Source organism: Peromyscus californicus, unplaced genomic scaffold, assembly GCF_007827085.1.
Source record: "Peromyscus californicus insignis strain IS unplaced genomic scaffold, ASM782708v3 Scaffold_1__1_contigs__length_55948999, whole genome shotgun sequence".
Classification (NCBI taxonomy): domain Eukaryota; kingdom Metazoa; phylum Chordata; class Mammalia; order Rodentia; family Cricetidae; genus Peromyscus; species Peromyscus californicus.
Window position 1 is genome coordinate 47,090,764 of NW_026294492.1, and position 69,274 is coordinate 47,160,037.

A 69,274-nucleotide genomic window follows, 5' to 3' on the forward strand; every position below is an offset into this window, starting at 1 on the left:
TTCCCACATTGTTTCTAAGTGTGAACCATGCCATGACACTTATCAAATATGAGGTACCAATTAACTTCATTGCATAACTTACTTTCATAAGCTTTCTCTCCAATGAGACCTTGTTATGGCTCTAAAAGCATTAGGAAGAACTGAAGGGTTTCCACACTCCTTATATTTACAGGGACTTTCTAAATATGACTCATTCTCACATTGGTGTTTGATGTCAACTCTGAGCAGTAAATAGATAACTGATCAATGAGGCTATCTACAAACAAATGAGGAATACATAGTGTGCTGGCTAGTTTTATGTCAACTTGACACAAGCTGGAATCATCTGAGAGGACGGAGCCTCAACTGAAAAAATGCCTCCATAAGATTAAGCTGTAGACAAGCCTTCAGGGTGTTTTCTTAATTAGTGATTGATGTGGGAGGGTCTAGTCCAGTGTGGGTGGTGCCACCCATAGTCTGGTGGACCTAGGTGCTATAAGAAAGTAGGTTGAGTGCTGGGTGGTGGCGGTGGTGCACACCTCTAATCCCAGCACTCAGCAGGCAGAGGCAGGAGGATCTCTATGAGTTTGAGGCCACTCTGGTCTGCTAACCGAGTTCCAGCAGGATAGCCAAGACTACAGAGAAATCCTGTATCAAAAACAAATGAATAACACAAAAAAGTAGGCTGAAAAAACTATGAGGACTAGCACTCCTTCATGGCCTCTATATCAATCAGTTCCTATCTCCTGGTTCCTGCCCTGTCAGCTTTCAATGATGAACCATGAGATAAACACTTTCCTTCCCAAGTTGCTTTTAGTTATGGCGTTTTATCACAGCAATAGAAACCTAAACTAAGATACAAAGTATCATAGAGGGAAAATTTTTCATGTTCACAGTGTGCTTTGGTCCCTGTTAGGTCTCTCCACATTGACTACCTTAAATGCGTTCACAAAAACTCTATCATTTGAGGTCTGTAAAAAGTGAGAAGTACATTAGTGCAATTTTATGTATAAATGATTCATGAGAACTGTTAATTTTATATCAAATAGGGATATGTAAACCAGAATAGATGCAATCCCACTCAGAGCTCCACACCAGCTATTATCAATTATGATATTTTTCAAACACATTAATACTATTTGTCTGGCATTTCACATGTAATGCTGCAAATAAGAAATGCTAGGAAATAATACCTTGGTATATTTAGAAATATTTGCACATTAATAACAAAACATCTTGAAGATGAGTCCTAACACCAAAATTCATTTTTATTGAACTGGTCCTTATAGCCACACCCCAAGGCTCATTTGCTATAAAGAGTTTTTTAAAGATTTACTTTTATTATATATATATAAGTGTTTTGTCTACATGTATGTATGTTATTCATGAAGGCAAGAAGAGGGTCTTAGATTTCCAGGAACTGAGTTACAGACAGTTGTAAGCCATAATATGGGTGTTGGAAATTGAACCTAGGTCCTTGGCAAGAGCATCAAGTGCTAACCACTGAACCATTTTTCCAGTCACTTAAAGGTATTTTTTATTTTATTTTTTTCTGCATGAAGTTAAGAAATTAGAACCCTTAGATCTAATTTTTTTGTGGTTTCATGTTACTCCATGTCTTCAATGTTTGCTCATTTGAATTTTCCAATTATATATTAAGCAATATGTATATTTTCTTGTTTTGAAAATGTATTGATCTATGGTTTACCATGAACAAGATTTCCTCATTTAAATAAAATTTACCATAGATTTCTCCAGAGATTTTTTTTTAGGTTTATTTATTTTATGTATGAGTGCTGTGTACGCATGCATATACACCTGTATGCCAGAAGGGGGCATCAGATCCCATTATAGATGGTTGTGGGCCACCATATGGGAATTGAACTCAAGACCTCTGGAAGAGCAGCCAGTACTTTTAACCGCCGAGTCATTGCTCCAGCCTTCTCCAGAGATTCTTATAGTCACCTTTAATATTTTGATCATCCTGTGTTTTTCCTAAAATGTAGACTGACAAAACTCATTATGAATTATTAAACACTTATAAAATGAACACCTTTTTGCTGTGTCACTGACACAATATAATTGTGTACAGTGTGGTCATCCAAATATTTTCTTTTCTTACTCTAAACCATGTAACACTGATGAGCAAGAATTTTTTTTTTCTCTGACTGACTAAGAATTGTGCCATTTTTACCTACAGAGACTAAGTTCCCCAAAATTACATCTTCATAGAGCTCTTTTTGGGGGAGAATCCAACAAAGTTGTCATGCCATAGCTGATGAATACATCTTCAAAGGTTAGTGACTCCTAAAAGAGCCAATATACATACATGTACAAATGGAAAGGCCACAGAGCAAAGGACACTTCTTTGACATGATGTTGTGTTCTCCAAATATTGATTTAATTTTATGGTCATCATTCTCCATTAATAATTAGATCTTGACATAGCCATAATAATGCTAGAATGGAACTATTTAGTAAAGCAATAAGAAGACATCAGCATGTGTTGATGTTGCTCGATCATCATTTAACAAAGGTAAATATCACTGGTCCAACAATTGCATATTCCTAAAATATATCAGAAGATCATCTGCTCAGTCATTAATATTGGTCCAAATGCCACTAGCTCAAATGTGAAGCAGTTTAGCAAAGTTTATGACACTATGCTACTTGCTTCACTCATATTGTCCCTCTGCATGCTTGACTATCTATAGGATTTTCCAAGAGGGAGCTTACCTGATCAGAAACAAAAATATTCTGCAGCAAGATTTGGTAGTGAACTCATCTGACAATAACATGTAATTCACCAGGTAATGGTGTATATTCAAATAATTGAGCAAGTCTTACCATAAGGAGTAGATTCTGTGCCATTCACATCAAAACTCCAATGTGATTCTTTACAAAACTGAAAAAAACAAAACCCTAAAATTCATTTGGAAGTACAAAAGCCACCCTGAAGACAAAGGCTAATATAGGAAGTATCACCATAGCTGCTTTGAAGTTATATTAGAAAGCCACAGTAGTAAAAGCAGCATGGTGCTGACATAACACAGATATAAGGATCAATGGAAGAGAAGACCCAGACAGAGTCCTATGAAACCACAGCCATCTGAGTTTAGACAGAGATTCAAAAACTACTCATCAAATAAAAGGCATCTGAGAAAGCTGGGTATTGTCAATGCAAAAATGCAACTCCAATTTCAAAGGGGATAAGAGTTAGTTTATTCTGGAGCCCAATGTGAGTGACCATGGCCTGTTAGCACAGATTTAGGTCATAACCAAATTCAGCGTTCCAATGTGAAAGGAGTTTCATAAAGTTTTTATAGAAACAGAAGAAAGAAAGTCATAAATTAAGACACTTTTGAAATACATTAGTAGGAACATTAGGTAGGAATGCTAAAGCAAAGGGGAGAAACTGTGCCATAGGCCTCAAACATCATCTAACAACATTTTTAGCTTTCTTGGTTGGTTAGAAATCAGTACTGTTTGCACATCCCATGGGATTTATCTAATGATCACAAAGATGTCAGCTAGAGTAGGAGCATAAATTACTATTATGGTGGCTAAAGATGACTCAGGATGATTTAGTGCTGGACTTGGAGCATTCCAAACTCTCTATAATTACTGAAGTTCTGCACAGTTGGTCAGCCTTGCAGAAGGTCCAATGGAAGGTTCAGCTTCTTTCTAGGAAATTTTGTTTATAATATTCACAAACAGAAATATGAGTCTAGACCTTTACCTCCCACCTTGCACACACATACACAAAAACCTAAATGTGGCAAAGGTCTTAACAGTCTCTGAAACTGCCACAATAACTTTGAAAACACCATAAGGAAAACTGCTACTTTTCATGATAAAATGAAAATAAAACAAAACCCTTAAAGTTTGACCAACATAAGTGTAAACTTCAACCATTGTGGGTAGAATATTGAGGACAATGTAGTGAAGCATCAAAATTTCAAGTTCCCACACTTTCAATTCCTAATTATGTATATGGTCTAATAATGCCATGAGATATGTGATGCAAATTTCATCACACCAGTGTGGATAGTACAATCTTCAGCCATGCAGGAAGATGTAGGAGTGAGCTCACAATCAAGGCCCATTGAGAATGTATTATGGAGAGATGCTAGAGACTTCCATGTAAGACAGAGAATTAGAAGCCCCACCATTGCAATTTAGTGAAAGGAAATAATCAGAATAAGCCTCTATTCCAATGAAAGGCAAGCTGAACATAAACTCAATAATTTAGATGCCTGTAAAGAAACAAGTGAACACACAAGGCAATTTGGGCAGTTCTGAATAGAAACGATCTCAGAATTGCCTTTCAAAATAAAATGATGGGCTGCAGGAACACTTAATAGATCTATCAGCCATGTGGCAGAGAGAGGCTGTGAAGATGGAGGCTGCTGTGTGACCTTTGAGACTGAAGTAGGTAGATAGCACTTACCATTGCAGTTCTGTTTGTGGTTAGTTAGAATTACTGGGTAATTGCTTTTCCCACCTTCCTGACAATGGCACCTTAGGAACAGGTATATGAGGAGTGACAGACTGGCCTGGAGATGAAACCAAGGGTTTCATGAACATATTTGGGGTCAGTGTATGCTCAGGAAAAAGTGTAAGTATGGCAAATGTGCCTGAAGCTGATTGCCTGAGGGGTTCTCCTGAAGGGTCATAAAACACCTGGACACTATAGGAACTGAGAAATGCAAAGCTGAACTCTGAACAGCTGGGCTAGAAGACCAATCTAAGGAGCAATTTGTTTCAACTCCACTGGGCACTGCATACCCACTAACTGATTCTAAAGGTTTGAGTTGGAGCACTGAACCACACTTCTTTCAGCATCATGGATTTCTACATGAAATGGCACTAGGAAGGAAGATTTATATATAAAATTTATATTTTAACTAATTTTACTTTTATTACACTTCAGTGTAGGCATAAGTTTCTCTCTGTCCCACCTGCCAGTTTCCAAATCCCTGTCAGCCACTTCCCAAATAATTATTCAGAGACTTAATCTTACTTATAATTGCTTGGCTGATTGCTCAGGCTCAGGCTCATTGCTATTTAGCTCTGACATCTTAAATTAACCCATTTCTATTCATCTATATTTTGCTACATGGCCATGGTGTTACCAGTCTGCTGGCATCTTGTTCCTTGGGCAGCTGGATAGCATCTGTCCTGACTCCACCCTCCTTTTCCCTGTCTCTCTGCTTGGATTTCCTACCTGGCTATAACCTGTCTTGTCATAGACCAGAGCAGCTTCTTTATTAACAAATGTTAGTAACACATATTCACAGCACACAGAAAGACCATCCCACAGCACTTTTTAAAATGCAGCTGAAAGTTCTCCTGTGTCCCGCAGCTGCTCAGTCCCAAATAAATACACAGAGGCTTATTATTAATTACAAACTATTTGGTCTGTGGCTCAGACTTATTGCTAGCTAGCTATTACATCTTAAATTAACCCGTTTATATTAATCTATATTTTGCCACGTGGCTGTAGCATTACAGGTCTGTTGGCATCTTGTTCCTTGGGCAGCTGGATGGCAGCTGTCCTGACTCTGCCCTCCTTCTCCCTGGATTTCCATCCCACAGCATGTCAGTGTTTGTTTAGATTTTCTGAGACAGTCTCACTATGTAGCTTTGGCTAGCTTGGAACTATGTGGGCAGGGCTGGCCTTAAATTCAGAGATCTGCCTGCCTCTTCTTCCTAGTGCTGAGATTAAAGATGTGTACCATCATGTCTGCCTTATAACTGATTTCTTAATCTTTACTCTTGCATAAATCTCCTAACAGTCTTCCTTTAATTTTTCTATTTTCAACAGGCTTAAGGTGTTTTGGTATGTTTCTGCAACCATTCAGTGACATACTTTCTACTATTCTTCCTACACACAAACCATATACTCTCCCTCTCATTCCTACCTCATGTGGAATCGAACCTCTCCAGTTCCTCTTTTTTTTTCAACTTTGTCAGCCTCTACTCTCTCAGTTGATCTACTTCCCTTCTACATCTAAACTTAGGAACTAATATTTAGTATAAACTATAATCCTTGTTCCACTATATACAGAATTTAACGGCAGCACTTTTTGTGTATGGTTGTTTGAAATAGAATCATTATATAGCCTTGGATGGCCTGGAACTCACTATGTAGACCAAGGCTGACACTGACCTCACAGAGACCTGCTTACTTCTGCATCCCGAGTGCTGGATTAAAGACATGTGCCACTACATCTGGCTGTAACACTTTTTTTTTTTAACATGCCTTGCATAGTGGTCCTTTCTAGCCATTATGGTTGTTTCTGCAGTTGGAGTAGTACTGAGGATCACAACTCAAGGCCTCTGCGCATAGACTATTTAGCTACTAACCTACAACCCAGTATACTGATGAACAAATCCCAGCCCTTACTATAAACTAGTTCCCTTTGCAAACTGCAAATATTACAATTGAAATAAGACAGCAGTTATTTTAGGGAGGGGAGGAGGGAATCTGTAGCTAGAGTTTTACTGTCTTGCCCACAGTCAGGACAAATCTTTGTCACCTGCCAGTCCCACAGCCGCTCAGACCCAACCAAGTAAACACCGAGACTTATACTGCTTGCAAACTGTATGGCCGTGGCAGGCTTCTTGCTAACTGCTCTTATATCTTAAATTAATCAATTTCTATAAATCTATTTCTTGCCACGTGGCTCGTGGCTTACCGGCATCTTCACAAGCTGCTTGTCATGGCGGCGGCTGGCAGTGTCTCCCTCACTCAGCCTTCCACTTCCCAGAATTGTCTTCTCTCCTTGTCCCCCTATACTTCCTGCCTGACCACTGACCAATCAGTGTTTTATTTATTAATATATTTGCCATACAGAACATCCCACAGCAGGAATCCAACAAGATAACCAGAGATATGGAAATCCCAAAGCACAAACATGAGGAATCATGGTAGAATGCCATCTTGGAAAATGCCAAATTCGAGGAACTGGATTCCAATGAGAGTGAATCAAATGAAATCAAAGTACTCCAAAAGACAATCATAAGAATACCTAGCCAAAAAACAATACTAATAAAATCCTGAATAAAATAAGAGAATACAAGTAAATGTACCCCAATAAAACTGAGGATTCATTTCAAGATATGAAAGCAGGGTGCAATAGCTATAGAAAAACTAAGAACATCAAATTGAAATCTTACAAATGAAGAGGTCATTAAGTCAAAAACTCTGTAAAAAGCCACAGGGGCTAGCATGAGGCTCAGTGGGTAAGGGCACTTATCACCAAGCCTGATGACCTGAGTCTGAACTCTAGGACCCACAGGATAGAAGGAAAGAACTGATTCCTCTGACTGTCACACATCCATAATGGCACACTCACACCCATATATAAGCACAAATAAATAAATAAACAAACCTAGAGACTGGAGAGATGGTTCAGTGGTTAAGAGCACTGGCTGCTCTTCCAGAAGTCCTGAATTCGATTTCCAGCAACCACATGGTGGCTCACAACCATCTATAATGGGATCTGATGCCCTCTTTTGGCATGCAGCTCTATATGCAGACAGAGCACTCATATACATAAAATAAATAAAGAAATCTTTCAAAAAAGAGAAACAAACCTAATTAAAGAAAATTTTAAAACCTACAAAAATATTATGGATCAAGTAGAAGACAGTATCAACTTTTGGAAGACAAACATGAATGTGAATACTCAGACACTGATAAAGAGAAAACAAACAAAATGCAGGAACAGAGCATGTAAGATCAACCCCCCACCCAAAAGAGATTACATTTATGAAGGACTTATGAGGACAGGAAAATATCAAACAATGGTGAAAGTAACATACTCAATAAAGCCGTAGAGCAGGAAATTACCTAAATATAGGGAGAGATTACTCTTCTGACTCAGGAAATATTTAAGATACAAACTGAAAAGATTGGGGAGCACCTACATATACCATAAAATATTTAAAACATTAGCACAGAGAATTAAAAAATACCAGTAATAGAAAAAGTCCCGCTGGGTGGTGGTGGCGCACACCTTTAATCCCAGCACTCGGGAGGCAGAGCCAGGCGGATCTCTGTGTGTTCGAGGCCAGCCTGGGCTACCAAGTGAGTTCCAGGAAAGTAGCAAAGATACACAGAGAAACCCTGTCTCGACAAAACCAAAAAAAAAGAAAGAAAGAAAGAAAAAGAAAAAGTACCATGACAAAACAAAGTCGCATATAAAGACAAAGTCATTAATACTAGAAATTTCAACAGAAACTCTAAAAGTCAGATGTTCTCCATCCTCTCATAGAAAGTAGCAGTCGGGAGGTGGTGTCACATACCTTTAATCCCAACACTCAGGAGGCAGAGGCAGGTGAATTTCTGAGTTTGAAGCCAACCTGGTCTAAAAAGTGAGTTCCAGGGCAGCCAAGGCTACACAGAGAAACCCTGTCTCGAAAAACCAAACCAAAAACAAAGTATTTATTAAACTCCAAAACTGGAGCCAATGAGATATTCAGCAGTTAAAGGCACTTGCTATGCAAGCCTGATGGCCTGAGTTCACTATCTAGAACCCACACAAAGGGAGGAGAAAATTCTGGCCACATGTATACCTTGTCATGAATGTTCACACAGACACACATTGTATAAATGAACACACATACACACACAGTAATGCTATTTAAAAAAAAAAAAAAACAAAGTTGCAGGCAAATCTTCATAAAGAACACACCTATAAAATTGTAAGATACTTGAAAATATAACTCAGCAACACATAAAAACCATCATTCACAATCAGGTTGGCTTTATCCCAGGAATTTATAGGCAAAATATGCAAATAAAATGCAATATATCACATAAATTTTATTTTATTTAATTTTTTTTTAGAGATTACTGTGATTTTTATTCAATTTGAAATCTTGATTAAAATAAAAGCAGTCAGATGAAGCTTTACAAATGGTGCAAAATTACTACATCACTGATATGGCTTTTACACTGGTTGGATATAGAAAGGGAAAAAAAAACAACATTAGAATTAAGGCAGTAACAACGTGTGCAAACCAAGCACGGTACCCTGACACAGTCCTTAGTAAAAAGCTACTCCGGTTAGGTGGTGTCGGCATTGCTACGTGCAGGTCTCGTTGCTTGCAAGGATAAGCCCTGAATAGTGTCATTCATTAAAGACAAACACCCAAACCCCCTCTCACTGGCTGACGATGGCCAGAAGCAGCTTTCTGTAATCACCGCTTGTGTCGCTGGCAATCATTGTGCTTAGGGTCTTCTGATACATCTGGGTGAACATCTGCTTTATCTGAACAAGGTCAATCTCACTTCGAGTGACCACAATCCTGACCAGGGTGGAGTCCTCTGTGCCAGCGCCTTTCATGGAATAGTAGAGTCGCTCAGCGAAGAAGGCAGGACAGTTGAGGGCACACTGCAAGATAGTCTTCAAACCACTTTCAATTATCCGGAAAACTCTCGGCTCACACTGCTTAACAAATTTCGATTAGCCATCCTGGAATAAGCCTCCATGGTGGCTTTCAGCTGAGGGAAGCTTCTTGTGACCAGGATCATGTTGAAGCAGGATTCATCTGTCCCTAACTTCCCCTTGCTAGCCTGACAGAGGCGCTGGGCATCTTCCTGAGCCATCTGGTGGTTTACACTCTGGTTCTCATCACGGTTTCCCTGGCACATGGACACGAGAAGACGTTCAAAATGTCCTGAAGTATCTGACTTAATGTCCTTCTCAAGGTCTCGTCCAAATTCTGATTGATAACATCTAACAATGTCTCGGATTTCTTGATTTGTTCTTGTGCACAAAATCTCTATCAGTACACGTTCTTGAGTTCCTGCTCTCTGCATCGCTTTCCGTAAACCCCAGGCATCATAGTATGTAGACGGCATGAACAGGGCAAGGATTAACTCTTCCACATTTCCACTCAACTCTGACTTGAGATCTTTAATTAAATCCTTGCCATACATGGTCTTAAAAGGCTGCTTTAATCTGTTGCCTCTGGTCATTGGAACGACGGGACACAACATCCACAATTGCTTGCTCATCTGTCCCAAACCCCTTCATTGCCTTGCGGAGAATTTCTGCGTCTCTCATAGCATCAAAGTTGGAGGCTGGTCAGATTGTTCCTTGGGTGTCCTGAGTCATTGCAGCAGGCTGGCTAGGGTAAGGAGCTTGTCCTCCAGGGTACTGAGAGGGCATCTGTCCCCCGGGAAAGCCACCTGGTATTGGAACCTGGGCTGGTCCACCACCGTAAGACTGCAGGTGGCTGTGGATAGCCAGAAAAGCCTGCTCCACCAGGTGGAGCCCCAAAGCCTTGTCCTCCAGGATAGGCTGGAGCGCCCCCTGGATGTGGGGTAACAGGATAGCCCCCAGCAGCGAGATAACCTCCAGGTGTAGGGTAGCCTCCAGCTCCTGGGTAGCTGCCACTCGGTGCTGGAGGGTAAGCACCTCCTCCCATTGGTGGAAAGCCGCTAGGATATGGACACTGACCCGGAGCGGGGAAAGATGACTCCTGATCTGCAGGAGGATATCCAGGGAAAGGCGGGTAGCCTGTAGGGGGATAGCCCAGGCATGACATTCTGAACCAGGGAGCAGCGTCATGGCCGGACCCGCTTTCCCGCAATATGGAACCAGGGAGGACATAAATTTATATAAATGTAGAAATCATAAGATCATACCAATAGAAGCAGAGGTTTTTACTTTTTCCCATTCAGACAAAGGTTTTACCGAAATCCAGCACCCATGATTAAAGTCATGAAGAAAATAGAAATAGAAAGAACATCCCTCATAAAATAAAAATATAGAACAATTAGCAAACATTATAGTAAATAGGAAAAAAGTCAAAGAATATTCATTAAAGTCAAGATAAAGACAAAGGTGTCCATTTTCTCCATTGTTAGTTCAACATAGTGCAAGACATCTTGAGTAGACCAATAATAAAAGGGAAGGAAATAAAATGAATACAATAAGGAAACATCAATATACACTGAATTGCACACAATATCAGATAAGAAACCCTAAAGACTACACCAGAAAAGTAAAAATGATTTTAAAAAAAGTTCAGCAACATCCTAGAATACAAAATCAAAAGCATGGCTGGGGAAATGGCTCAGTCAGTGAAAGCACTTGATGTGCAAGCCAGGTGACCTGAGGTCAGAATCCCAGAACTCATAAAGCACATAAAGTCATGATGTAGCAATTCAAGAGTCTATAATCCTTTCATAGCCATGGAAAATGACACAGAGCCAGAAGAATGTAGCAAAGTTCAAAGGCTAGCTGGTCCATTTAAGAGGCAGTGTCTCAAAAGAAAGTGTGTGTGTGTCTCAACCAAGGAAAGCAAGGAACACCCAAAATTTGTCTGCTAGTTTCCACATGCACAGCCACCCTTACACAACACATACATACAAGCACACACACATGAACACACACATACACAAAATCAGAGGCTTTCTGATATCAATAATAACAAGCATACTCTAAATGAAATCAGGAATACAATTGCATTCAAAATAGATACATGCAGAAAAGCAATCAAAAATCCCTGGAATAAGAATAAACAAGGAAGTGAAAGGCAGTTATTCTGAAAAGTGTAATAGTAAAGAAAAATTAAAAACACTTCAAAAAGGAAAGACCTCCTGTGCTATGGACTGGCATAATTAATGTAAAGACGGCTGTAATTCTAAAAGCAAACTTTGAAGTTCCATGCAATATGCATGAAATTTCAATAACATTCTTTATATATAAAACCAAAAGTCCAGCTGGGTGGTGGTGGTGCATGCCTTTAATCCCAGCACTCGTGAGGCAGAGGCAGGTGGATCTCTGTCAGTTCAAGGCCAGCCTGGTCTACAAATCAAATTCCAGAACAGCTATGGCTACAACAGAGAAACTCTGTCTCAGAAAACAATTAAAAAATTAGAAAACAGAAAGTTCTAGTGTATATGGAAGCATAAAAGAACACAACTAACCAGAGCAATTCTGAGGAAAAAGAACAATGTTCATGTTATTTCCATACCTGATTTCCTGTTTTACCACTGAGTCAGTGACAAAAACATTGCCAATAGAAACATGTGACTCCATGGAAGAGAGGACCCAGATGTAAACCTGTGCAGCTAGGCCCACCCATCTTTGGCAAAGATGCTGCAAACATACAATAGAGAAAAGACAGTCTACTCCAAAAGCTCTTGCTACCAAACTGGATATCCACATAGAGAATGAATAAAATTAAAACCTCTCCCTCTGCATAAAATAATTAATTTTAAATGGATTGAACATCTTAATTTAAAATCTGAAATTCCAAAAGCTTTAGAGGGAAAAAACAAAAAACAAAGAAAACATTTCAAGGTAAGTATAGGCAAGGACATTTGGGGTGGGAGAGCACTCAGGAAATAAGCAGGTGTGAGTGAAATAAAAAAAAGCTGCAACATAGCAAATGGAATGGTGTGAAAAGACAGCTAACAGCCTACAGAACAGGAAAACATCTTTGCTAGCCAACCATGCAATGACAGAATTAGTATGTAAAATATATAAAGACAAAAAGAACAAAAAATAAAATCAATTCTGCAACCCAATATATAAATGGGCAAATTAAGTGATCAGAATTCTCAAAGGATGGACTGCAAATGGCCATTGAGGCTCCTTCCTCCTCAGACCAATCTCACGGAATGATTTCTATGGTAGTAGTCAAACCTTTCTTGGATCCAGTTGATTTTTTTGCTTTAAGATTTATTTATTTATTTATTTAATGTATGAGAGCTCTATCTGCAGGTATGACTTTATGCCAGAAGAGGGCATCAGATCCCACTATAGATGGTTGTGAATCACCATGTGGTTGTTGGGAATAGAACTCGGGATGTCTGGAAGAGAAGTCGTAAGTGCTGAGCCATCTCTCCAGCCCCCTCGGATCCAGTTTTTAGTAATTACTCTACCAAATGTAGTATACATCGTATAATAAAGCTTCAAAAGGCCTACAGAATTCAGAGTTACCCCCAGAATTGAGAAATAAGACATTTCATGCTACCACTTGTTACTGCCTACTTGGAATATTTTTATCCTTTAATAAGTGGAAAGAGAAATCATTTGATTAGAGACGAAGTGCAAATGAAGCTTGTTTGCTGAGTAAATCATCTATACACTATCTCATTAACCTATATTTTGATCTTTTTCTTATTTGACAGCAGTGGGTATCAAAGCCAAGGCCAACCACATTGGAGAAATGTTCTGAAACTGACTTTCAACAGTAGCTTCATTTCCAACTCACAAATACTTACCCAATGTTTACTCATCACCCCTCAATTTTCTCACCAAACTGTCAACACCAGCACTGCAACAATTAGTCTTCTTGTTACAATATAGACAGAGCAAAGATTCCTTCAATTTCTTTTGCTTAATTCTGAGTGCTGGCATGTAAAGGATGCTTGAAAACTACCATCTAATACATACATGCATCTAATACCTATAATGTGTGTAATATCTATATATGTGTATATACACACACATACATACATGTATAACATTTTGTTTTTAATTACATGTATGTATATCCAGGTATGTACAATTAAATGTAGATGCCCAAAAAGGTAAAAAGAGGGTGCTATATGCTGGAGTTACATGCAGTTGTGAGTAGACTGATATATAGTTGGGATCTCAACTCTGGCCCTTTGAAAAACCATCTCACAAGCCCACATAATTCATGTTTTCTGAGGAACATATAAGCTTTATTGAAAAGTGGTGCTGTTTCTATTCATTACTAGCCTTATACTGTGAAAACTTAAACATACTTGTCATTAATGTCCATTTAAGAGATAGATTATAAATAATTGACATGAACGGGCTTATGCATTTCCATCAATGTGAAACATAATAGACTAACCAGTATGTTTATATAATTTATTTATAGATATGTCTGTATGAATGCATTACCAACCTTTGACTTACATCACCTCAGTGCAAATAGTTTCTTTATACATTTTTCTGTTGATGCTCTTTCAGACAGTGTCTTACTGGTCTTCAATTGTAGGCTCAAGCTATTCTCCTGCTTTGGCATTCTATGGAGAGCAGGGATCACAGGCGAGCAAAATCAGGACAAAGTTACTTGCCAATCATATTTTCAAAAGTAAAATGATGAAAAGTAAAGATGTCTTGTTTAAGAATAGACCAATGATTAAAAATAATACACCCGCAATGTTATTACATTGACTTGTTTTATTCCAAGCACTTTTAATAGCTTCAACTCCTGGAACTTCCTCCTTAAAGGCAGCAACATTACATTTAAAAATACTTTACTTGGGGCTGGAGAGATGGCTCAGCAATTAAAAGCCCTGGCTACTCTTCCAGAGGACTGGGATTGAGATTCACTGCACCCATATGCTCACAAACATCTGCAACTTCAGTTCTAGCATGCTCTGCTGGACTCCACAGGCACTGCACAAACATGCTACAGGCAATACACTCACACACAAAAATTAATACTTTGCTCTTCCCAGTCCAGAATGTTTGTTCAATTGATAAACAAAATGGATCCCAGGATAGGACACTGAATGTTCCAAATGGCACTACATTGCACCCTGGGCCTGGCTTAGGTAAGTCTAAGCACAACCGATTTCTTTCAAAGCTGATGTTTACTGACACATGGGTGGATTATGACAACCACCTTTTCACATGAGGAATTTATTGTGGCTTACCTTTTCCAAATGTTTATTACTAATTTTATGTAATAAGGAAAATTATGAAAGGCACAGGCAGTATCATGAGTTAGACTAATATTTTAATAGTTTTTTGATGAGTTACTTTGGTATACATATGTTCTCTGTGTTATGAGACAAACTGATGTTATAAGCTCAGCAAAACAGAACATACTTAAGTAAATAATCGTTTTTAAAAAATACTTAGAACTTATTGTATCTCTTTCATGTGGTTTATTTTAAGAAACACTCAACACAAATTAATCTTCAATATCTTCACATTTCTTTCATAGGACTCAACCACATGAGAAATTTTCATAAATTTTATCTTACTGGTAAAAACACAACTTCCTTATATTTACAGACAATTTCATTTAGTTGGAATTGGTTCTTAAACCTCCCACGCTGTGTTTAAACCCAGTAACTAGCACAGGCTTCATTTAAAACTGTAACTGTCTAGCCTCTACTTTCTTGTTGCTGGAATGAAAGGCACGCACCAGCACACCTGGTGTACAGGTTTCCATCTTACAGAAACCTGCATACAAGGACCAAAATTGTACTTCTGCAGCTCTCATAATCCAGTATCTCTCCACTTTCTTCTTTATCTTTACCTCAAGATAAAAGTTGAGGTCAGACATTCCCACAATTTACACTGGTAGAAATATTATTCAGAGTTTCTTTTCATTGTGAGTTCTTTCATGTCTAAGAAGGTATGTGGAACAGGTAAATGCTTTTCCACACTGCTTACATATATAGGGTTTTTCTCCAGTGTGATTTTTTTCATGTATTTGAAGGGATTTGGAAAAAGTGAACGTTTCCCCACATTGAGCACACATGTATGGTTTCTCTCCAGTGTGAGTTCGTTCATGACTATAACAATCATCACGTTGGATGAAGGCTTTCCCACACTGCTTACATACATAAGGTTTTTCTCCAGTATGAATTCGTTCATGTCTTCTCAAAGAAGTTCCCTGACTGAAAGACTTCCCACACTGCTTACATACATAGGGTTTTTCTCCACTGTGAGATCTTTCATGTATGTGAAGGGATCTAGGGAAACTGAATACTTTCCCACACTGCACACACATATATGGTTTCTCTCCAGTGTGGATTCTTTCATGCTTGTGACATCCAGTAGCATAAGCAAAGGCTTTTCCACAGTGCTTACATACATAGGGTTTTTCTCCACTGTGAGATCTTTCATGTATGTGAAGGTATGCAGAACATTTAAATGCTTTCCCACATTGCTTACAAACACAGGGTTTCTCTCCAGTGTGAATTCTTTCATGATAATAACAAGCACTGGAGTAGGTAAAAGCTTTTCCACAATGTCTACATACAAAAGGTCTCTCTCCAGTATGAATTCTTTCGTGGATGAGAAGTTGGCAGGAACGAAGAAATGCTTTCCCACACTGTTTACAAACATAGGGTTTCACTCCGGTGTGAGTTCTTTCATGATTGCAACAGGTTCTGCGATCAATGAATGCCTTTCCACAATGTGTACACACATAAGGCTTCTCACCAGTGTGGATCCTTTCATGTTTGTGAAGCTGTGAGGGACGACTAAATGCTTTTCCACACTGCTTACATGTGTGACGTTTCTCTTGAATGTGACTTTTTTCATGCCAGAGAAGGCTACAGGAATCACTCCATGCTTTCCCACACTGTTTACAAACATAAGATTTCTCGTCAGTGTAAGTTCCCTCATAATCATGATCGGAAGTAAAACTCCCACAGGCTTCGTTAGAGTGTTTGTTTTCATAGGGTATCTGTCTCAGAGGAGGGCTTTTATGTATCTGAAGCAACTCAGAATAACTGAAATCCTTCCAACATCTCTTATATTTTAAAGTCTTCTCCATATGCTCCTGATACTGGTATGGTTTCTCTCCAGTTTTGCCTTTGAAGTGTGTGTCTGAGGGGAAATGAGCAATGATGTCTCTTTCATACTCAGTTATTGCAGGAGGCATTTTTTCATTCACAATATGCTCTGGACTCTGTTGGTGGGTTTCTCTATTTTGATTACCACGATCATATTTACAGAGTCTCTCAACCATCAGAGTTCTGCAAAAAATGAAAAGAGTAACAGTAAGTACACTAAGAGGTAGTGGCAAGAGAAAAGCCTGTTTGAGGCCCAACTGTACCACTTAAAAAGAGCCTTTCCCAAGGAAAGAAATAAGAGTATTGACTTAGCTGGGCCGTGGTGGTGCACACCTTTAATCCCAGCACTCGGGAGGCAGAGGCAGGTGGATCTTTGTGAGTTTGAGGCCAGGCGCAAAGCTACACAGAGAAACCCTGTCTCAAAAAACCAAAAAAAAAAAAAAAAAAAAAAAAAAGTATTGACTATTGACTTAATTTCCCTAAGAATGTATGAACTTTGGGAGGTCAGATGGCTCAGTAGATAAAGGCATCTGCTGGCAAGTATGAAGCTGAGTTTGATCCCTGAGATCCGCACAGAGGGAGAGAACCCATTGCTGAGGGTTATCCTCTGACCTCCACAACCGCGCCACTGTGTGCACGCATGCACCAATGAACACAGACACAAATAAACACATGCTTAAAAAAGAGAGTCAGGAAAGGCAACAAAGCTACACAGAGAAACCCTGTCTTGAAAAACAACGACCAGAGAAGTCCAGGCTAGGCTGGAGAACACTGTCGGTGGCATGGAGCGGTGCAGACTGATCGCATGCCTTTAATCCCAGCACTCAGGGAAGAAGCCATGGCCGTGGGACACGACCAGACCAGACCCAAGCATTCTGCCCAAGGCTGACCACGGGCCCAATTGCCAATCATGCAAAACCCAACAACTTGGAGGTGTTGGTGAGATTGCCCTACTGATCAACCTATTCACCTGAAATCCATTCGGGAGAGGTTTCAGAAGCCTGCTGTCTGAGGAAACAGATCAGCTGAGGAGTTGGTATGCGAGCAAAATGCGACCCTAGAACACGAGAGAAGGAGCTGTCCAGCCACCGAACCAGATCACCAGAATCATAAGCGCACCCTGCACCAATTGTCCCTGAGACAGAATCCACTAACACTGATTGGACTAAGCTGCTCCCAGAGAAACACAGCCTAACAGCACTGATACGACCAAGAACTCCCAGTGGACCAAGACTATCAATTGGAACAAGACAAGCACCCTCAGACACAGACACCCCCTGCACCGAGTGGAGGAAGAGATGAGTAGACGCCAGTGCAAAAATTCAGGCAACAATATAAAGACCTAAATGACACCATCAGAACCTAGTGATTCTACACCTGCAAGGCCGGAACATACAAACGCAGAAGAAGCAAATAAATCATAAAAATGACTTTAAGAAAATGATAGAGGCCCTTAAAGGGAAAATGAACAACTCCTTTAAAGAAGACATGAAAAATTCCCTTTAAAAAAATGGAAGAAAAAACAAACAAAAAATTGGAAGAAATCAAAGAAAGCCAAGAAAAAGCAATTAAACAGATGAAGGAAACAGTTCAAGATTTGAAAACTGAAATCTAGACAATAAAGAAGACACAAGCTGAGGGAATGCTGGAATAGAAAATCTGACTAAAGGAACAGGAACTACAGATGCAAGCATAACCAACAGAATGCAGAGATGAAACAGAGAATCTCTGACGTAAAGACACAAGAGAGAAAATAGATTCATCAGTCAAAGAAAACACTAAAGCCAAAAAAGTAGTAACACAAAACGTCCAGGAAATTTGAGACATCATGAAAAGACCAAACCTAAGAATAATAGGGATAGAAGAAGGAGAAGAATACCAACTCAAAGGCACAGAAAATGTATTCAACAAGATCATAGAAGAAAACTTTCCCAAACTAAAGAAGGAAATGCCTATGAAGATACAAGAAGCTCACAGAACACCAAATAGGCTGGATCCCCCCCCAAAAAAGTCCCCTCCCCACATAATAATCAAAACACCAAACATACAGAACAAAGAAAAAAGGCCAAGTAACATATAAAGGCAGACCCATCAGAATAACACCAGACTTCTCAATAGAGACTATGAAAGCTAGAAGGTCCTAGATAAACATTATGCAGACACTAAGAGACCACAGATGCCAACCCAGACTGTTATACCCAGCAAAACTCTCAATCACCATAGACGGAGTGCACAAGCAGGCAGATCTCTGTGAGTTCGAGGCCAGCCTGGTCTGCAGAGCGAGATCCAGGAAAGGCGCAAAGCTACACAGAGAAACCCTGTCTCGAAAAAAAAAACAAAAAACAACAACAAAAAAAAGCTAAACATTTAACTAGAGGTCCTGAGGATGGCATACGATCAAATAAGATTCTATAGTACTTTCAGGTGTTTCACAAACATTAATCGTATATGGCACTAAGCCAAGATAGCAGCTGAACATTCATAATACAAAATGGCTTTCATTATGGCATTTGAAATAAATGAATAATTGTTCACATGATTTACTAAAGATGAGTCTCAATCTAAACCCCAAATTCACTTTACTTCATACATTCCTTATATTCAAACCTTGATTAATATTCTGAAATTTTGTGCATAAAGGAAAGTTGTATAATGAATCACTGAAAATGTCATATAACTTCACGGATCTTTCAATATTCTAGGTGTTCAAGCTCACTGTATTACAGAAGTTCTCAGATTTCCTATCACCACTAGATACTTGATGTGTATCTTTTTGTGACAGTAATTTACCTCAGGTTTCCCTTAGGCTTCTGGTACTCTTCAATATCTTCTTCTTCTGTTTTCCCTAAAGTAAACCCAAAGAAATTATTCAGATTTATTCAAAATAACATTTTTTGTTATAATATGACCAAGCATGTGGCATTGGACAACATCGTTCTTTCACTTTTTAAAAAAAATTCACAGATGAACAGGAAACAGCTGTTATGATTAAAGTAAGGAATTTGAGTAGTTCTGTTTTTACCTATGGAAATCAGGTTCATAAAGGTCTCCTTCATCACATCTCTGTAGAGCTTCTTTTGACTGGAATCCAACATAGTCCACTCTCCTAGGGTGAAGTTCACAGCCACATCCTCAAAGGTCACTGGCTCCTAATATAATCCACATACATTTACAGGAAGAATAGTAGAAAAACACAGGGGATACATAGTCACATGATTAGTTTACTTCATGCTTTATTCTTCAATAGTCACCATACATCTGGCTGCCCCCTTTAACTCTCACCTTCTCACTTTTACTTTTCCCATTCTACTTTCAAGGTTTTTTTCTACTTTCAGGTGTTTTCTACATGCAATGTACAATATACAGTACTTATCCTTCCTCACTCTGGCTTAGTTACAATGATGGTGCTGGACTTTAAAACATTTTACTGAAAATGACATGATCTATTTCTTTTAAGATGTATTTATGTGTGTGTTTATGGGTTAGTACACTGTGTGTGTATGTGTGTGTGTTTGCAGAGGCCAGAAGATGGCATTAAGACACCTCCCCACCTGAAGCTAGAACTAATGAGCTACAGGGTACATATGCTGGGAACCAAACTTGGGTCCTCTAGAATAGTAAGTTCTTTTAACCATTGGGCCATCTCCCCAACCCCTGGTACCTTTCTTCTTTATAGCCATACAATTGACCATAGTGTTTATATGTATGTAGGTGAACACACAGACATAAATATAGATCACACATTTACATACATAATTTAATAAACATATAGATCATTAGTTCATTCACTGATATACAGCTAGGTTGATTGTATGATATGACTATTCTAGAAGTAGCAGGGAAGCAGTGTGACAGATGAGAGTCAAAAATCAAGACATGGAAAAATCAACCTGAAACAGCTGGACGCTTCCTCAGTACTGAGGGAGAAAAGTCATCAATGATCTTATCAGCTGCAAACCCAGTGACCTATAACACCAACCTTCTAGTCAACACATACCGCAAGTGCAATAGCAGCATGAAGGTTATTGAGGTGTGTTGGCTAGTTTCATATCAACTTGACAAAAGCTAGAGTCATCTGGGAAGAAGGAAATTCAATTGGAAAAACAAAATGCCTCTACCATATTGGCCTGTTGGCAAACCTGTATTGCATTTGCTAGACTGATGATTTGCTGTACGAGGGCCAGCTCATTATGGGTAGTGCCATCCCCAGGCAGGTAGTCCTGAATGGTATAAGAAAGCAGGTTGACCAAGCCAAGGTAAGGAACATTCCTCCATGGCCTCTGCCTCAGTTCCTGCCTCCAGGTTCTTGCCTTGACTTCCCTCAGTGACGAAATGGAAAGGTAATAAAAATATACCATTTCTTCCTCATATTGCTTTTGTTAATGGTGTTTTATCACAGCAATAGATAACCTAACCAAGACACAGGGTAACCCACTGCTTTCTCACTGGATTTGAGGCATTCTCCACAAGAAAGAATACACGCTTGGTACTCTAAACCTGGTCAGATGTCCATTACAGAGAAGTTACAGGCCCTAAGGGGGAACTACTGCTGCTTTTCTAAACCAACACGCTGTCAAAACTGTTCTTTAACTATTTATAAACATATCCACAGACACGCACTGCTCTCAGACTTGGTGAGGAAGTATTTATTTGCAGAAGCTAACAGTTAATGCAGAGACTACTCAACTGGTCAAAGCACTCAGAGGCACTGAGAGTGACTGTGAGTGCTCAGGCCTAAACGGGAAATCAAGGAGAGGTGTGAAACGCTGTCTTTTGAATACAACGTAGCCAGTGTACTTCTGAATTCAGAGACCGTGGTTACCTGCACAAGATGGTGCCCATCAACATTCCATCATGAACAGGGGAGGGGTTCTTGAGGGCCCAGCCCTTTCTGAGGAGATACTGGTTGTCAGTGATCAGTTTTGTTCAGTGCTATACTTGTCCATACTCCAGTAAAAACAAGCCTATAGCTGGCTGTGGTGGCACACGTCTTTAATCCCAAAAATTGGAGGCAAAGGCAAACAGGACTCTCACGTTTCAGGCCAACTATAGCTACATAGTAAGAGCCAGTCTCAAAAAACAAAATAAAATCCACACATGGTAATTCAAACAATGCCAATTAAATTCAGTAGGTTTCAAACAAAGAGGGGGACTCGTTAGGAAGAAAGGCTTCACTTGTCAGAATCTAAGAAGCTTCACTCCATTGGTTATCTGACATTTTGAGACTACAAGGAACTGACTTGTAGATGGAACCTTCCATCTCAACCTTTTTCCTCCTTATAACACCTCCAAGCACCCTGTACCACATGAACACAGTCTCCACTCCTGCACAGAGATAGAGGCCTTTCAATTGTTTTGATTAAAAGAGCAATTCTGGCCAGACAGTGGTGGTGCATGCCTTTAATCCCAGCACTTGTGAGGCAGAGGCAGGTGGATCTCTGTGAGTTCGAGGTCAGCATGGTCTACAGAGCAAGTTCCAGGACAGCCAAGGCTACACAGAAAAACTCTGTCTTGGGGGGGGGGGGGGAGCAATTCTGCTCCAGGAGATGACTTTCTTTCTTTTTTTAAAAGATATATTTATTTATTATGTATAAAGTGTTCTGCCTACAGGCCAGAAGAGGGCACCAGATCTCATTGTAGATAGTTGTGAGCCACCATGTAATTGCTGGGAATTGAACTCAGGACCTCTGGAAGAGCAGCCAATGCTCTTAACCTCTGAGCCATCTCTCCAACCCCCTTTCTTTTATTTTCATGTTGCATCTATCAATCTTAATCTAATACACACGGTGGCTCACAACTGTTGCTAACTCCAGTTCCAGGGGAGTCTATGCCCTCCTCTGGGTCCATGGATACCAGGCATACATGTGGGACACAGACATACATTCAGGCCATACACCCATACACATTTTTCTTTCCTTTTTCGGTTTTTCAAGACAGGGTTTCACTGTGTTGTGTAGATCTTACTCTATAGACCAGGCTTGCCTTGATAGAAAACAGCCTGCCTCTGCCTCCTGAGTGCTGGGATTAAAGGTGTATACCAGCCCTCATTCTCCTTACCTTACTCCCTATGCCCCCTACCCCCCAGGCAACATAGATTTTTTTTTTAAGAGGGTAGAGGGAGAGGTATGGGAGAAATGACTCAGTAGTTAAGAGCACTTGCTGCTCTTCCAGAGGACCTGGGTTCCATTCCCAGCATCTACATGGTGGTTAACAACACCCCCATTAACTGCAATTCCAGGGTATCTGAACCCTACTCCGACCTCTGTGGGTGCCAGGCAAGCATGTAGAGCACATACATATATACAGACAAAATATTCATGCACATAAAATAAATCTTTTTAAAAAATTTTAATGAAAAAAAAATGTAGATCCAACTGTCTAATGTCTCTAAGAAACATACATAATTCATTGATAAAGACACCCAATGTCAAGGAGTAAAAAGATGGAAGTCAATCTATCCAGTGAATGGAAATGTAAATCAAGATGACATACTTTGTTCTCTGATTAAGTAGACATCAAAACAAAATCAGAAGATATAAAAAGTTCACTATACTTTAGTCAAGAATATATTAAAACATAAAAATGTAAACATACATATACCAATTACTGAAGCTCCCAATTTCAAAAACAAATACTAATGGATGTAGGTCAGCTATGTCTTCGTTTAGTAATAGTAAAATTCAGTAGCCCACTCTCATCCTTAGACCATTCAAACTAAAAATTTACAAATATGCATAGCAGTAAAACTATACTGATATAGATATGATAGGGTGAAAGGGTAGATTAATGAACCTACTTTTAAAGAGCAACAACTTGTTTAAAATGTTTTACATTGGTATAGATTTTAGTTTATTGATACAAATTTAAAGTTAATTTTGTTATACTGTATATATATTTCTACTCTTGTTTGAGGTACTATGTTTATGTAACTCATTTAGATTGTAATGGATAATTAAAAAGTACAGATTAACAATTAGTCTTCTATGATAGTCAAACTTATAGCCATGTTAGTTAAGTTTTCTAAGTATACATAGATATAATTCAATTAGATAGGTAATCTTCAAATACTTCAAAGACCTACAGAATATGACATTTAAAATGTTTTAAAAATTTAGACTTTCTGGACAATGAGACATGTCTGCTCCTGACAATACCGATTTACTTCAGAGAGGAGGATGGACATCAAAGACACTCTATATGGAGTTTATCTTCACCTTGACAAAAATAGCCATTTGGGCAAGAAACTGTTCTTGCCTGGACTGCTTAAAAAAAAAAATGTATCGACTGGACATACAGGACCCATAGAAAGGTGACCACTGAACTTTGCTTGGCGAAATGGTCCTTCAGGTTCCTGCTTTGCAGAGGAAACTGTCAGACATTCTACAGGATACAGAGAGAAGTGACTGAGAGACTCCAGGCCTGTGGGCTAAAGGCAGATGCCCCAACTTTACAAAAAAAAATTAGGTGATTGTCCAGGCTGCCAGCTGTCTCTGTCTACCCTACAAGACTCCCAAAAGTTGCTTACATCCTTCTCCCATTTCTCAGGTAATATTATATTCTTCTGAGGTCTTTGATGTAGTTAAAGACTAGAGATAGTTATAATTTTCCTTAGTTATGATAAAAGACAAGTTAGATATAAAAACTTAGACTCACCAATATAAGATAGATATCTTCTTTAATATTGTAACTGTAATTCTTGCTTGATAATTGTTTTGTTATCTATAATTTTACTATGTTAAGTTTAAAACCTTCCTTTTTTTAAAAAAATAATTGATTGATAAATAAAACACTGATTGGCCAGTAGTGTTTATACTTTATACAAAAAGTATAAAGACAAACAAACAAACAAAAATTCTAAAAACAGAAAGGCTGAGTCAAGAGATGCTGCCAGCCGCCGCCATGAGTACCAACATGTAAGATACTGGTAAGCCACAAGCCATGTGACAAGGTATAGATTTATAAAAATGGGTTAATTTAAGATATAAAAACTAGATAGCTAAAAGCCTGAGCCATTAGGCCAAACAGTTTAAATAATATAAGAGTCTATGTGTTTATTTTATAAGTGGACTACGGGACTGCCGGGACTTAGCGGGAGCTGGAGAAAACTCCAGCTACACTATACCACATATTAAATGGATGTAACTGATATAAAAACATCTCATCTGGGCTGGAGAGATGGCTCAGAGGTTAAGAGCACTGGCTGCTCTCCCAGAGGTTCTAAGTTCAATTCCCAGCACCCACATGATTGCTCACAACCATCTATAGTGAGATCTGGCGCCCTCTTCTGGCTTGCAGGCAGAACACTGTATACATAGTAAAAATAAATCTTTAAAAAAAATTCTCATCTAAGAGATACAGATTGTATTCTTTTCAGCAGCCCATGGAACCTACTCTAAAGTAGACCATATTCAAGGATACAAAAAACCTGAAATAATGTATTATATCTTATCAAATAAATAAAACTAAAAATTAATATCATTGTAAATCATTAAGTAGAAAAATCATTAAGTAGAAAATGAACAATACACTCTTGAGTATCCAGTAAGTCACTAAGAAAATCAGAATATCAGAATTAGAATAAAATGAATATAAAAAAGCAAAACTTGCCATGAACTTTGGGATATACCCAATGCAATATAAAAGGGAAGGTTACAGTTATGAGTGCTTATATTAAAAAAAAAAATAGCTGGGCAGTGGTGATGCATGCCTTTAATTCTAGCACTTGGGAGGCAGAGGCAGGCAGATCTCTGTGAGTTCAAGGACAGCCTGATCTACAGAGCAAGTTCTAGGACAGTCAGGGCTACACAGAGAAACCCTGTCTCGAAAGAGAGAGAGAGGGAGAGAGAGAGACAGAGAGACAGAGAGAGAGAGACAGAGAGAGAGAGAGAGAGAGAGATTTTAAATAGTCTAATAATGCAAACACATAGCCTTAGAAAAAAGAGAATAAGCCAAATCCAAAGGTACACAATAGAAATAGTAAAGATCAGGTGAGAAAGCATGATATGGACACCAAAAGAATATAACAAATCAAACAACTGGTGCAGAAAAAAGATTTGCAAGCACCTAGCAAAATCAACAAAAAGAGAGGAAGAGAACAAATCAATAAAAAGAGATGAAATAGGGGAGCTTATAAAAATTCCAGGAAAATGCAGAGGAACATCAGATAATACTCTGAAAACTATATTTAAAAACCTGGAAAATACAGAAGAAATGAACAATTTCTTAGCCACAGATGACATACTAAATAGAATCAAGAAAATAACAATCTAAACACACCCACAAGCAACAATACTGGACAGTTATAACAGTATGTCTGAGACAAAGAAAAGTCCAGTAACGTACAGAGTTGCTGCCAACTTCTACAAAAGCTTTAAAGAAGACCCAATACCAATGCTCTTCAAACTGTTGCATAAAATAGAAAGGAACCAAACTCATTCCACAAAGCCAGCATTACTTTGGCTCCCACTATCTAACTAAGAGTAGCAACCATGACAGCCTGAATACTGCTATCCTGTCTTCAAATTTCTTCTACCACACAAACTGGTTAATACTTTTAAATTCAGCCCCCACTCAATTTATCAGAACACAGGAACATGGCTACATTTTTTTTAACCACAGCCACATGAATGACCTCTGGCCCACTTTCTAATAGAGTCCTTGTTCCTTCTGAGCTGGGTCTCTTAATGTGCTCATTTTTCTTTGCACTCTAGCATTCTAAACTCCCACCAGATGGCCCATTAAACTCTTCTTGAAGCATTTTAGGGCTCCTCTGGCTAGCAGCAAATTCCTCAACATTTTTTGTGCAGCTATTTCCTATTTTTAAAAGTCCCTCCTGCAGAGAAAAAGGAAGCTTATGAGTTTCAAGAAGCTCCTAAAACTTACAAGACCCATACATAATACTCCTCCCCAAGGTCACCCCATAAGCAGAACCAATTACTGGGGAGCTGAGACACTCAACAAGTAAATCTCTGAATGTTCTTCAGGAAGTTTCAGGAATACAGCTTTCATGAGGCTAGGGTGGGCCTCTTGGTGTTTCTGCTGCTGTTGAGTTACCCATGCTCTTGTTGGTAAGTCCTTACCCATACAAGTATCCCTTGTAAACTAACTAGTTCACTAAGTTATTCCACTTGGAATCATTTCTTTGGCCAGTACTCCATCTGCAGAAACTAGGCATTTGTTTACACAGTGTTGGCGGAGGAGGGGGGGGGGGAGGAGGGAGGGAACAACCAACAAAACATTCTTCCCATAAACCAGCTCCAAAGCCTAAGAACTACATGGCCAAGTTTACTGTGGCATCTGAACACTTTCTAGTACCAGTCTTGTTATTTTTCTCATCACTATGACAAAATAGCTGGCGAAAGCATCTTAAAGAAGGTGCTGACAAGATGGCTCAGTGGGTAAAGACATTCTATAACAAGGCCAATAACCTGAATATGATCCCCGAGTCCCATGTGGTAGAGGCACAGAACTGACGCCTGCAAGTTGTTTGATCGTCACAAGGGCACTATGGCACACAGTAAATAATTTTTTTTTTTAATTTTTTAAAAGAAAGGTTTCTTTTGGCTTGCAGTTAAAGAAGAGATATGGGTTTCATCGAGGGAAAAGCACGATAGCAGCAGCATGTGATGGGCCTCATTACATCTACAGTCAGGAAGCAGAGAGGGGTCAGGAACCCAGGCCATGCTATAAAATGTCAAGGCCTGGCCATTTGACCCTAGTCTTCCCTCTCCACTCTGCTTCCTAAAGGATCCAGAGCCTATAAACAGCACCACCTCCTGAAAACTGAGTGACCAAACACATGAAGCCATGGGGGAACATTATACCATTCAAACTAACATGTCAAGTCAAGCAGAGGGGGCAGTTAATGACAGTCTGTGAGTGGCTTGGCCTTTAGTAATCCTGTGATTACTCACACACCTGCCTCTGTCTGCGCATATTTTAGGATTTCCCTGTCAGAATCTAAGAAAAAGGCCAACTTTTAAAACCGTACTGCAAGGCTGCAGATATGGCTCAGTTGGTAGAGTGCTTGCCTAGTGTGTACAAAGCCCTGGGTTCCAGGTGCTGCCTAACACCTGGCTTGTTGATAGACTCCCAGCACTTGGGAGGCGAAGGCAGGAAGATCAGAAGTTCTAGGATAGTGTAGGATACATCAGAACTTAACTGGAAAAACAAAAATACTCTAAACACTAAAATCAACTTTCAAAATAGTTTCTGTAGCAAATAGAAAATAAGCATGTCTTTCTTTCTGACTGGCCAACCCAGATTTTCCTCAATGGTCAGAAATCACACTGCCCAGGGTTGGAGAGATCGCTTAGCAGTTATGAGTACATATTGTCCTTCCAGGGGGCCCAAGTTCAGTTCCCAGCATCCACAAGAGCTACTGGCAACTGCCTGTAACTCCAGTTCCAGGAGATCCATACTCTCTTCTGGCCTCAGCAAGTCCCCCACACAGGCAGCAAACATTTATACAGCATACACTCACACAGACATACATATTTATACGCATACATTTTAAAAATTTTTATTTAAATTAATTTAAAAAATAACAGCAAAAAAATTACACTGTCTACAAAGACTAACTACCTTAACACAATAGGAAGGAACTGATGATACTAATATTTTCCCCGAGGACTATAATCTTGGTGGAGTTTTGTTTGGTTTTTGTTTGTTTAGATTATAGCCCTGGCTAGCCATGAACACTGAGATAGGCCTGTCTTCACTTCCACTGGGATTAAAGAAATACCTCCCACTCACACTACATTTGGAGAAACAGCCTAGAGCTAGCTAAACAACAGAAATAAAATTATACACAGTAGGGGGAGAATCGCCTATAAACCCAGCACTGTGGAGGATCTTAGTTCCAGGCTTGCTCGGTTTACAAAGCTAGTTCCAGACCAGCCAGAAATTCTGCAGAAAAAAAGAAAAAAAGAATTACATAATCCCTCCCCTCCCTGGGCTTCTTTCAGCGCTACCAAGGTTGGCAAGGCTTTCCAAAACCTCACATTCTGCCTCAGAAATGATCAGCTTAACTGATCAGTACAAAAAAATTAGATTTTGAAAGTAAATTTAAATTTCTCTCCTTCCTCCAAGTTAGGGAATTTTGCCTGCACAGAGCCAATCACAGCTACACAAATCCAGCTGCATTTGCATAAGACAAACCCAGGACGAGGTACTTAAAAAGAAGAAGTTTAAGGAAAAAACAACTCTCCGGGGTGACCATAGTGTACAACTAAAGCAAGGAACAAGGAAATGAAAAAGTGCAAAACAGCGCACACCACCCACAGCAGTGTCTGTGCCTTCACCGCAGCGTCACCAACTCGCCAGAGCTGCGAAGTCTGCAGAGGCGCGGGTTCGCGGCGCAGACTCATCACGGGAGGACTAGGGGCTGGGAACGAAGCCGCTTCACAGGAAAGGGACAGGACTGAACTGGGCGCCAGACTCCCGACTGCCGGCTGCCTGCTTTGCACACAATTCAAGTGCACTTGCGGATGAGGGCGCCAGTGCCAGCCAGACTCCACCTCAGACTCCGCTGCACTGCGCCAGGGGAACGTCGGGGAGCCGGCGCCACATTGCAGCAAAGCCGCAGCAGTGTCACAAACCCGCCACCCACCACTCCAGGAGCCCGGGGCACACGCACCATTTCCTGCTTCTGATGCATCCAGGGGTCCCCCATAGGGAGCCGGCAGTCAGGAAGCCCCGGTACAACTCTCCTCCCTTCAGCTACCCGGAACTCAAATATGGCGGCAAGGGCGCCACCTTCCACTATCGGTGCTCCTCATTGGATAGCTCAGGGGAGTAACAGTGGCCCTGATTGGTGAATAATACCAAACCCAACTCCTTATAACTGAGTTAACAAGTCCAGCAGCATTTACCCTCCAAATGGATCTGTAAATACAGATTGCAACAAACAGTCCCGTCTTGGCTTAGTCTTTTTCTCTGGAATAATCCTCGTTCATACTGGAGGGTTTATCACATTTAACAATACATCCAAGGCCGGCCATGGTAATGCACGCTTTTAGTGCCAGCATTTGATAAGCGGAGGAATTCTGAGAATTCCACGCTAGCTTTGTCTACATAGTGAGTTCCAAGCCAGCCAGAGCTATGCAGTGAGACTATTCCCCCTCCCTACACGTACGTCCAGGGCTTCTGAAAGATTTGTTAATTTTTTTTTTTTTAACTTATGTTTCTGAATGGATGGATCTGTATGCGTGCGTGAGTGTTCATGGAGGCCAGAAGAGGGCGTCAGATGTCCTCTCGCTTTTCCTTTCAGACAGAGTTTTTTCACTCATCAGTTTACCGCCGGCTCCTGTTTCCTTAGCTAAGTTGGAAGCCAGCTAGCCACAGTGATCCTCTTGTCTGAGGCGCCCTCAAAGACAGGGTTTCAGGTGTGTACAGGGGACCTCTAACTTGGGTGCTGGGATCCAAATTCCTGTCGTCATTATTGCTTACTTGTCAAGCACTCTAAACCACAAACTCTCCAGCCCCATTCACTGCCTCTTGTGCTCAGTGGACCCTTCCTGTTTTTCCATATATAATTGTTGTCACAACATCTCTTTTGAATAAGTCTCATCTTGGATCATTTGCTCTTCAATCACAGTAAGCCACAAAGAGTCATGATATAGCAAACCAACACTGATAGTTTTAAAATTCCTCTTCTAAATAACTTTGGTCATGTTCACGCTGATTGGCTTTTAAAAAAATCCCTCCACCTGATATTATCTTCCTCTTCCTTAATAAACTTCCTTCTGTTTTCATATCGTCTCCTATTTAAACTCATAATGTAAGAGGAAACATGTAATATCTGTTGACCTCCAGTTCCATACACTTTTCTGCAAACAACATTCTTTGTGGATGAATAATACTTCACTGTGCATAAATACTACTTTTTAAAAATCCATTTATTCATCCACTGACCTAGGCTGATTCCATCACTTGGCTGTTGTACTTGATGCTGCAATAAACATGTGTGTGCAGGAATCTCAGTTATGTGGTGACATTTATTCTCTTGTGTTTATGTAGGAGGATATAGCTGGATAATGCAATGATTTGATTTTTAGTTTGGGGTTGGATGTTAAATGTCCCCCCAAAGCTTGTTTGTCACAGGTGATAGTGCTGTTTGGAAGTGATGGAAACTTAGGAGGTCACACTTCCTCATGGCTACAAAAGTCTTTTTTACTCCTAAATATTTAAAGGGCATCTGAAATATGTTGCTTTCACCTGTGTCGTCATGTTTAGTTACTTCTCTGTGTGGCTTAAGCAAGTGACTGCACCTCTCTGTTTCCTCTTCCTTCCTGCTGACTTTCACCATCTGCTGGCTCTTCTCTGACAGGTGGATCTGCCCCAGTGAGGAAAGAGGAGGATCTAGGGATCATGTACTCCCAAGATGCTGAGGTCTTCAAGACCTGCTAAGACCAGAAGTTGGTCTAGCTGGACTGGGAGACATGAAGAGGAGGGAAAGAAGCTTGAGCTACCTCCGCAGTTTCCCATGGTCAGGCTCCCAAGTGAGGATGAGTACCATGAGGAGGGCACCAGAGTGAGAGGACTGAGACAGAAACTCTCCCTGCAATGGAGAGAATGTTGGGGAGGCCAGGTGTGGTGGTGCAGGCCTGGAATCTCCAGCAATCATGAGTCTCAAGAGAGAGGATCATGAGCTTGAGGACAACTATGGTTACATAGTGAGACCCTGTCTAAAAAATCAAGAGATTGGGGATGTAGGCATCTCCCCAACATTCCTTTCTATTTTCTCTCTCTCTCTCTCTCTCTCTCTCTCTCTCTCTCTCTCTCTCTCTCTCTCTCTCTCTATCTCTGTGTGTGTGTGTGTGTGTATGTGTGTGTGTGTGTGTGTACAGGTTGTGGAAGCCTGGATTTGATGTGAAGTGTCTTCTTCCTCCATTGCCCTCCACCTTGTATGGTGAAGTAGGATTTCAAGTGAGCCCAGAGCTCACAGATCCAGCTAGACTTGTTAGCTATCCTGGTGTGGAAATCCTGTTTCTGTCTTACATGGGATTATCAAAGAAGGAGGAAGTGGAGGAGGAGGAGGAGGCTACCATTCTAACTTAGCATTTATGTAGGTGTTGGGAATCCAGACTTCATTCCTAAATTTGTACAGCAAGAGCTTTATGCACTGAGCCAATCCCCAGCCCCATGTAGAAAGGGGATGTGGCTTCAGACAGATGAAGTCTTCAGACGTGGGTCTGGTGGGTGCCTTTGGGGTTGAGAGTTCCCCTCTGATGCTTCAGTTTCCTCTTCTGTAAAGGTCATCAGGATGATGCCATGGAACCATGCTTCCAGCATACCAAGAAGCTCAGCAAAGAGCATTTTCTTCTCCGCCACACAGCGGTCCTAGAAAGCCACCGCGTTTATATAGTTAAGTGTTTTATTGCTGTAATAAAATCATGACCAAGGCAACTCATGAAAGGAAGGGTTTATTTGGCTTACAGTTATAGAGGGCTATGAGTCCATTAAGGCAGAAAAGCATGACAGCAGGCACCAGACATGGAGGCAGGAGCAGCAACTGAAGGTTAACATCTTGAACCACATGTAGGAAGCTGAGAAAGCAAACACAAAATGGCTTTTAAACTCTCAAAGCCTGCCTCCTATGACATACCTCCAACAAGGCCACACCTAAGCCTCCCCCAAACAACACCACCAACTGGGGACCAAGCATTCAAATGTCTGAGATATGCCAAACATCTCATTCAAAACACTACATTAATGTCAACTGTTGGATAATATCTCTTTCTAATTATCACACCATCTTAAGTCACTGGCTTTAAATTGGGCACCTGCAAACTCAGAACTTGGGTGACTGTGCCAAGTTTCAGGTGGGTGAGTTTCAGGCCAGGCTGGGCTATATAACAATACCTTCTCTCAAATAAGGGTCTTGGGTGTATCTCAGTGCTAGAGGGATTGCTTAGCATGCACAAGTTCTTGAGCTGTACATCCAACACTAGGAAAATCAAAGAAGCGGAGAAACAAAACAGATAGAAAAGCAACTTTGCATCCTTGCTGGGCCAGCTGGACCTTTCATTTGTCCTCTTCCTTCCTTGATGGCAGTCTGCGTTTTCTAGCAAGGAATACAGGGCTCCAAGAGAGAAGAGACAGGACACTTAGGATCTGTCCGCGCTTAGCTTCAGAATTAGCATTTTTACAACACTCCTCAGTCCAGAGCAAGTACGTTTTCCTCTCAGTTCAGGTCCACCACGTGGAGAGACAGCCCCACCTCCCAATGAAAAGAGCTGTAAAGACTCAGTGCAAAGGCAGCCTGGGCAGCATAGAGAGACACTGCCTCAAAATTACAAATTCTTTCTGAGGAAGAATATCTTTATGCAGCCTAGGCTAGCCTCAGGCTTATTTTCTCTACCCCTCCTGTGTGCTGGGATTATAGGAGCATGTCACCATGCAGGTACATCCTTATTTTCATTTTGAAGTTGACTAGTTTGTGATGGAGTCTTGTTTTATTGTCCAGGCTGGCACCAAAGTGGTGGGCTCAAGAGATCATCCACCAATATTCTGTCCTATGTTAATCTAAATGGGGCAAAACTCAAGCAGAGAGGAAAGGAGGCCAGGCTGCTTGACTGCACAGTGTGTGAGGGTGTCAGCTCTTCGGGAACAGCTCTGCTGTGCCAGGAGGGAAGCACGCACAGGGCAGTTAGGCCTTCTTAGAGGGCCACAGCCAGTGACCGCGCCAGGCGCCTTCAGAATGTCCAATGTAGGGACCAGGGAGCCTTCTGGAGAGGCTGAAGCTGGGGTGGAAGCCATGTTTTCAATGTCTTGAAACCGTTAAGAGTTTGAGCTTTGCTGGGCAGTGGTGCCACATGCCTTTAACCCCAGCGCTCGGGAGGCAGAGGCAAGAGGATCTCTGAGTTCAAGGACAACCTGGTCTACAGAGTGTGTTCCAGGACAGTCAGGGTTACAGAGAAACCTTGTCTCAAAATACCAATAAAACATTAAAAAAAAAAAAGTTTGAGCTTTAACCAAGTGTGTGTTAGCCCAAAGCCTTTGGAAGCCTGACGTTCTGAAGAGGAAGGGGGAAGGAAGAGAGGATAGGTACACATAAAAATGAAGAATTACTGCCAATAATATACCATGGACCAAGTGAGAATTCAGATGAAAGACTGAGAAATGTCTACAATCAACACACACATCTGAAATATACAAATAATTTCTGAAAATCAACAATAAAAGGCATTTGTCCCAAGAGATAAGAAAAGATAATCTAGGACAGCATTCCTCACCTTTCACAGGGTCACCTAAGGCAATCAGAAAACACAGATATCTACTATATCCTCTGGCCTCTGCACATGCGATGTGTGACACAGAAACACAATCAATCAAAGAAAAAAGACATGGCAACCAGAGATATAGTTTCACTGGTAGAATGCTTGACTAGCATGCATGAAACCATGAAACCCAAACGTAGCATCCCATAAACTATATGAGGTCAAACTGCCTGTAATTCCAACACTTGCAAGGTAAAAACAGAAGAACTATAAACTGATGTTTGATGCCTACATGAGACCATGTATCAAAAAATCAGAAAGTCAGGGCTAGAGAGCTGGCTCTGTGCTTAGGAATTCTTCCTGTTCTTCTAGGGGACCTGAGAGTTTGAGTCCCAGAACTCAGGTTTCACAACTGTCTGTAACTCCATCCATCACTGGGGGATCCAATACCATTTTCTGGCCTCAGTGGGCATGTACGCAGCCTCCTCACATATATACATAAATAAAAATAAATTTTTAGAAGAAAAAAATCAGGGGCTGGAGAGAAGGCCCAGTGGGTAAAAATACTCACTGCTCTTGCAGAGGACTGGTGTTTGGTTCCCAGAATCCTCATGGTACCTCATAACTGCCTGTAACTCCAGTTCCAGGGAATCCAGTTTCCTCCTCTGGCCTCTGTTGGTCCCTGTATGTACATGTTGTACATAAACTCATGCAGGTAAACACACATACACATTAAATAAGTAAATCTTCAAAAACATTTAATGAGAGGAGCTTAACTCAGTGGTAGAGTTCTTGCTCGAGGGCATGGGTTCAGTCCCTAGTACTTAAAAAATATATATCAGCAGCCTTTTTAAGACAAACCAAATTGGTTCCAGAAAAGCAAGAACCCAACAACAATGAAAAAGAAGAGGAGGAGGAGGAGGAGGAGGAGGAGGAGGAGGAGGAGGAGGAGGAGGGGAGGAGAAGAAGAAGAAGAAGAGAAAAGAAAGGAAAGGAAAAGAAAAGAAAAAGACATGGGACCAACTTTATTGAGCGTTTTTTGTTTGTTTGTTTGTTTGTTTGTTTGTTTTCCTTGTTGAGTGCTGGGAACCACATTGGACAAGTCCTCTACTCAGCTAATTCTCCAGGGCAAATACTTTTTTCAAGTATGACAAAGAAGACTCCTTTTTAAATACATTTACTTTATTGATTTTGGTAGCATCAGAGCTGTGCTGTGGTGTATGGATACTAGGACAGGCATGTGAAGGTCAGAGAACTCTCATTACAGATGGTTGTGAGCCATCATGTGGTTGCTGGGAATTGAACTCAGGACCTCTGGAAGAGCAGCAGCAGCCAGTGCTCTTAACCTCTGAGCCATCTCTCCAGCCCAAGAGGATATCTTACAGCAGTCAATTCTCTCCTTCCACCACATGGGGCAGAGTGGTCACACTCAGAATGTCAGGCTTCCAGAGGCTGTGTGCTAAGACATGTTGAGTAAAGCTATCAGCAGGTTCTAAAACATACCCCAGGTAGAATTAGGTTGTATTGACTGTATTTATTAGTATAGAAAGAATTTACTTCTTTCTTTTGTTCGTGGTAGTGGTGGCAGTGCTTTTTCATTTTTGTTTTTCCCTTTTATTCAAGGCAAGGCTTCTCTGTGTAGCCCTGACTCTCTTGGAACTCAATAGCAAGCTGGTTTCAAACTCAAAGATCTGTCTCCCAGGTGCTGGGATTAAGGACATGGGACACCACGTCTGGCAAATTTGCATCTTCATAAAAATAGTCATTCCACCCTGAAGTATGGATAACACCTATTTAATCAAGTAAGTTTGTAAGCCCTTTACAAATGTCTGGTCTGCTTTTGTTGTCTCCTGTGTGATCTTTTCTGATTCAAGGATTCATGTGGCCAAGGCTGACTTTAAACTCTGTGTGTATCTAAATTGACCTTTAATTCATAATCCTCCTACCTCTATATCTTGAGTGATAAACACTATTGCTTTTGACTCATGGTATACTTTTTTTTAAAGCTTTCCTATGGAAATGTAAGAAAACATTTAAGGATATCTTTTTCAGAGGTACTCTTTTCTTTAAAATGTTTCTGAAGGTTGAGGATATAGCTCAGTTGGTAGTGTTTGCCTAGCATGCATAAAGCCTTGGATTCAGTTCTCAGCACAGTATACAACTGGGCGTGGTAGCACAGTCCTGTAATCTCAACACTCTGAAAGCAGAGGCAGGAGGATCAGAAACTGAAAGTCATCCTTGGCTAATAGCAAGTTTGAGGCCAGCTTGGGCTACATGAGATCTTGTGGTCCCCCCTTCCCTTTTTTTTCTCTAAAAGACCAGGCCAAATTATCTTCTAGTATTTTGTAATTTTTTATTCACTTAAGTATGATTTTTTTATATTTATGTGTATGAGTGTTTTGTCAATAAAAAGAATAGATATGATAGAATAATAAAGTAGCTTATTATACGTACTTATAAACTAAAAAAAATCTATCAGTCTTAGATAATTTGCATTGGTATTGATTCTTGTATATTGATACAAATGTAAAATTATTTTTCTTTTCCTGTTTAAGATAATTTATATATTGATACAAATTCAAAATTATTTTTGTTATAGTATATGTATGTTTCTACTTCTGTTTAAAATATTTTTGTATATTGATACAAATGTAAAGTTATTTTTGTCAGACTGTAAATATGTTTCTACTTCTGTTTAGGATATTTTGTGTATTGATGCAAATTAAGAATATTTTTGTCCTATTGCATTATACATTTCTACCTCTGATTAAGATATTTTGTATACCATCAGAGCCTTGAGGTCATTGTCCTTATACTGTACGTCTGTTTAAAGATAGTTTATTTTCATAATGTGAAGCTTTAGTCTTTAAGCTATATAGATTGATAAGAATTGCAGGTTAATAGTCACCCATGTTTGTCAAATTTATAGTCATGTTAGTTAGGTTTTCTAGATGTATGGAGATATATTCCACAAAGATAGGTAATCTTCAAACACTTCAAAGACATAGAGAATATGGCATTTAAATGTTTTAATAACTTAGAATTCTGTTGACATGAGACACGACTGCTCCTGGTAGCACAAATCTACTCCTAAGAGGATGATGGGCACTGAAGACACTCCGTACAGAATTTGTTTTCTTCATGGCAAAACTGGCCTATTGGGCAAAAAACTACCCTTGCCTTGACTGCTGACAATAAGCACACTGTCCAATTATGGACAAGCAGGACACAAGGAAAAGTGACTGCTGTACCTTGCCAAGACAGGGTAGGACAGTCCTTCAAATTTTCCTGCCAGATATTCTAGGCATATAGCCAAAGTTGGATGCAAGGATGCCTTACCAGTAGTGAGGTTGAGTACGGTTTTGGTTTTGCTCCTGCATAATTAAGGCAGTGTGTTCCTTAGGGAAGACCTGGCCCAGCTGCCCTTCCTGACCATGTGCATCAAGAAGAGTCTGTGGCCGCATCCCCCAGTCACAACGATCTCTCGCTGGATATTCTTCCGGATGGCCCCCGTCATCCCCAAAGGTGCCTTGCAGTGTCGGTAAGAAAAGGGTACTAGACAGGATAATGGTCATTAATGGTAGAACTGACTTTGAACTGACTGAAACACCTGCCCAATAGAGAATATCTGTTTATCAGCATCTTCAGGATTCATCACAACCCTTCAGTCTGGCCAGACCCTGAGGTGTACCCACCTCCCCAATCAATGGGATTTGGGAACCCGGCAAGGCCAGGACTAGGGAGGAGGCGAGGTCCTAGCATGGGAAACCTGACTGCAGTCTGCACATCTGTCTTTTCTGGCTTGGGGACTGGTTGGGTGTGCTGAGAAACCTGATCCATCTGTCTAGTCTTGCCCCTCCCCCAGGTCTATGACCCCCTTTCTCTTTGACCCAGAAAAGCCAGAGAAGAGGTCACCTCTGGCTTTTATTGCCTTCTGGTGTAGGTGAAGCCAGACGGCTTGGGGTGTCAGGATATTGTCTGAGGCTGCAGGTGAGGACAGGCGGTGGTTGGGATGGTTGGGGTTCCGGATCCCCTTCCCGCCCTCCACTTAGATTGGAAGGTGAAGGGTGGCCGGATGTGAGTTCTGCCCTCTGCTTAGCATTATGGGATGAAGTCTGGGCTAGATTCAGTGTATGCAAATGTCAAAATGGAGTCCCAGCTAAGCCTGCGTTGGGGATCTATCAGATTGGGTCCGAGGACGCCTGTCTGGGTCCCGGCGCAGTCAGAGTCCCCACCCCGCCCTCCCGCAGGAACTGCATAGGACAGACTTTCGCCATGAGCGAGGTGAAGGTGGCGCTGGCGCTCACCCTGCTGCGCTTCCGCATCCTGCCCGACGACAAGGAGCCGCGTCGGCATCCGAAGCTGATCCTGCGCGCAGAGGGCGGGCTGTGGCTGCGGGTGGGCGGCTGAGCGGGGGACACGAAGTGACCCAAAACCTGGCCTGGGGCTGCCCCACCCACTCACTCACCTACCTCTAAAGGATCCCAGAATCAACAGAGCTGTTGCCTGCTCGAACCTCACCGAGCACCAGCAGGGGGCGCTGCGAACCACCAGAGGCCTGGATGAGAAGGTTGGTGTCTTCTAGTCCAAGAGCCTTCCTGTAGCCTAGGGACCACAGGACTTCCTCCCTGAGCTCAGGCATAGACTATCCTGTAAGAACCACAGTACATGTCTAAACAGAAGAAGGAACAGGTTTGAGGTTCTGTCACTGAAGCAAATACTCCATTTTTCTTTTGTTTCTTTTGTTTATGTAGCTCTTAGTGGCCTGGAACAGGCCTTGTGGATTCTTATTATCCCAAATTATGGAAATCCTGAGAGTGTGCTGAAACAGAATTCACTGAAATAGTCTACCCCACTGTCTACCAAAATACCAACTGTTTACCCTCACCCCCCATACAAGAGCTGCACTAAAAACATTTCAAGGGACTAACACCCAAAGTTCATCTGCCCCTCTATTTTGCTCCAAGTTCAAGACCTCTGGGTGACGTGTAATGCTCCTCTCATGTTCTGATGTGGGTGACTATGGTATGAAAACAATAAAATCAAAAACAATAAATGAAAGGTAGTTACCACCTCAACATATCCAACAAGTGGATAAAAAGCCAAAAATAAATAAATAAATAAAAGTAAAATATAAATGAAAGAAAGAAAGTTCCAGGTTCATTAAGAGGAAATAAGGTGGACGTATTTTTATTGAATAGTTTTGGCTCTCTATGCCCTTTGTATGTTCATATGAATTTCATAAACAACATGTCTATTCATACAGTGAGTCCTGCTGGGACTTGGATTGAAATTTGTTTTATTTTGTTTTTTAAGACAGGGTTTCTCTGTGTAGCCCTGACTGTCCTGGAAATCTCTCTGTGGAACTCATGTATTCCTGGCAGAGTATTTTTTAATTACTTTAAATAAGAGTATTTATTTTATTTTATTTATTAAATTACTTTTCATTTTATTTTGCTTGCACGTATGTAAGTGACAATGTAAGTGTGTAGTGCACATGAAGATCAGAAAAGGATGTTGACTCCCCTGGAACTGGAGTTACAGGTAGCTGTGAGCCACCATTTAGGTTCTGGGAAATGAATCCAGGTCCTCTGCTAGAGTTGCAACTGTTCTGAACCCTGAGCAACCTCTCCAGCCCTGTCCTCCTAGCTTCTTATTTTCAAATTGTTGCATTTCATCTATTTATCTCTGTGTGCACCCATGTGCACACACCTATGCACTGCCAGTGGCCGTGTCAGAGGAGCAGGAGGTAACCAGGTTAACCACCGTGGGGGGGGGGGGGGGGCGGGGGGGGGGGGCAGGGGTTGTTGTTTTGGATTTTTGTTTCTTTCTTTATTTTATTTTTTATTTATTTATTTATTTATTTTTGGTTTTTCAAGACATGGTTTCTCTGTGTCATCCTGGCTGTCCTGGAACTCACTCTGTAGACCAGGCTGATCTTGAGCTCAGAGATCCGCCTGCCTCTACCTCCCAAGAGCTGGGATTAAAGATGTGTGCCACCACTGTCCAGCCATGCCTAGTTTGATGTGATTCTGGAGGTTTAACTTAAGACATGCTATTCAAGTACTCCTCGGAAGGGTCCAGGAATGTAGAAGTATAAACTTATAAATTTAAGGAATGGAAACTGACAGCCATCAGCTTGGCTAACAAAAAAAGGATGAACCTTTAACTGGGCCCCTCCATGTTTTACGATGGGCAGCTCTGTCAACAACCCAAATGTTAGTTTTCTTTGACTAAAGATTGCCCTCTGCAGCCCTGGGCTTAGCTATTCTTCAATAACCCCTACCGCTCACTACGGAAACCAAAGTTAACTTTTAATGAGGTCTACATGACAACCCACCTTGCATTGTTTCGTATTCCTCCCCATGGGAACCCAGCTGTGTCAGGAGAAGTTGCAGGTTTGAACAAACATCAATTAACTAAGTCAAGAAGGGCTGCAGGGATGTACAAATATTGTTTAGCCAAAACCCCCTAAAACCTTGTTAATGGAAAAATTGTAAAAAGAAGATTTAGCCCCCCTCCCCGCCCCCTCCAGCTGCCACAGCCTCAGAATTCCAGCATTGGCTGTGGACTCAGCTAGCTGATAAGCTTTTGTGCCCCACAGTGGTTTTGTTTGGTTGTTTGTTTGTTTGTTTGTTTGTTTCTGGAATAAAGTCTGCTTCTTGTTTAATACTTTGGTGATCTGTGTTAGGATTCTGCTTCCACTCCAGCTGCATGCCCACACATGCAGGAGCTAAGCAATGGATCTTTCATCTTACGTCATCTGTGTGCTGTGTGATTGTGCAAATGCATGCCACACAGACATGCAATCAGCGCATGCATGGGTAGCTCCGTAAGCCCACCTACGCATGTGCACAGGAATCCTTAAAAAGCCGGACACAGACTCCCCCTCTCTCTTCTCTGTTCTCTCCACCCCCACTATCTCTATCTCCCTCTCTGGCTCTGCACGTGATTCTTCCCTAGGCCTGGTTATTTTGTCTCCCCCCTCCCCAATAAAGCTCTGATACTGGGTTTTGTCATGTCTCATGACCTTTTTGCTTGGTAACCAGTGTCGTTTATCATTTTTTAAAACAACAGTCTGTCCCCCATTATTTCGAGACCCAGACCCAACACTACCAACTGAACTGTATCCCTAGCCCTAATTTTTCTTTTTTTATTTGGTGACCTGTTCTACTTACTTTTAGGTGCTGTGATAAAACATTGCCCAAAACCAGCTTAGGGGGAGGAAGGATTTATTTGAGTTATATGTCCCAATCACAGCCTAACGTTTAAGGATGTCAAGGCAGAAGCTCAAGCAGGAACAGGAACAGTGGAGAAAATCTACTTACTGGATTGCTCCCTAGGCTACCTTTCTACTCCGTCCCACAAGGGGCTGGGCCCTGCCACATCAATCAACAGTCGAGAAGGTGCCACCCAGACATTGCCTACTGTGATGAAGGCATCTTTGTGGTTCAGCTTCTCTTCTACCAGGTGACTCTATTTGTGTCGGCAAACACTAGCCAGCACATTTCTGAAAGGCTCCTGTGTTGCAGGCAGGCTTGGTCATGAGCCGGAAGTGTTATATGGAGGGCGGAGCTGTCAGAGGTGGGGCCCAATCGGTGGAACTTAGGTTTTAGTGATATGCCCCTGAGGGGGAGTATTGCTGCTCAGCTCTTGTTCTCCTTTGTCTCAGCCGCCATGAGAAGTTTGCTATGTCATGGTCCCCTACCATTATGTTCTGCTATGGACCCTAAACCAATAAAAGCAGTTCACCGTGGCCTAAAACTTCTGAAAGGGTGAGCCAAAATAAACATTTATCCCTATAAATTGTTCATTTCACACACTTTACTACAGTAACTACAGAAGGCTGACCATATTAGTTACTTTTCTCATGGTGACAAAAAAGATGTTAAAAGAACTCAAGGAAAGACTGGCCTGGAGGGCAGGGCTGCAGGGGGCCAATGCAGTCCTGAACACACGTGGTTGTTGATAGAGCACAGTCTCCTCAAGGACCCTGAGGCCTCAGACCCGTGGAAACGGTGAGCCTCAGAGGGACAGCAAAGCCTAACTATTAAACTTTAGCTAAAACCAGTGTGTGCAGAAACTGCCCCCCTATAGAAACTTCCAGACCTAGACCAGCTAAACCCCCATCCTTGTGCTGTGCATAATAAATGCTCTGCAGCCAGGTGGTGGAAAGAGAGAACTGACTCCTATAAATTGTCCTCCAACTTTCACAGGTGTGCCATGCACACACACACACAAAAGAAAAAATGTAATTAAGAAAATTAAATACAAGCTACAAAACCCTCCCACAGCCATACCTAGATGTCTTCTTCATGAAATAACTGGGTAATGTCATTCAACCAAGTTGAGACAGAAAACACAATCACCTTTCATTGGAAGAGGAAGCATGATTTGTCACCATAGTAGGAAGGGGGCTGATTTTTACAAGGTTACATTTCCCAAAAGACCCTTCTTTTTTTTTAACATAATTTTTTATTGATTCTTTGGGAATTTCACATCATGTACCCCAATCTGTAAGGATTATGTCCTTAATTACATCACCAGCCTGCGACAGTGTCCCAGCCTAAAAAGGGCATGTCCTCTGTGCCCTCTCTCTCTTTCCCACTCTCTCCTTCCATATTCTCCCCCCTCCACGTGGTCTCTCTCTCTCTCTCTCTCTCTCTCTCTCTCTCTCTCTCTCTCTCCTTTTCTCTCCCAATAAAGCTCTAGAAAGGTAACCATGGCTCGTGACTCTTCTGTCACCAATACATCCAGCACTCTCCTCCAGCACTCTCCTCCATCGACAGCCAAGAGCACCACCGCTTAGCCAACATTTGGTGCTGTTCAGACTTGGATAGATCACTGAGGACCTGCTGTGACTGCTGCCGCTTGCTGCCTCCTCCCCCATCCAGCGAGACCGCTAGACTGCGAGACCGGGAGGACCCCCACACAGCTACTACTACTGCTACCGCCATGATTCTTCACCACAGTGAGGGAGTCCTCCGTTCTCATGGCTGTAGTCTGAGCTATATTCTTTGCAACGGACACCCCAGGGGTTGTCCTCGGGCTGTGCTGACAATGGCAGACACATTTTTGCTCCTGACGAGGGGGTCAATGCTGTCTAGGGCCCAATGGTGGGCCAACTGCAGCGCAGCTGCAGCCCTTACCATCCCTTGATGAAGAGGACCAGTAACTTGAGCTGATTCATAGATCTCTCTTCACTCCTTGGGGACGCCCGAGATTGGAGTCTGATCCTGGTTTGTTACTTTAATTTTTTATTTTTTTTATTTTTTTTTTTTTTTGGTTTTTCGAGACAGGGTTTCTCCGTGTAGCTTTGCGCCTTTCCTGGGACTCACTTGGTAGCCCAGGCTGGCCTCGAACTCACAGAGATCCACCTGGCTCTGCCTCCCGAGTGCTGGGATTAAAGGCGTGCGCCACCACCGCCCGGCTAATTTTTTATTTTTGTCTCGGTTACAGTCATGGGAAAAAGAGGCAGATACATTTACCACTTACATTGGTGGAAAGGGGCAGGTACCAGTAAGGGACACATAACAGTGTCTCGGGAACTTCTGCCAGTGAACGGGCAAATAAAAGAGTTACTTAATCCCCAAGTTAAAGCTAAAGCTCTAAACCCTTCTCCCTCCCTATTTCTGCCTCTGCCACGTGCAACCTTTTCTATCTGACTTCCGCTGGCAGTGGGCGGGCTCAAATGGGTGGGCTTGAGCGGCTTCTACTGACTTTTGCCCTAACTCACCTTAACTCTACCTACTCATTCTCAAAAGCCTTGAGAAGCACAGATGGGTCTGGTAGTGACTAAGATCCATACAAATAAGTTTACATAGTCAGGATGGCTCTTAAGCCAAAAATCAGCTTATAGCTGATTTATAGCCTCAGACAAATCTTCCAAAAGGATCGGTTTATAGTCTGCCTCCTGGCAGATCTTCCAAAAGCTGTCCTTAAGCCATCAATCATCAGGAAAAAAAAAATTCAGGACATGGAGTAAAATCCGTCTCTTGTTCCTCAGACCTCCCTGACTAAAACTTAAACATCTGGAGAGCAAGGCTCCTGACCCCACGGGCAAAAGAGTCATCTGTGGCATTTAAGGTGTGCCAGGGAAGAAGTAAAAGCCTGAAAACAAAATTGCCAAGTGCTGGCACTCGCTGACTCCCAAAAGCTGTTGGGTCCCTGTTTTAAGTGAGGAAAAAGGCCGTGGGCTAGTGAATGCCCTGCCAGGCCATCAACAGCCTTGTTAAAAGTGCCGCCTAGAAAGACAACCAGTCAGCTGACTGCCCCCAGGCGCCAAGATGCATGGGCACATCAAGCTAAGACCTCCAGCAGACCTAGGCTTGGCTACAGACATGGCAGGGAACCCAGAACGCAGCAGGGAAGTGATCTATTTCTTTCCTTCTGGACACCAGAGCCACTGACTCAGTCCTGGGAGTTTTGGGATGTCACTTCTCCTTTCTCTATTGTCGGGTACAGAGGATAGCCTTACCACCTCACCAGATTTAATTACACTTTCAGAGTTACTTGATGAAAAAAGATTTTCAGCTAAGATAAGAGCTCATTGTCTCACTCCAGATCCACTGCCTGTGTTTCTCACGTGCATACAGACAGGGCCCTGATCTTTGCCTTGTCCCTAATTCCAAAAAATAAATTCTCATGCACCACAAGCTTTTCTCTTCCCAGTTCCCTGTTCTAACTCACTGCTCAGCTAATGGTACAGGACCACCACAGAACCGGAGTCCAGAAATCATCAAGTAAGAAACTGTAACAGCTAAAAGGTATTTACACCCCCAGACCCAAAAGCGTCTGGGCGCTACAAAAAAGACTTCTCCGTCTTTCCCGCCTCTCCACGAAAGCCGAAGGATTTCCGTGGTTCAGAACAACAGCGGGATGTCCGAGAGAGGAGTCTAGGCCAGGGTTCAGTATTGATGGTGTTGCAGAAGTCAGAGGTCTTGAAAGAGACCAATGACTCGTTGAAATGAACATTTGCAAGTAAAGCTGTTTGGGCAAAGAGTCTCCTGTGTGACACACCGCAGCTTCCAGCCACTGCAGTGAACGAATGTGTGAAGGGACCCTTTTTTCAGAGTTCCTTCTCGAGCTCGGGATGATTAATGTTTGTCAGGGTAAGTTTTTGTAAGTTATTATCATCCAATCTAAAGGAAGGAAGAAAGGGAGGGAGGGGAGGAGCGAAGGAAGGCAGCAGGAAGAAGTAGAAGATTCAAGAAGAATTTGGCACATTCCCAATTCAATCACGCCCTCAATATGCCCTCAGGGTTCTGTGTGGACTCCCCCCCACCCTTTTTTTTTTCTTGAGACAAGTTCTCCCATGTATCTTGGTCTTGAAACTGTGATCTTCCTCGTGGCTACAAAAGTTGTCTGACCCCCAATAGTAAATGAGCATCTGACACCAGCCCATGCCCAGCTCTTCCCTCCACTGCCTTACCTCGTCTGCTCATGGCTCCTCTTAGCCTGACCTCTACCCCCACGCTTTTCCCTCAAACCTCGGACTCCTCAGCCACCAAATGAGCTTAATCTGTAGACTTTGACCGCTTTAGTTCCAGCAGAGACGCATTATTTGTTCCTGTTCTGGGAGTCTTCTGTCAACCTAGGACCTGCGGTGCAAGAAGAAAGAAATTGATCTCCGCCAAGCTGTTCAGCTAGTGGGCGGGGACATTTCAGAGCCTCCCAGTTCTGCACTGAGAAACGCTGTCCCCTAGCCTCTGTGCAAAGGAGTTAGGGAGATGCTCTGGAATGGGACTGGCCTGAACCTGGCACCCTGGCGCCTGAACTCTCATGCTCATGTTTTTATCTGCCAGCTCTTGGCCTTGGGAGGGCAGGTGCAGTTGTAAACTTGGAATCTCAAGACACCTTTGTCCCTGGTTCAGACAGAAGGTGTTGAATCCCAAGGATCCGGGGGTTGCCTGAATCTGACTCAGCCTGTTGTAGTCTGTTTAAGGCTGGGCCCTCCCCCACTCCTCTAGGCCACCTGCCAAGGCACGGAGGTTGCAGCTGGGCCTGCGAGGGATTGGCTAGCTCAGCCCAGTCCAATTCTCCACACAGCTTCCGGTAGGTCGGAAGCCAGGGACAAAGACGTTCCCGAAAAGACAGGAGGAGGTCTTGGAGGACTCGCTGCTCCTGAGAGAAGGTGCCAGGCTGGGAGGCGGCAAAGGGGGTTCTCGCTCTGAACAGGGAGAACTCCGCCCAGGGCTGGGAGGGCTGCAAGTGTCTGCTGGCCTTGGAGACTTCTGCTTTCCTGGTAATTGCACCCAGGGCCCATTATGCTTCAGGCTGAGCCGTTCTAGAATGCAAGCCTGTCTTCTGTCTCTTCCTCTCCTGTTGTTCCTCTTCTTTCTCATCATGTGGTCCTTTCACTTCTTCCGGCTCTGCCCCCAAGTCACCCGGTCTATATGGCTATAACCCTATCCAGTAAACCTGGGCGTCCCCATCCCTCTCGGGGGGCCTCAGAACCTCAACCTCTGCCCATCTGCCCTGCAGGATGCTACAGCTGAGCCTGTCCTGGCTGGGACTGGGGCCCGTGGCTGCCTCCCCATGGCATCTTCTGTTGCTGAGTGGAGCCTCCTGGATTCTGGCTCGAATTCTGGCCTGGATCTATATCTTCTATGACAACTGCTGCCGCCTTCGTTGCTTCCCTCAGCCCCCTAAACCGAACTGGTTTTGGGGTCATTTGGCCATGGTGAGTGTGGCAGTAGGTGGTCTTGGAGTATCAAGGTAGATGTGTTCCGAAGGGGTGAGGAAAGTTGCTCATGGAATGCGGGTTAGTTAGGAAAGCAGAGTAGAGAAGTGAGAGAGAAGAGCGCGCCTCTCCTCAGCCCCAGCATCCACTCCAAGCTCTGAGGCCTTTCTCTTTCTCTCCCTTCCCGGCCCCAAGCCTGCTTTAGGTCACATTATGACCAGGATTCATGGTCTGAGGTCTCTTCCCCTTATTTATGCAAATCTGGCCTACACAGGAGCTCCCAGGGAGGGCAGCACAGAGCATAGACACCCCTGGTCCATTCGATTTCAGCTGATGGATTTGAGGCCTCACTGCAGCATGCAAAAGTCTGGCCCCTGCCTGGCCCATCCTTGTTGTCCTTGGGCCAGTGTGTGGACCTCCCTGGGCTGCCATTTGCCCTTCAGTGATGAACTATGGGCCCCCTGGGTCCCCCTTCAGGGACACTGAGGGGCAGAAGAGAGATGTGAGTAGTACATCTTCAATTCCTCAGGCCCTGTTCTTTCTTATCTTACCCTTCCCTCTCAAGATATATCAGTGTATCCATTGTCCAACTTGAGCGTTTTGTTTTTGTTTGTGGTCCTGGGATGAAGCGAGCTCTCTGCCACTGAGCTGCACCAAAGCCTGGCTTTGTTCTTTTCGTTAGGGACCACTCTGGCCCCGCCCATAATAGCTACACTTCCTAGGAAGGGCTCCTTCCTCAGCATCTCCCCTCATTCCCAGCGCTCCTTGCTCCATGCTGCACTGGCTCCCATTGCAGAGTCACACTTTACACTTCTGTGTCATCTGTAAGGGCACCACCTCCAACGCTGTTGATTCAAGTGCTGCTTTCTCTCCACGCAGTCCTTTCTCCTTCCAAAATCCTTCTTCACCCTTGTCATGCCTGATCAGGTAGAGTCCTGTAGGAGAACAAAACCAGAAATATGTGTATACACACACACACACACACACACACACACACACACACACACACAAATAGGATTTATTAGAGTGGTTTACAATCGACAAGGCCTGGGTAGATCAACAGTGGCCATCTGCACACTGAGGAGAACAGAGCAGTTGCACATCTATGAAACTGGATGCCTCAACAGTCCCAGTCTGGTGCTCAAAGGTCTGGAAGTCTCATAGAAAATTTCTGGTCTTCAGTCCACAATGGAAGGCCATAGAAGTAGAAGTTAATGTTATTAAAGATGGATGCGCTCATGTACTAGAGACAAAAGGCAGCAGGCAAGCAACACCCTTTTCCTCAAACATTTTTTAATATTTATTTTTATTTCATATGCATTGGCGTTTTGCCTGCATGCACGTCTGTGTGAAGGTGTCAGTTTCCCTAGAACTGGAGTTACAGACAGTTGTAAGCCTCCATGTGGGTGCTGGGAATTGAACCCCAGTCCTCTGGAAGGGCAGTAAGTGCTCTTAACTACTGAGCCATCTCTCCAGCCTCAAGCATTTTTGCATCAGAAAGTGCCACCTACTCAAGATCTTCTCCCATATATATGAAACATCCTCACAAACTCACCCTGAGGTTTGCCTCTCAGCTCCAGATCTTGCCATATTTACCATCAAAATTAACTATCACAAGCCGACCCCTTGTCAGCTTGACCACAACCACATTTTCTCCTGTCATGGTTAATTTATCTAAATCAATACAATAATAAAATCTTAATTCCACCTGACCTAACTAATCTTACACATAGCCAATAATATGCTAATTCTTTGCCCTCCCTCAAGTAGATGGAAAAGGTTCTTGAGGAATACTTAGCCTTTTAGTAGTCCTTAAGGTAAAAATGATGGTACAGGTTTACAACACTTAATTACTGATATTTCTTTTTTTGTTTTTTGTTTGTTTGTTTACTTTTTTTTCAGACAGCATTTCTCTTTGAGGTGCCCTGACTGTCCTGGGCACTTGCTCTGTAGACCAGGCTGTCTTCAAACTCACAGAGATCCGCCTGCCTCTGCCTCCCGAGTGCTGGGATTAAAGGTGTGTGCCACCACCACCCGGCTGATTTTTCAATTAATGTTGTGTTACATGGTAAGGGAATAAGAGAGGAAAAATACAAATGTCTGCTTAATGTATGTACATATATGCACAAACATATTCTTTAACAATTTTATTTTTTTTTAAGATTTTTCTTTATTTATAATGCATAGTGTTCTGTCTGCATGTAGGCCTGCAGGCCAGAAGAGGGCGCCAGATCTCATTACAGATGGTTGTGAACCACCATGTGGTTGCTGGGAATTGAACTCAGGACCTCAGGAAGAGATTAAAGGCATGTGCCACCACTGCCTGACTGCAAATCTATTCTTAACAAAATAGGAAAGACATGCTCATAACAACTGTATATTTTCTCAAGTTCTGTGCACCGTCTATCCGTTACGCTGATAGTTTCTTTTGCTCTACAAATCTTTTTAATTTTGTGTAACCAAATTTTTCAGTTCTTGGGGATGTTTCTTGTATTTCTGGGGTTCCATTCAGAAATTTCTCACACCTACACTATCTAAAGTTCAGTTCTACCTAATATTTTTTAGTCCTTTACTGTTTACCTATCACATGCCCTTGTATCATCTATGTTATTTATCAAGTGTATCACATGCCCTTGTATCATCTATGTTATTTATCAAGTGTATCACGTCTATAAATCATTTGTGTATGTGTTCCTGATGATTCATCAAACCACTGTTTAAGGTAAGAAACATAAAAGTGAAGAGAGAGTGAGACGTCAAAGAGGGCATGCATGTAGGCTGAAAGTTGAATATAGGAAGAGACACAGGATGAACCTGGCATGGCTCACCAAGAACCATAGATTATTGCTGCAGGCAGAAGGGGTGAGAGAGGTGGGGAGTGGTTGGCAGAGAGTGGGAGGACACCTTTCCAGGACTAGCCTCAGACCTCTCATTTCCTAGATGAAGAGCAACGAGGAAGGCATGCAGCTTGCAGCACGTTTGGGCCACATCTTCCGTGATATCCACCTCTGTTGGTTTGGACCTGTCTACCCAGTCCTGCGGCTCATCCACCCGAAGTTCATTGCTCCCCTGCTCCAGGCCTCAGGTATCCCTCCCAGGATCTCAAATGGCCTCTTCCCTGTTTCTTCTCCCAGTCCTTCTCACACCTACACAGACCAAGCTGAGCAGGAGATGAAGCCCTATGCATCAGACGTCATGACTCGGTCACCAATCTTCAGAATGCCCATGGACAAGGTCCTGGGTCTCCTGGACTGCTGAGGTCTGTCTAGAGTGAATGAAGCCCAATCTTATCCAACAAAGGAATTCTATTATCTGGGAGTGTAGCTCAGAGGGAGAGTACTTACCTGCCATGTGCAATGCCTTAGGGAAAGGAATCTGTTGTTATTTGAGGTCAGGGAGGGAGGTCTTCAAGCACAACTGGATAAAGGTTGTACATGACAGTTCCAGGAACTTTCATTTCTCAGTTCTGTTTTTGTGATGGTTTCACAGATGACTCCTAGAAGCTCAGCCTCCTCCAAACAGTCCATGTAGTACTGGGAAGTGTTTTAAGGTTCCTCTCAATTGATTTTGATGAGAGAGCTGGCTACTTCCTCTAATCACTGCAACTTGATCGCCAAGGCTCTGGGTGGCATGGCCACCTTTCCAAATACTGGGATCGAGATTGGGGAAGGTGTGATAAGGTGCTTGATCCAAGAGAATAGAAATGTAGCGGCAGACACTCCGAGTCATCCATCTGTTACTGGAATGCCGAAGCTATTTCTGTCCATCAGTGCTAATGACGATGGTGAGCAGACCGAAGTTACAGGTTTAAGTTGCACTTTATTCAGATACCTGGTGACCTGAGAAGGCACCAGTTTAACACGCTTTATTAGTTACTGCTCTGTTGCTGTGATAAAACACTATGACCAAGACAACTTATAGAAAGAAGGCTTTATTTTGGGCTTACGCTTCCAGAGGGATGAGTCTGTTACCACTATGGTGTGGGAGTACAGCAGCAGGCCAGCATGGTGACTGAAGCTGAAAGCTGAGAGCGCCCACATCACACCACTAACAGGAAGCAGAGAGAGAAAATTGGAAGTGGTGAGAGGCTTTTGAACCTCAAAGCCCACTCCCAGGGACTCACTTCCTCCAGCAAAGCCATCTAACCTAGCCTACCCCAAATAGTATTACCAGCTGGGAACCAAGTATTCAAATGCCTGAGATATGAAAGACATCTCATTTAAACTGCAACACTCAAACACTGCCTTACTAAAAAGCTGGGTGTGGTGCTATGCACTTGAATTCCCCGTACCAAGGAGGTAGAGACAGGTCAATTCTGGAGCTCACTGGCTAGCTAGCCTTGTCAAATTGGTGAGCCCTAGGTCCCAGTGAGAGACTTTGTCTCAAAAAAAAACAAACAGAAAACCAAGGTAGATGCCTTCTGAAGAATAACTCCTGAGGTTGACTTTTAGCCTCCATGTGCATGGGCACATGTATGCCATACCCTTACCCCACACATACATCTCTCAAGCAAGCAGCAAAAGTCAGTCAATATTTCCAGAGTTCAGGTTTGCCCCTTTGGCCTGGGGTTCAGGGCATTAAATGCTGTGTAGCTAGGCCATGGCATTGCCATGGACATTGAGTCTTGTTAGTGTCTGTGGTCTGTCTTGCATTCTTTTTTACTGTTGCCTGGGCTGAGCAGTTATCTCAGAATAAGCAAACCATTAACTGTGTGTATGTACAGATCTATTTACAATGTATAGATTTCTTTCCTCAATATGGAGTGAAAATATTTCCTTATAATATAAAATATAAAATCCCCTTAACCAACCCTTCAATCCATACCATCTTCCACCCTCCTGAAAGTACAGCCAGCATTTTTTTTTTCATCCGCTTGTTATGGTACAAATTCTTATCCTAATAGTGAAATGTTTCACTAAATCTTGCCCAGTAATTGAGCAAAATCAAAACTTAGCAAATCAATATCTTAAGAGACCTCATTGATTTATATTGTTTGATGTTGGGTCGTAGGTGCCGCAGTAGAGAGAGAAGCTTACAGAGATGCTAAGCCTTCATTTTCTGAAGGAGCAGAGGGGTTCAACCTTCTTGGAAAAGACTGACACCCAGCTAGCTCACTCCAGTTCCTTATTCAAACATATACAAGGTTAACAGGGGCTGGGAAAGGTTCCCACTACCAGTCATCTTGCTCTTGCTGCACATGAGAGCAACCAACCCACACAAATCTCCACTTTTAATTATGGCTAGCCCATAATCAAAAGTAAGAACTCAAGGTTTGCCAGGAGTGTCTTAGGACCAAGGTCAGTGCAGCTGCAAGTTCTTACATAGCACCAAGTGCAGACTCTCCAGAGACAACATTTCTTCAAGGTTCAAACAGTCTCAAAACAATTTCTCAGCCTCTACTGATTAACCCAAATATAGCAAAGGCTTTGCTGAAACATTTCTCTCAAAGCCAGACACAAAGGCTTTACTATACATTTCTCTCAAAGCCAGACACAAAGGCTTTACTATACATTTCACTTAAAGCCAGATATTAAGGCTTTACTTACATATTGCTACAGATTTAACCAGAGAGCCAGACTTTAGTTTTACATTCATGTACTGAATTTTGACCTCAGGAATTTTACTAACCTTCAATCGCCATATGTTACTATCATTAAAGAAGATTCTTTTCTACAACCCCTCTGTGATTTGCTTGGATCTTCTGTGATGTGTTTAATACCCCTGGTTTTATCTTTGTCATTTTGGGAAAATACAGTCATCTTATCTTAGGGCAAGATCTTATTTTACTGTGCCAAAAATCCATTCTTAAAAAAATACTTTTTAAATTTTCTTACCAAAAAATATGCATTTCTGTTTTCTCTTACATTTCTCTCTCTCTCCTACTAAACTGTTTTGTTGTTGTTGTTTTGGTTTTTTTGGCTTTATTTCTTTTCTTAATATTATGAGACCCAGAAACACAACAAACAAATGTATCCACTTCTTAAGAAAGTATTCAATCCAAGTTACATTTATGACATAATGTAGCAGATATGATTACTCTCCCACATTTATCGAGCTATAAAGTTCCTGTCTGTGCAAGACCTAAGCAGACTTCATTGCTGCTTAGATTTTTTTTAAGTCTGTTTTACACATTTTTTCTTTGTCTCACTAATGTCTGAGAGTTCCAGAATCTTACATTCCAGCAGAGGCTGGCAAGCTAACAAAGCCTTCAATGATCTTGGATGGGGAACTATATTGTATAAGCAAGAAGTCTTAAGGGAGGGGGCCAAAAATCTTTATGCCAGCCCTGTAATTACAGTCTGAGATACAAAAGGCATCTGTTGCCGGGCGGTTGTGGCGCACGCCTTTAATCCCAGCACTCGGGAGGCAGAGCCGGGCGGATCTCTGTGAGTTCGAGGCCAGCCTGGGCTACCAAGTGAGTTCCAGGAAAAGGCGCAAAGCTACACAGAGAAACCCTGTCTCGAAAAACAAACAAACAAAAAAAAAAAAAAAAAAAAGGCATCTGTTGCCCTAAAAACTGTGGGGGAGAGCAAATATCTGGCTTTTTACCGAAGAAATAGAAGGCAGTGGGTATTCAGTAGTGCAGACTGGGCAGAAGACTGGTTATTGGGTCTACCAGCAACAGATTGGACTCAGAGAGTTTGTGTATTCATTCTAAAATATAACATGTAAAAGAGAGGCTGTAAATCTGCTACTCATTCATAATCAGGATCTCTAAGGCCAGATTAAATTTTGTTATAATAGATACAGAATACAAAATAATAGATACAAAATGGCACATAAAAACAATTACATTGTGATTGGTGAGGTGGCTTGGTGACCAAAAGCACTTGTTGCACAATCCTAATGACCTAGTTTGATCCCTGATACCCACTAAGAGTAAAATGACAGAACTGACTCTACAGATTTGTACTCTGACCTCCACCTGACTGCCATGCATGCACACACCCACACATCACACATCCCACACACATATTCACAATAACAATAAAGGAAATAGATTTTGAAAACAATTCTATTAGTTCAGAGTGCACTCTTAAATGGAAACAAGGTAGAAAATGTATATCTCTTGAACAGAACTTCCTGAAATGAAAGCAAAATACTGAGACTATTTGAAAGTAATAATGACTATATATTATATAGTTATATGATAATAATTATAATGAGAATAATCTCATTGTGTGTATTTAAGGTAATATCTTTCCATAGATTTCTGATCATTGACTAAACAACTATAATTGTAAGATATTATGAATAATTATAGAAACATCTAATGACCACCACCACCCCCGCAATGTAATAATACATACAGTGGCCAGTACTTTTACAATAATTTATCATTTCCTTTTTCTTATAAGATAATAAACTTAATCAGGTCAATTGTCTGGATGTTCCTCCCTAAGTGGTTGTCACCAGGAATGGAGTCTGACACCCGTTAAAGCAGGCAGAATTGTGAAGTAGATCAAACAACAGAACAGAACCTTTAAACCAGATGCCTCGTGCACCGTATTCTGAGAGAAGGAAAAAACTGCACACTTTTAACCCAGAAGACAAGCAAGGTGTCACCCAGGCACAAACTGGAAGTACCGCAATTCAGTTCACTAAGTGAAGGTGACAAGAAGTGGCAGGAGCTGGGACAGGGCAAGTCAAGTGAGCCTAGGAGCCCTAGCCCAGGCAGTCACTGAGACTCCTTGGTAAGTCAGTGACTAACTGGAGAGTCAAAAAGCCATCCAGCCAGAGGTACCACACTAGGTAACCAGAACACCGAGGTTCTTACTGCCTATCAACATGAATGCCAATGATTAGAAATTATAACTTAATCTTTAAATTGTTCTTTATTGGGAGAGCCTCAATCCGAGAAGGCAGAAAGTTCTAACATTCTAAAAACAACAACAAAAACTGCCTTACGTCTCATCCTCAACCAGCACGTTATATAGCGGGGGTGAGGAGATGTTAGAGGATCAAAAGACTCATTCCAGAGCTCAGCCTTTCCCCTCTAGCCACATGGTCAGCCTTATCCCTGAGGTTCACAGTGTCGATGCTGCTCCTCCTATCACGTCCTACATCTCTCCACTTCCAAGAAGTGCCAAGTGCTTAGAGCCAAGGACTCCCCTATCCTCAAAGATACCCACAGGAAGCTACCCCCATGTACCCACCACTTAGAGCTGCCACTGCCCCCTCCAGCCGCAGGGTCAATGCGACACAGCTGGACACATCTGGGCTGTGGTGGTGCTTCCCCTGTAATGTTCTGTGCACCATCTCCCTCCCAGATCACCCTCCAGCGTGGAGTCCCTTCCATCTCAACTGTTTGGGATAATGAGCCACTGAATCATGGGAAGTCCTTCTTATGCCATTGGCTTCCCTCAGCCTCAGACTCCTCCCTCAAGAATTGTCCATCTTAGTGTTGGAGAGATGTCTCAGCAGTTAAGAGCACGGGCTGCTCTTCCAGAGGACCGGTTTCAATTCCCAGCACCAATATGGCAGCTCACAACTGTCTGTAACTCCAGTTCCAGGGCTTCTGACACCCTCACACAGACATAGATGCAGGCAAAACACCAATGCACCTAAAATAAAAATAAATAAAAATTTAAAAAAAAGAATTGTCCATCTTGCCAGAATGCTATTGAATGTGGTAGGAGACAGAAATGCCTAGGATATATCTAAGTCACATTTGGGACATTAATAGGACTTTATTCAAATCTTGTCTGAGATGTATCTGAAGGGCACAATTTGATCAAGCCAGACTCTTTTGTGCCATGTCAAGGAAGACCATGTATGTTGTGTCCATGACAAGTCATGACACGTGTCATATGTCCAAGGATGTGTCAGTGAGATCAGAGAGTTGCAATAGACACTGTGCCCTAGGTTTGTGGGAAGGCCTGGAGAGTGTTGGGCTGTGTTCAGATGTGGAAGGTGGGCTAGACAAAGTAGGAGCCACATGAAGGCATGATGGGGCATGGGTGCCATGTTAACCTGCCTTTGTTCTACCTGTTGCTACAGTACTTGGTCTGGTCCCCTCCTGTGTCCCCCCTTATCCCTGCTTCCCTTGCCTTTGTCCCCTTCTCGTCATGCTGAGCTGGAAGGGGAAATGCACAGCCCTGGCTGAGTCCCCACCCCTCCCCCAGTCCACTGCCTACCTTTTCCATGGCCCCTGATTGTCCCCACCCCTCCCCCAGTCCACTGCCTACCTTTTCCATGGCCCCTGATTGTCCCCTTCTGTGCCAGCTGCCGTTGCACCCAAAGACATTACTCTCTATGGCTTCCTGAAGCCCTGGCTTGGTGAGTATCTGAAGGTGAGGGTCGGAGGACTCCCTTGAGGGCTGGGGGAGGGGGGCACTACCCTTGTCTATTGTCATGGCTGCCCTACCAGGGGACGGGCTCCTGCTGAGTGCTGGTGACAAGTGGAGCCACCACCGACGCCTGTTGACACCCGCCTTTCACTTTGACATCCTGAAGCCCTATGTGAAGATTTTTAACAAGAGTGTGAATACCATGCATGTGAGTGTCTTGAACACAGGGTCCCACTGGAGCCTTGTAGAAAGCGATGTGGTGATGAAGTAGATCAAACAACAGAACAGAACAGAACCTTTAAACCAGATGCCTCATGCACTGTAATCTGAGAGAAGGAAAAAACTGCACACTTTTAACCCAGAAGACAAGCAAGGTGTCACCCAGGCACAAACTGGAAGTACTGCAATTCAGTTCACTAAGTGAAGGCTCTGCTAGATGCCTTTGGGACCACAGATTTCCCTCTCCAAACCTTAGCTTTCTTTTTTTTCTTTTTTGGTTTTTTCAGACAGGGTTTCTCTGTGTAGCCTTGTCTGTCTTAGAACTCACTCTGTAGACCAGGCTGGCTGGGAATTCAGAGATCCGCCTGCCTCTGCCTCCTGAGTGCTGGGATTAAAGGCACGTGCCACCACCACCCAGTTAAAAAAGATTTCTTTTGAAAAAAAGAAAAGAATAACAACTTCACTGGCCTTGTTGGGCCAGCTAGATCCATCTTTATATTCCTTAAGAAAGTCTGGGTTTTCTAGCAAGGAGAGACTGGGTTCTGAAAGAGAGAAAAAGCAGAAAGGCTTAGTATTTCTCCAAGTTTAGCTTCAGAGATAGCACATCATTTTTATAACATTCCTCAGATCAGAACAAATAAATCCCTAGTTCAGCTCAGATTCAAGACATGGAGAAACAGGCCTACCCCCCAATGGAGAGAGCTGCAAGGGCTTGTTGCAAAGGCTGAGGGTGGAGGAATTATGAAAAACTGAGGCCGTTTCTGAAGCGTCCTACCACTGTGCTAGCAAGGATGGTAACGTCAGACATTTACTGATCACCTACTTCAAAAATACAGAAATATTATGACATCGCCATGATCTAACTCATCTGATCTAATTTCCACACTGCTCTAAGGTAGAGATGACTATGACTACTACATTATGGATGGTGAAACTGAGGGCCAGAGAGGTCAGGGAGCATGTCAAAGTTCACCAGCAGTAAGAGAGTATAAGCAGCGAAGCCGATATTTAAGTATGGTTTATGGGGCAAAAAAAATCAGGTCAACTTAATTATTACTAAAGGTTTAAGAGGTGGGACTTTGTGCTGAGGAAAGGCACACAGAAGGTGGACTTCAACTCAGGGATCCTGTCTCCCAGACTTGCATGTTTGTCTCATATAGTAATACCTCTGTTCTCACCCAAGTCTGGCCTACCCTGGGGTGGAGGCCTGGGGCAGAGGACCAGCAGAATGGCTCATAGCAGGGTAGGGGACTCTATTCCAGTGTTTGGAGTTGTGTGGTGCCTCAAGAAGGCAAGATTCAGAGGAAGGGAGCTAATAAAAAAAAAGGAAGAAGAAGGCACGATTCAGTGCCATCTCAGTCCACTTCTCTGGCCAGGCCAAGTGGCAGCGCCTGACCGCCAAGGGCAGCACCCGTCTGGACATGTTCGAGCACATCAGCCTCATGACGTTGGACAGTCTGCAGAAATGTATCTTCAGCTTCGACAGCAACTGTCAGGAGTGAGTCACTGTCTTTGCCTGGGAACCTGAGCATGGACCAAGGGAGGAGGCTGGAGAGGGAGGGACTGGCCAGAGGGAGAAAAGGTGGTCTATAAGTGACATTTAAGGACAGTGTAAAGACAAAGAGTGGTCCTTTCAGAGAGATGGGGTTGTTTAGACAAGGCAGGAAGTTGTAGATGAGGACTGTATTAATAGGCAGTTTGAAACAAGACATCTGGAAATTAGGTTGTGACACACAACCGGGGCAAACAGCTTAGAGGAGAGTAGATTAGTTTGAGCTCCTGGTGTCAGAGGTTCAGTTCTTCCTGGTCAGGAAGTGAGGGGCAGAGCACCCCCATCACAATGGTGAAGAATAAGGAAGGAAGGGTGGTTATGCTTGCAACTTGTACTCAACTCCTCCATGTTGAGTACATGAGGCCCCAGCAATGGGATGTGGCTGTCCACATGCTGAGCAGGCTTTTACCCAGGCAGTCAGTCTTCTCGGAAATACCCTATAGACACGCGCAGAAATATGCTTCGCTAACTCCTCGGGGTGTCTTACGCCAATCAAGTTGACAATCAAGACAAACTGTTACTGATCCCAGTGAGAAGAAAGGAAGTGGGCACCAAGTCCCACCCCTAGCTGGGAGCTGTTTCCATTGGTACCTTCTGGGAAAGGAAAAAATCAATCTTCTTCAATGGAGTGGTACTGGGTATATCTACCACACTCCCAAGACAGACCTCATGCTCAGGAGTAGCTGATCAGCACAAATCAGACACCTTTTGTTGTTGTTGTTGTTGTTGTTGTTGGTGGTGTGTGTGTGTGTGTGTGTGTGTGTGTGTGGCCGGCCTTTTGTTTCATTGTGGGTTTTTTGTTTTGTTTTATTTTTAAGAGAGAGGAAAAAAACATAAAGTTGGATGGGTGGGGAGATTCAAGAAGGAATTGGCAGAGGGGAAAGGATATGATCAAAGGTAAAAAAAAAAAAGTATTTAAAAAAAGATTCAACTGTCACCAGGCGGTGGTAACCAATTCCTTTAATCCCAGCACTGGGGGCCTGAGGGGGGAGAGACAGGCAGATCTCTAAGTTTCAGGATGGCCAGGTCTACACAGAGAAACCCTGTCTTAAAAAAGCAAACAAGGGCTGGAGAGATGGCTCAAAGGTTAAGAACACTAGTTGTTCTTCCAGAGGTCCTGAGTTCAATTCCCAGCAACCACATGGTGGCTCATAGCCATCTGTAATGAGATCTGGTGCCCTCTTCTGACCCGCAGGCCTACATATAGGCAGAACACTGTATACATAATAAAATAAATCTTTAAAAAATAAATAAATAAATAAATAAATAAATAAATAAATAAATAATAAAAAGCAAACAAAAAAGATTAACTGTCACTGAGGATTAGACAGTGGAAAATTGCCTTCTTTTTTCTTCTCTTTTTTTTTCTTTTAATTTTAATTAAAGTTTGAGGTCAGGCTGGATTACGTAGAGAAACTTTTATTTAAAGAATATGAAACTTTTCATTTTTAGAAAGGGTCTCACTACATGACCCAGGTGGTCATGGAGCTCACAATCCTCCTGCCTCTTTTTCCTAAGTGTGGAGTTTGCAGCATGAACACCAGGTCCAGTTGGCACCTAGATGTTAATGATGTCAAACAATCAGCCAGAAGGATGTGAACTTCATCGTGCATTTCTCAGGCAGCCATAGTTATTTATGACGAGAATTTAAGTCACAGCTGAATTTGGATGCCAGCTCTTTAGAGGACAGACAGTCAGGTAGATACAAATGTAGGATCTGGAGAGGGAAAGCTCTGAGCTGGGTGTGGAAACCAGGGCAGAGCTGCTACAAATCAAGAAGGATTAGCAGAAGAAAGAGAGCTGAGAACAATGCCCATGTCCACCCTGGAATCCTGGGGACATGAAGGCTCATAAAGAGTAAGAGGCAGAGAGAAGTATGGTTGGAAGGCACCTTTTTTTGAGAGGGATGGATCTTAGTCCTGGTCTGTGCATTAGGGTGGGGGTGGTTGTGGGGTTTCATGTGTTCTAAGAGTTTGCTTTCTCTCTGCCCCTGCCCTGCAGGTCTCCCAGCGAATACATTGCTGCCATTTTGGAGCTCAGCTCCCTCGTAGTAAAACGGCACCGCCAGCTCTTCCTGTATATGGACTTCCTGTACTACCTCACTCCTGAAGGGCGGCGCTTCCGCAAGGCCTGTGACGTGGTGCACAACTTCACAGATGCTGTCATTAGGGAGAGACGCCGCACCCTCAATAGCCAGGGTGTTGATGAATTCATGAAGGCCAAGGCTAAGTCCAAGACTTTAGATTTCATTGATGTGCTCTTGTTGGCCAAGGTGGGCTTTTCTGGTGTCTGATTTGCATGATCTTGATGTTCAGTGTTAGCTAGAAGTTGAACTTGATCTAGAAAGTACTAGGGTGGCATAAACAGTGGTTATAAGAAGGAGGAAAAGATTGGAGATAAGCTTTAGAGGTGACTGTTGAATGCTATGTAGAAGAAGCAAAGAACAGCAAAAAGCCAAGGAGAAAATTGTGTGGAAGGCTCTGGAGCTAATACAGGGGAATCCTGTGTGCACAGTGGGTGTCAGGGCTTGTCTCAAGACAGACTCAGGAATGCTCAGAGACTGTATGAGTTGTGGTCTTGCTTTGTCTACAGGATGAACATGGAAAGGAGCTGCCAGATGAAGATATTCGGGCAGAGGCTGACACTTTCATGTTTGGAGGTGAGAGTCCCTGTGTAGAGCTACAGAAAGGGTAGGATCTGTTAGTCCAGGGTCATCTGTCAGGGGGATACTCAGGATCTCTCCATTCCTTCCTTCCATCCCTTCCTCATCCTTCCTGAAGACCTCACTGTTTAGACACTGTCCAGCCTGTGGTGTGGAAGCAACCCAGAGATACAAGTCTTCCCGTCTATCCTGCAGGCCATGACACTACAGCCAGTGGGCTCTCCTGGGTCCTGTACAACCTGGCGAGACACCCAGAATACCAGGAGCGCTGCCGGCAGGAGGTGCAGGAGCTGCTGAAGGACCGAGAGTCTGAGGAGATTGAATGGTGAGTACAGGTCCTTATGATCTGTTCTATAGCCCATCTCTTTGACACTGCTCCCCAGATGGGGAAGAGAAGCTCTTTTTGTTGATTCTTCCATTATTGCTTGGTGTGCATAGAAGCTGAGCCCAGAGGGAGATACCCAGCCTGGCTGGCGAAAGAAAGGCTGTATGCTTAGTGACAGAGATCTCACTAACTTGCTAGTCAAAATTAGCAAAGGTTTATCAGTCATCTGTATGCTGTGCAGACTGGGGAACCGTGCCCTACAGGGTTGCCTGGAGAATCAGTGGCAGTATGAAGAGAGCAGATGCCACCAACACAGGTTCAAAACTGCCCTCCCTCCTTCACTTTTCTGCTTAAACTTGCGTTTCCTCCCTGGGGCCTTAGCTCCCCTTTATTTTTGCTCTTCTGTTTAATTCATACATTGTAGTCAATGCTGAGGATACACAAAGATCTCGATGGATAATAGGTATCTAGCTCTTCATTCATGAAATGAGTCCACAGTGCCTACCATGTCATAACTCTGTCCTCAGCAACATAGGGAAACACTACCTCAAAATTACAGGGTTTTTTGGAGGAAGGATATCTTTATGTAGCCTAGTGGGGTGATTTGAATAGGAATGGCCCCCCATGAACTCATGAGTTTGAATACTTGGTCCATGGGGAGTGGCACTATTAAGAGGTGTGGCCTTGTTGGAGTAGATGTGGCTTTGTTGGAGGTAGTGTGTCACTAAGGGGTGGGCTTTGAGGTCTCAGAAGTTCAAGTCAGTTCACTTCTCCAGCACCCCGTCTGCCTGCACACCACCATGCTTCCTGTCATGATGATAATGGACTGAACCTCTGAAACTGTAAGCCAGTCACAATGAAATGTTTTCTTTTATAAGAGTTGCCATGGTCATGGTGTCTCTTCACAGCAACCCTAACTGAGACACTAGAGTAGCCTCAAATCAATCCTTATGCTGGTATTCTTGAGTGCTGGTATTATAAAACCATGCCACCATGCCCATTCCTTGATACATTTTTAAGTTGGTCAGTTTGTGGTGGGGTATTTGCTATGCTGTCCAGGCTGGTATCAAACTGATGGACTCAAGCAATCATCCTGCTTCAGTCTACAGAATGGCCGATCTTAATAGCTGAACAAAGACGAGTCAGAAAAAAAAAATGGAAGCCAGTCTGCTTGATGGCACAGTGAATGAGGCAGTCACAAGTTCTTCAGGTCAAGGAGACATCTCTGCTACACCTGGAAGGAAACATGCATGAAGATAGTTTGTCATGCTTAGGGGTCAGGGAGAGTAATGTGCCGGGATGCTTGCAAATGCACCTTTCAGGACCAGGTAGGCTTCTCATGAGACTGGAACTGGGAATATAACATTTTGAAACTGTTAAGAATTTGAGCTTTGGCAGGCAGTGGTGACACACACCTTTAATCCCCCAGCATTCAGGAGGCAGAGGCAGGCGGATCTCTGTGAGTTCCAGGCGAGCCTGCTCTACAGAGTGAGTTCCAGGACAGCCAGGACTACACACAGAGAAACTCTGTTTCAATAAATAAATAAATAGCTCAAACTTTAACCAAAGGTGTGTCCACTGAAGACCTTTGGAAGCCAATGTAAGATCAAAGGTAAACGTGAGTGGGAAAGCCCGGTGTGGTGATTCAGTCTATAATATCAGCACCAGGATGCTGCAGATTACAGTGAGCTCTATGCAGCCTAGGCTGTAAAGTAAGACCTTGTCCCAAAATGAACAAAAGAAAGGTGTGTGGTGTGCTGTCTTTAGGGCAACCAGACCCTGGGCAGATGTGGCAAGGCATTTGTGGGCCATGTGCTTCACTGTTGGCCAGAAGCTCCCTGGGGAGCGTGGCTGAGGCTTCAGCTTTCCCTTCCCCATGCTTGATTTCCTCTTTTGTCTCCTAGGAGGTCTCTAGAGCCTTTAGTCATATGCCCTTCCAGGTCTTTCCTCAGTAGTACCTTCTGTACACATGTGCATATAGTGATTTATTCTTTTCACTCAGTGTCGTGTCCAGCTGCTCCTTCTTTTGGGTTCTGTGTGGCATTCCACATTTGTTCAGCTCAGAACTCCACTGGGGACATTTATGGAAATATTTTCAATGAGAAAACATATTGCTGAATTGCCTTTTAGGATCTCTATGCTGATTTACTGTCCAGTGTGTAATGGGACTAGTGGTTCCTATTTCTACCTTTAGACTAACTGTATAGTATTTTGTTAAATGGATGTATCATGATTTATCAAAACATTTCTATCTTAATGGACATTTTCCTAGCTTCCAATCTTTTTCTCTTTTTTAAGTATCATATTTATTTATTTATTTATTTACTGTGTGTTTGTGTGTTGAGCCATCTTGCTGGCCCTCCAGCATTTTCCTCTAACAAACACAATCTAGGGAGTACCTGTGTACTTCAACCCTTTGTACTGTGTGTGATACCTGTGCAGGACAAATTCCAAGACTACAGTTGCTGAAGTAAGACCTTTTGAATATATGCTGGTAAACTGTATATTTAAAAGTGCCTTTTGGATTGGAGTGCTCAGCAGTTAAGAGCACCTGCTATTCTTGCAGAGGACCAAATTTTGGTTCCTGTTTACCCACACTCACAACTGCCTGTAACTTCAACTCCAGGGAATCTGATACCTTTTCTGGCCTCTGCATAAATATATTTTTAAAGCATCACTCATGAGTTCTATAACTAATGAGTTCTATAACTCAGTGGCTCTTGGAAAATCAACTTCCACATACAGACCTGGAGAGTGCTCAGTTCTTAGTGTCTTCCTCAGTATCAGTATATGTTGTGGAACTTGAAAGTGTTTGCCGATCTGACAAGATCTGACAAGTTATTGCACACTCTGCTACATGAATGAACACCACTGTATGTATTGATAGTGTTGAACATGACGTTCATCTTTTGATCAGCCTTGCATATATCTTTTTCTTTTACATGTCAAATTACTTTGTATCCCTACCTTTGGAATTTCTATGTTTTTTTCCTTACTGATTTATAAGAACTCTTTTTAAAATGTTTTTAATTTTTGTTTTGAGACAGGGTTGGCTGTCCTAGAACTCACTTTTAGACCAGGCTGGCCTCTAACTCAGACAGGTCTGCCTGCCACTTTGTAAGATTAAAGGCACATACCAATACATCTAGCAATTATTTAACTTTTAACTTTGTATATTTTCATGTGCGTGTATGCGTGTGGCTGCAGGAGGGTCTGCCATGTGTGTCGGGAACTTTTGTATATTTTCATGTGCGTGTATGCGTGTGGCTGCAGGAGTGTCTGCCATGTGTGTCGGGGTGTGTCACAGATGACAGAAAAAGGCATCAGACCCCTCGGAACTTGAGTCATAGGCAGCTGTGAGCTGCCTACCATAGATTCTGGGGAACAAATCGTTAACTGTTGAGCCATCTTTCCAGCTCCAGAACTTGAGAAACTGTGTGTATGATGTGTGTAGGGCAGTGAGCATGTGTATATGGGTGTTTGTATGTGTGTGGACAAATGTGTGTGCATGTGTACGTGCATGTGTGTGGAGGCCAGATGTTGACATCAGATGTCTTGGTTTTTTCCACTTCCTTTACTGAGTCAGTGTCTCTCACTGAACAGAGCTTGCCGGTGGGTGCAGTAAGTCTAACAGCTTGTCTAGTCAGCTATGACCTGGTGGAGATCTGAACTCTGCTCTTCATACTTGCATGGCAAACATTTTATCTATGGAGCCATTTTCCCAGCCCTAAGAACTCACTACATATTAAAAGTCTCATCTTGTATTGGTGAAATTATTAAGGCCACTCCACGTAGTTAAAAGGGAGGTTTATTTTGTGGGGTGACTTACAAGTGAAGGGATAGGTTACAGGGTCTGGACAAGGTGTAGCGCAGTCCAGCAGTGTTCTCTGGAGAACTCGGCTCCATCTACCTCCAGCATCCAGGGTCCAGGAACCAAGAGAGCGGGCACATCTGGGTCTTCAGGGTCCTCTCTCGGCCCTGCCTTGTAGGCGTGATAGTTACCGAAGCCTCAATGGGGGTTGGAACTTCCAGAACAAGGCTGGAATGGCTACCCACTACAATCTTGGTTCTTCTTTTTCAGGAATGGAAAAGTCATTTTGGTTTTAATTAACCATCTGTGACCCTAAGAACATTTAATTTACTGTTCTTTCTTTTCAGTGCTAGGGATGGAACCCTGGGCCTTGAACACAGTAGGAAGTGGTGTCGCTTGACTTCATCCCCAGCCCCAGCTTGTTGTTACCCACCATACAGACTCTCCAAGAGCCTTAGTGTTGGGTCCCTGGGTTACCGTCTATTCATACTACAGGTAGCCTCTGTACATGTCTACATCCCCAGCATTAGTGCATGGGTGTAGCTTGAGTTTTCCTGCCTGGCCCACAGTCAGGACAAATCTCTCTCACCCGCCAGTCCCAAGCTGCCAGACCCAACCAAGTAAACACAGAGACTTATATTGGTTACAAACTGTATGGCCATGGCAGGCTTCTTGCTAACTGTTCTTATAGCTTAAATTAATCCATTTTCATTAATCTATACCTTGCCACATGGCTCGTGGCTTACCGGCATCTTCACATGCGGCTTGTCATCATGGCGGCTGGCAGTGTCTCTCTGACTCAGCCTTCCACTTCCCAGCTCTATTCTCCTCCTTGTCCCGCCTATACTTCCTGCCTGGCCACGGGCCAATCAGTGATTTATTTATTGACCAATCAGCAACACATTTGACATACAGACCATCCCACAGCACCTCCCCTTTTCTTTTCTTAAAAAGGAAGGTTTTAACCTTTACACATCTCCAAAGTCAGCTTGGTATATTTGGGAATTTGGGCGTAGCTTCTCTTACTACTTCCTGCTGGAGGGGGGCGCTATATCTTCTGGGGAAACAAAGAAAATTTTAGGATCATGGAGTAGTCCGTGAGGCTGTATCGTCTGAGCCAGTTGCCTTGAAGCGGTTCTGGATGTTGGATCATCTGGGCCATGGTGTCATCGGAGACCTTTCAGGTGGTCTTGGCTGGTCAAACGTTGGGCGCCAAATGTAGATGTATCCAACGGTCTTATAAAATAAGAAACACAGAGCCAATTCAGAGAAGAAAGCCAAGAGGTCAGAGCTAAGAGCCTCACCCTTCCTGATTCAGGGATCCTCTCCAGCCAAGAGAGCTCTCCGAAACGGACCTACTTCCTGTGTGTCTCTCTTTAAAGTCTTCCTGTTCTGCCTTGTCATTGGTTGTAAACCCAAACATGTGACTGCCTCGTCACTGCCTGAATGTACCGCCCTCCAGGTCCTTAAAGGCGTGCGCCACCGCCGCCATGCACTTGCTATGACTCTAATAGCTCTGACCCCCAGACAACTTTATTTATTAACATACAATTAAAATCACATTTCAGTACAAGTAAAATACCACCACACATGGGTCCCCTCTATCGCCTCGCACCTCACCCAGTCTCCATACCTTGTTAATTCTTGCCTGGAGTAAATGTTGCATAACATCCCTCCCATTGCCAAAAATCTTTCATTTCTCTGATAATTTATGAGCTGGTGTGTATTTCCCCTTCCCTCCTCCTTCCCCTCTTTCTTTCTTCCTTCCTTCCTTTCTTTCTATCTTTCTTTCTTGTTTGTTTTGTTTGTTGAGACAGGGTTTCTCCGAGGAGCCCTGGCTGTCCTGGATCTCGCTCTGTAGACCAGGCTGGCTTCAAGCTCACAGAGATCTGCCTGCCTCTGCCTCCCGAGTGTCTGCATTCCCTATTTTCTTTAGTCACCCCCCTCCTCCTCTTCTTGACAAGTTCTTATTCCACTGAACTATTAATCATATAGCCTAGGCTGGTCTTGACCTCCTTCTGCCTCAGCATGTCGAGTCCTGCAATTATAGCTGAGATAGCTGTGAGCCACCATGCACGGAATTTTCTTTTCATTTTTTTTTGGGGGGGGCATTGAGACCCTATATTTCTACGTAGCCACGGCTGTCCTGGTACTCATTATGTAGCCCAGGATTGCCTGGAACTCATAGAGATCCACCTGCCTCTGCTTCCCAAATGCTGGGATTAAAAATGTGTGCCACTAAGCCAGTCTTCCTTTTGGTTTTTACAGAGTTGTCTATGTAGCCCAGGCTGACCTTGAATTTACCATCTTCTTCCTCTTGTCTCCAGGAATTATAGACCCAACCTGGACGTCTCTTTTTAAATATCTTATCGTGCCCCCATGTGAATTCTTGATTTATACCCTTTCTCCACTTTTCTCCTGGGTCATAGGTTCTTTATTTGTTGATTTTCGAGGTTTCCTGAGTGTGTGTGTGTGTGTGTGTGTGTGTGTGTGTGTGTGTGTGTGCGTATCCTCTTTATTTTACCAGTTATTAACTTCTCATGTATTTATGAGCATATCTGGAGTCTACTAATATTCCTTTCATCCCAGCACTTAGGAAGTAGAAGCAAGAGGATCAAGGTTAAAGGTCATCCTTAATTGTATAACTAGTTAAGACCAACATGAGAACTGAAAAACCAAAGCAAAGGGGCTACAGAGATGACTCAACAGTTCAGAGCACTTACTGTTTTTCCAGAGAACTCTAGTTTAGATCCCAACACCAACATCAGGCAGCTCATAACCACCTATAATTCCACCTCCAGGAAATCTTACACTCTCTTTTGGCCTCCACAGACATATGTGCCACACATACAGACACATGCACACTCATAACTTTAAAATATTAATTTTTTTAAACAAACAATAGTTTTGGTACACAACTATGGATCAGTCTCACTGAGTGGCAGAGGGGCTGGGCAGGGCATTCTTTTTACGCCCTGGATAATTGTGTGGTGGTTCCTCAGGGACGACCTGGCCCAGCTGCCCTTCCTGACCATGTGCATCAAGGAGAGTCTGCGGCTGCATCCCCCGGTCACAATGATCTCCCGCTGCTGCACCCAGGACGTTGTGCTCCCAGATGGCCGGGTCATCCCAAAAGGTGCCTCAATATCAGTAGGAGGAGGGACCTGGGTAGGATGGGGGTCCCCAGAAACAACATGGACCTTATCCTGATTGTCTCCTTACTCAACAGGGAATGTCTGTGTCATCAGCATCTTCGGAGTTCACCACAACCCTTCAGTCTGGCCAGACCCTGAGGTGGGAACCTGTCCTTTCCCCACCTCTGTCTGGGACCTGAGGAAGAGGCACAGGCCTACCTGGGAAACCAGAACTATCCTTCTTTCTCTGTTCTGTGTCTGTCTTTACTGCGGCCGGCTCAGTGTCGGAAGAGACACAACGGGTTAGCATAGTCTTGCCTGACTTGCAGGTCTACAACCCCTTCAGATTTGACCCAGAAACCTCACAGAAGAGGTCTCCTCTGGCTTTTATTCCCTTCTCAGCGGGGCCCAGGTGAGGCTGGTGGTCTTGGGGTAAAGGGAAGGAATATGGGTCTGACGGTGGGGACAGGGGACAATTGGGTGGGTCAGGATTCTGGGTCTCTTTCCCGATCTGTGTTTGGGTTATGTGCAAAGGTCTGCAGAATCAAGGGAAGGTCTCAGTAATACGGACGGCCATGCAACACCCTCCTGCCCCTCAGACTGACCAGGTGCAGCGGGCACCCGGTCAGGATGGGTCCGAGAGTGCCTGGCTGAGTCTCGGTGCAGTCCCCACCCTGTCCTCCCGCAGGAACTGCATAGGACAGACTTTCGCCATGAGCGAGATGAAGGTGGCGCTGGCGCTCACCCTGCTGCGCTTCCGACTCTTGCCTGACCACAAGGAGCCACGTAGGCAGCCGGAGCTGATCCTGCGCGCAGAGGGCGGGCTGTGGCTGCGGGTGGAGCCGCTGAGCACCGGTGCACAGTGACCCCCCTACATCTGGCCTGGGACCACCCCCACCCACCCGCCTACCCTTTTGGATTTCTGAATAAGTAGAGCTGTCTCCTGTGCCTGAGGGGCAGTGAGCACCAGCCCAGAATTTGACCCCAAGAGTCTCACTGCCTCCTGGGTGACCACAGGGCCTCCATGCTGATGAGTGTTCTGGAGTTCAAGCCTAGACTTTATCCTGTGAGATCCACCATAGGTGTTTTGAGTAGGAGAGGGGGGCAGGCCTTCCACTAGAATTGAGTCTCTGTGATCATTGAGGCAAACCCTGAAATTCACTTCATTTCCACCTTTATTCTCTTGTGGTCAGACTTAGAGCGATCCTCCTGTTTCTGCCCTCCGGGTGTTGCACTTACAGGAGCAGACCACTTCACTAGACCTGGCCGGTTACATACGAAGGGATAGTTGTAGAATCCCAAGTTCCTCAAGCGTGGGGAATCTTGGAACCCTGGAGGATCGTGTTAAATAACTTTTAGGGCTTGTGATGGCTAAAGCAGCTAAAATTTACATGAAATTATACTGACAGGCTCCCCAGCTTTCCCTCGCCTTTTCGGCAACAGTGCAGCTGTCCATTGAGTGCTCCTGCCTGCAGGAGGCTCTCACAAACTTACCCTATCGAATCACTTCCGGGCTTTGACTTTTCTTTTCCCATCACAAGATCGTTAAAACTGAGTTTCAAGGGCTGGAGAGATGGCTCAGTGGTTAAGAGCACTGGCTGCTCTTCCAGAGGTCCTGAGTTCAATTCCCAGCAACCATGTGGTGGCTCACAACCATCTGTAATGAGATCTGGTGCCCTCTTCTGGCCTGCAGGCATATGTGGAGACACAACACTGTATACATAATAAATAAAATAAATTTTCGAGTGGAAAAAAAAATCAAGTCTTGGCTTTTGCACCAGGCTAACTGACATGCTTGGTTTAAAAAAACAAAACAAAACTGACTTTGAATTGGTCATAGTGGCACATGCCTATC

General features: G+C 43.0%; 2 protein-coding genes and 1 pseudogene across 3 annotated transcripts; 1 reads left to right on the top strand and 2 right to left on the bottom strand.

Moving 5' to 3' along the window:
• Positions 1–8,832: 8,832 nt before the first annotated feature.
• Positions 8,833–14,599, bottom strand: LOC128115706 (annexin A7-like; annotated as a pseudogene).
• A 108-nt stretch (positions 14,600–14,707) lies between these two features.
• LOC128115704 (zinc finger protein OZF-like) lies at positions 14,708–29,265 on the bottom strand. Its single transcript, XM_052746686.1, has 4 exons — positions 29,160–29,265; positions 19,545–19,671; positions 19,313–19,367; positions 14,708–16,705 (listed from the first exon to the last, which is right to left on the bottom strand). The coding sequence occupies exons 1-4, from the start codon at positions 29,193–29,195 to the stop codon at positions 15,313–15,315; spliced, it is 1,611 nt and encodes a 536-aa protein (XP_052602646.1). The 5' UTR covers positions 29,196–29,265; the 3' UTR covers positions 14,708–15,312.
• A 16,478-nt stretch (positions 29,266–45,743) lies between these two features.
• Positions 45,744–69,161, top strand: LOC128115708 (cytochrome P450 4F6). 2 transcript variants are annotated; one of them, XM_052746693.1, is made up of 13 exons: positions 45,744–45,877; positions 46,228–46,426; positions 49,367–49,511; positions 55,652–55,705; positions 55,797–55,924; positions 57,312–57,433; positions 59,489–59,759; positions 60,080–60,146; positions 60,345–60,474; positions 67,288–67,421; positions 67,515–67,579; positions 67,749–67,831; positions 68,108–69,161. In XM_052746693.1, the coding sequence occupies exons 2-13, from the start codon at positions 46,229–46,231 to the stop codon at positions 68,283–68,285; spliced, it is 1,575 nt and encodes a 524-aa protein (XP_052602653.1). In that variant the 5' UTR covers positions 45,744–45,877; position 46,228; the 3' UTR covers positions 68,286–69,161. The 2 variants fall into 2 exon arrangements, with proteins under 2 accessions (XP_052602653.1, XP_052602652.1); XM_052746692.1 differs by lacking the exon at positions 45,744–45,877 and adding an exon at positions 45,878–45,988.
• Positions 69,162–69,274: the final 113 nt, after the last annotated feature.

Coding starts and splice junctions, on each gene's coding strand:
- LOC128115704 (XM_052746686.1), bottom strand. CDS start 29,195: ATGGGGGACCCCTGGATGCATCAGAAGCAGGAAATG. Junction 19,672..29,159: donor TGCATCAGAAGCAGGAAATG/GTGCGTGTGCCC, acceptor GGATTATATTAG/GAGCCAGTGACCTTTGAGGA. Junction 16,706..19,312: donor AAGCCTAAGGGAAACCTGAG/GTAAATTACTGT, acceptor CATTTTTTGCAG/AACTCTGATGGTTGAGAGAC.
- LOC128115708 (XM_052746693.1), top strand. CDS start 46,229: ATGCTACAGCTGAGCCTGTCCTGGCTGGGACTGGGGCCCGTGGCTGCC. Junction 55,925..57,311: donor AGAGTGTGAATACCATGCAT/GTGAGTGTCTTG, acceptor TTCTCTGGCCAG/GCCAAGTGGCAGCGCCTGAC. Junction 60,147..60,344: donor TGACACTTTCATGTTTGGAG/GTGAGAGTCCCT, acceptor TCTATCCTGCAG/GCCATGACACTACAGCCAGT.